This window comes from Lycium barbarum, chromosome 2, assembly GCF_019175385.1.
Source record: "Lycium barbarum isolate Lr01 chromosome 2, ASM1917538v2, whole genome shotgun sequence".
Classification (NCBI taxonomy): domain Eukaryota; kingdom Viridiplantae; phylum Streptophyta; class Magnoliopsida; order Solanales; family Solanaceae; genus Lycium; species Lycium barbarum.
In genome coordinates, this window is record NC_083338.1 from 11,069,067 (window position 1) to 11,141,155 (window position 72,089).

The 72,089-nt window shown below is 35.4% G+C and overlaps 2 protein-coding genes, 2 long non-coding RNA genes and 1 pseudogene across 5 annotated transcripts; 2 read left to right on the forward strand and 3 right to left on the reverse strand.

Annotated features, from left to right (window-relative positions):
- The first annotated feature begins 19,747 nt into the window (after positions 1-19,747).
- On the forward strand, positions 19,748-25,623 carry LOC132626168 (probable UDP-arabinopyranose mutase 2). 2 transcript variants are annotated; one of them, XM_060340928.1, is made up of 4 exons: positions 19,748-20,187; positions 23,108-23,358; positions 24,421-24,589; positions 25,045-25,623. In XM_060340928.1, exons 1-4 carry the CDS (start codon positions 19,876-19,878, stop codon positions 25,390-25,392), a joined length of 1,080 nt encoding a protein of 359 aa, XP_060196911.1. In that variant the 5' UTR covers positions 19,748-19,875; the 3' UTR covers positions 25,393-25,623. The 2 variants fall into 2 exon arrangements, with proteins under 2 accessions (XP_060196911.1, XP_060196912.1); XM_060340929.1 differs by lacking the exon at positions 19,748-20,187 and adding an exon at positions 21,245-21,359.
- A 1,813-nt stretch (positions 25,624-27,436) lies between these two features.
- Positions 27,437-30,381, forward strand: LOC132629321 (uncharacterized). The gene is made up of 3 exons (XR_009578176.1): positions 27,437-27,882; positions 28,770-28,820; positions 29,927-30,381. It is a non-coding gene; the product is annotated as an uncharacterized LOC132629321 (long non-coding RNA).
- Positions 30,382-36,495: 6,114 nt separating this feature from the next.
- Positions 36,496-39,816, reverse strand: LOC132629322 (protein CRABS CLAW-like). Its single transcript, XM_060345009.1, has 7 exons — positions 39,537-39,816; positions 38,539-38,667; positions 38,344-38,431; positions 37,555-37,603; positions 37,329-37,404; positions 37,168-37,224; positions 36,496-36,825 (listed from the first exon to the last, which is right to left on the reverse strand). The coding sequence occupies exons 1-7, from the start codon at positions 39,675-39,677 to the stop codon at positions 36,820-36,822; spliced, it is 546 nt and encodes a 181-aa protein (XP_060200992.1). The 5' UTR covers positions 39,678-39,816; the 3' UTR covers positions 36,496-36,819.
- Positions 39,817-45,131: 5,315 nt separating this feature from the next.
- LOC132629324 (uncharacterized) lies at positions 45,132-46,563 on the reverse strand. The gene is made up of 2 exons (XR_009578177.1): positions 45,651-46,563; positions 45,132-45,549 (listed from the first exon to the last, which is right to left on the reverse strand). It is a non-coding gene; the product is annotated as an uncharacterized LOC132629324 (long non-coding RNA).
- Positions 46,564-46,886: 323 nt separating this feature from the next.
- Positions 46,887-48,307, reverse strand: LOC132629323 (L10-interacting MYB domain-containing protein-like; annotated as a pseudogene).
- Positions 48,308-72,089: the final 23,782 nt, after the last annotated feature.

A 72,089-nucleotide genomic window follows, 5' to 3' on the forward strand; every position in this document is an offset into this window, starting at 1 on the left:
GAACTGACATGAACACATGCATATTGAACTGAATGAATACATGATTATTGAACTGACTGAATGTTGAGCTGACTGAATACTAGACTGAGTGAACACTGGACTAACTGAATACTGAAAAGCATGGAGATTATAGCGTAAGGTCTGAGTGAAGAGGTTAGTTACCTTCAAAATTTTCTGCTTGCTCTTCAACGAGATGGGGATGTTTGGGCTTCATGTCCTCTTCAGCTTCCCACGTAGCCTCTTCGATTTTATAATTTCTTCATAGTACTTTTACTGAAGCAATCTCCTTAGTTCTCAACTTGCAAACTTGACGATCAAGAATAGCCACTGGAATCTCTTCGTAAGACAAACTATTTTTAACCCCTGTGATCTTCGTAGGAACTATAAGAGATGGGTCTCCCATGAATTTCTTCAATATAGATACATGAAACACTGGGTATACAACAGCTAACTCTTGTAGCAATTCTAACTCATAAACCACCTGCCCGATCCTTCGCAGGATTCTATATGACCCAATATAGCGGGGACTAAGCTTCCCCTTCTCCCCAAATCTCATAACGCCTTTCATAGGTGAAACTTTCAGAAACATCCAATCATCAACTTGGAAATCTAGGTCTCTACGCCGCATGTCTGAATAGGACTTTTGGCGACTCTGAGCCATTTTCAACCACTCCTGAATTAACTTAATTTTCTCCATAGCTTGATAAACCAAGTCTGGCCCTAGCAACTCTACTTCACCAACCTCAAGCCAACCAATTAGCGACCTACATCTATGCCCATACAAGGCCTCATACGGTGTCATCTGGATACTAGAGTGGTAACTGTTATTATAAGCAAACTCAATGAGGGGTAGATGGTCATCCTAACTACCTTTAAAATCAATAACACACGCCCTTAACATATCCTCAAGAGTCTAAATAGTGCGCTCTGCCTGTCCATCTGTCTAAGAATGAAAAGCTGTGTTGTGGTTCACCCTCATGCCCAATCCTTTCTGAAAGGATTTCCAAAAGTTCGCTGTAAACTGCGCACCACCATCTGAAATGATGGAAAAAGGAGTCCCATGCAATTAGACGATTTCCTGGATATATAACTTGGCATAATTGTCTTCTAAATCTGTAGTCTTCACTGGCAAGAAGTGAGCTGACTTGATAAGTCGATCTACAATCACCCAAATCGAATCATGCTTTCGAAAAGAGCGAGGAAAACTTGTTATGAAATCCATGTTTATTATCTCCCATTTCAAGACGGAAATGTCTATGTTCTGAGCGAACCCACCAGGCCTCTGGTGTTCGGCTTTCACTTTCTAGCAATTGATAACGTCCAAATCCACTCCTCAAAGAGAAAGTGTACACGGTCCTATGCAATATAATTTACCCAACTATGAGTCGGGATCGATCCCACAGGGAACAATATACTAGGCGATTAAGAAAGTAGGGAACTTTCACTTACCAAGCTAAGCCAAACGATAGATAATATTTTGATTTTTGAGAAAATTATAACTAATTCGGAAATGTAAACTAACCTAGAAAGCAAGTAAAATGATCAATGGCCACAAGCATGGATACAAGAAACTCTCAAGTAACGATCCAATGTATTTTATGATTTTACAACTAAGAGCGGGTTTATGTTAATAGATAATGGTTTCTAAAATCTCATTGAAAGTCTTCCAACCAAATCAATGAATTTCACTCTAAGCTTTTCCAAGCCTTAGAGTGTGATATCAAGCACAACCAATTAAATCTCAAGTAACTTTTCTAGTCCTAGCTCAAGTTATTAGATGGGTTTAATGACCCAAATTCTTGTTAATTAATCTTTCCCAACCTAGATTTCCTCTTCAGAGCTCAATCAAAGTAAATGGGCGAGTCTTAGGGTTAGCTAATCCCTTAAGAAACATTAAAGAACAAAATTAATTAAATCAATAAAGACCCACTTCAATAGCAATAAAAATCATTCAATACAAAAGCAAAACAAGAGTTTCATCCAACACTTTAATCATAGAATATTTCCACAAACAAGAATCAAGTGAAGAAAATAAATACTACACACTTAGATATATAATACAAAGCAAGGAATTGAAGAAATGAATTAAAGGTTTAAGAAATGCTCAACCAAATCTTCAAATCTTCAACCCCAAAGTGTGGTGTAGGAGCCTAGTCTCCAAAACTTGTATGAAATGGCCAAAGATGAATATAATTGCTCCCTTGTCTTCCTTTTGTAGTTCCCCACTTTTTCCAAGTCCAAAAATAACAAAATAAGCCCCAAGTTTTCAGATTTGCAAATTTGTCCCGTTTTTGCAAAACTGTGCAGTTTTTGTCCAATTTGGCCTCTTTTTTACTTTATTTTCACTTGATTTCTTCTGATCACTTTTAAATCACATAAACCTATAAAATGGAAGTAAACGACATTAAATGCACTATTTTCTCAATCAAAACATAGCAACAATCTGAGATTAAAGAAGAAATAAGTTGGTAAAATACCAACTTATCAGCAATTTGGACACTTAGCCACAAAAGCTGCTACGTTCTTTTTCATGTTGTTACACCAATAAATCTCCTTAAGATCATGATACATCTTTGTGGAACATAGGTGAATAGAATACCTGGAATTGTGGGCTTCAGACATAGTCCGATCTCTGAGCCCATATATGTCTGGAACGCATAGTCTGCCTCTGTACCTCAAAGCACTATCATCTCCCCCTTGTTCAAAAGCCGTAGTATTGTGTTTGTGAATCCCATCCTTCAGCTGTAATAGGTAGGGATCACTAAACTGTTTTTCCTTCACTTCGGCTACTAAGGAGGATTCAACCCTGTTCCGACCAACAAAAGTCGAACTCTTAGACTTGCTAAGCGGTGGACTTCCTTCATCATAGTTCGCTTGTCTACCTCAACATGAGCTAGTATTCCCATAAAACGCCGACTGAGAGCATCGGCTACAACATTTCCTTTTCCCGAATGATAGAGGATATCAACATTATAATCTTTGAGCAATTCGAGCCACCTCCTCTGACGAAGATTCAACTTTCTTTGATTGAAGATGTACTGGAGACTCTTGTAATCTATGAATATATCTACATGCACTTCATACAAATAATAACACCAGATTTTTAGCGCGAATACTATGGTTGCTAGCTCAAGGTCATGAGTCGGATAATTCTTCTCGTGAGGCTTGAGTTGTCTGGACGCATAAGCTATAACCTTGCCATGCTGTATTAAAACACATCCAAGACCAACTCCTGAGGCATCACAATACACCACGAACCCTTCAGTTCCCTCTGGTAGCGTCAAGACTGGAGTTGAAGTCAACCTTTTCTTCAACTCCTCAAAACTTTTCTCGCAAGTATCAGGCCATTGAAACTTGACCTTCTTTTGAGTCAGTCTAGTCAAAGAAGAAGAGATAGAGGAAAATCCTTCTACAAAACGCCTGTAATAGCCTGCTAGACCCAAGAAACTTCTTATATCGGATACTGAGGTGGGTCTAATTTTTCACTTCCTCTATTTTCTGAAAGTCCACCTTCACGCCTTCGCCTGAGATAACATGGCCTAAAAACGCTATTGATTTCAGCAAAAATTCACACTTAGAAAATTTCGTATATAGCTTGCAATCCTGTAGTGTTTGCAACACGATTTTGAGATGTTCCGTATGGTCAGTCTCGCTACGGGAATAAATCAAGATGTCATCAATAAAAACAATAACGAACAAATCAAGATAAGGCTTGAAGACCCTGTTCATAAGGTCCATGAAAGCTGCTGGTGCATTCATCAAATCAAATGACATCACCAAAAAATTGAAATGCCCATAACGAGTCCTGAAAGCTATTTTAGGAATATCCACCTCCTTAACTTTCAACTGATGGTACCCTGATCTGAGGTCAATCTTGGAATAACACTGGGCACCCTGAAGTTGATCGAATACATCATCTATTCTGGGAAGGGGATAGTTGTTCTTGATAGTGACTTTATTCAACTGGCGATAGTCAATGCACATACGCAAAGACCCATCCTTCTTTCGGACAAACAGAACCAGTGCGCCCTAAGGTGAAATACTTGGCCTTATAAATCCCTTATCTAGAAGATCTTTCAACTGGAATTTTAGCTCATTCAACTCTGCTGGAGCCATTCTATAAGGCAGAATAGATATCGGTTTAATGACCGGAAGTAGATCAATTCCAAAGTCAATCTCCCTATCGGGAGGGACTCCGGGAAGATCCTCAGGGAACACTTCTGAAACTCATTTACAATTGGTATTGACTGGAGGGTGGGGGTCTGAGCATCTGCATCTCTAACTCGAACTAGATGATAGATATACCCTTTAGAGATCATCTTTCTGTCCTTAAGATAGGAAATGAACCTACCCTTAGGTTCTACTGCATCACCCTTCCATTCTAAGACTGGTTCACCCGGGAAATTCGAAACTTACTATCTTGGTTCTACAACCCACTGTTGCATAACAGGACTCTAACCAATCTATGCCCATGATTACGTCAAAATCTACCATCTCCAATTCTACTAATTCTGCTATAGTAAGGCGATGATATACTTTGACTGACATCCCCTATAGATACGTATAACTATAACTGATTCCCTAACTAGAGTGGACACTTCAAAGGGTTCACATTACTTTTCTGGTTATATCCCAAATTTCTTAGCAATATATGGAGTTACATAAGATAGGTGGATCCTGGATCCATAAGAGCGTAAATATTGAACGTGAAGACTGCTAGCATACCTGTGACAATATCTCCACGAGCCTCTGTATCCTGACGGCCTGGTAGCGCATACAAGCAGTTCTGACCACCGCCCGTTGTCATGACCCAAATCGCAGGTCATGGTGGCACCTACTTTACCCCCCCCCCCCCCTCCTCCCCCGGGTAGGCGAACTACTTTCCCAATCTGTAGAAACAAGCTCAATAAAAGAAAAAAAATGGGAATAAGTTATCAAGTCTTGAATACTCATAACTAGAAGTGTCCCAACATCCCTGAAATATGGTTAAAGGGTACAAGAGCGCTAAATACAATCTGGAATACAAGTCTAAAAATGCCTAAAGGCTACATACTATCTGTCGAATGCAACTATAGAATTATATAAAAGAGGATCCTTCAGGGGCCACAGATGACCAAGTAGTTCACCCTGAATGACCGAAGGATGTCACCCTCGCGTATCAGCCACGGGGCGTAGAACTGGAGCCTGGATTATACTCTGCACTCAACAAAAAGTGCAGCAAGAGTAGTATCAGTACAACATTAGTATCGGTAAGTATCATAGGCCGATAATGATTAGATAACGTACGAAGAAGTGGAAACTAACAAGTAGTACATAGAGCAAACATGTATGGTCACGTATCATATACAAGTAAAGTGTAAAACAATCATGAAATCAACCAAGACAAATATAGTTCACCAAATGATCAGTCATTATATGAGTGGATGAATGCAATGCAATACAATAGTCACCTCTCTCACTCCACTCTCGTACGCACATGCTAAGGGTAGTGCTTCAAAGTCATGACCCATGGGGGACCCACGAAGTCCATGTACCACTTGTGCTCTCCGGCAGAAAGCTCGGATGCTATCAATCATTCTCAATCTCCGGCAAAGACCTCGGAGTCTCTCTGTCACTCTCAATCTCTGGAAAGGACCTGGAGTCTCTCTATCACTCTCAATCTCCGGCAAAGACATCAGAGTCTATTAATCACTCACCTCACCATCAGGACAACGTAAGAATAATATGAAAAGCATGCCATGCATGATATCAGTCTCAATAATATCACCAATATACAATCAACAAGTACAAGTCATGTTAATGTTCACTGTTCAATTATCAATATTACACTTCCCTTTTATGTGATGAGTGAGCTAGTGTATGACAGAGATAAAAAAGGGTGATAATCACAGAAAATAACACATATGGCGACAAGCCCACATAACTGCTGATGGAACCAACCTAATTGGAATTCACCTCCACTTCATACCCGAAGGCCTATCATGTTGTGCCTTTCACTTTCTACAACTACATACGATTCTCTAATCAAAGTCTAACTAAAGTAAGCGATAACCTACCTCAATGGCGAGCGGGTGCCACGACCGATCAAACCAATGCCTTCCGTTTGCGTAGAGCCTCTGAACGATCGAAGTCTATCAAATTTAAAATCTATATTAGAATAAGAATCTAAGGAAACTCATATTGCTATACTTATATTCGAAACCCAAAAATGCACCCCGAAAAGTGACCTCGGGCCCACAAGGGCAAGACTGGAATTTTCTTTAAAAATCATTTCTACCCACAACCTAAGATTTCTATATTTAGAAAATTAGTCAATTCAATCCACAAATGGACTCTCAAAACATAAATTCTCATTTCTTAAGACTAGGGCTCAAAACTTTCAATTACCTCAAAATCTTAACTTAGGATAAAATCTAGCTTCCCACATCTCAAATACCATGAATTTAAAGGTTTTCATATGACCAATACACCTAATATCCAATTACATATACCTAATATATCAAAATTGTAGTCGTAGAAAATCATATGAGAAATCTTGAAACGCATGAAAATTTCGGAAACCAGTAGTTTAGAACCATCATTTTCGTATGAATTCAATAGTATTTGCTCCATTCATCATTACTGTTAATAATTAGCTCATCATGAAATAATCATTAGCCTTCATCTCATTGTCTAATCATCATCACTTAATCAAAATGGTAAATCAAAAGACGATATGTAATATTAAAGAAATCTTGAAGTATGCCCCTACAGCACAACGAAATTTGAAATGGAAATTCACTGCAACCTAAACCTGATACTAATCATTGAATGAATAATTACTCTAATCACAATGGTCCACCATTAAGTATTAATTATTACTTTTCAATTATTACCCAACCCATTACTTAATGATTGTCAACATAAATGGTAAAACATCACACCAAACTCTCTGCAACGAAGGTTACAATAGTACCTAGCATCTTATGAAGCTTGATAAATTGATAACTCCCTAACTTTTTATGCGCCAGATGAAATGTGAACTGCCCTACATTTATTTCTCTTTTCCAGATCACGTACTGATTTGAGGACTAGATATAACCCCTAAGGCACTTGCACGTAAGAAATATAAGGTGGGCTTGCCCGAATAGCTTATTACAATATTGATCCACTTCACTTATTCACATGGCCACTTTGAGTACTTTAAAATTTACACACTCCGTCAAATACTCTATTTACTAAATTATACCTTATATGAGCGCAAATACTATTTGTATGAATAAACTATTCATACTCATTAAGTAAATATATTCCAAACTTACCCATCAATTATATAAACGCGTCACCCATTCGTGCAATTCATATATGCCGAAAAGGACTACGGGAAGGGAATTTTGGGTAAAACAGGGTAAGAAGCCTAAACCGACTGAACTGGTCGTTACATCAGATACCAATCAAATAATCATTCATCCTCGAGCGAAATGAAAGAGGGTGGGAGGTAATACCTGAACCACCAAACAACTGAGGGTATATACTCCACATATCCACCTCGGTCTCCCAACTAGCCTCCTCAACCGGATGATGCTTCCACTGCACTTTAACTGAAGCTATATCCTTGGACCTCATTTCGTAACCTGTCTGTCTAAAATGGCCACGGGCTCTTCCTCGAATGCAATAATCTAATAAAAAAGCATTGAGTCTCATTGGATGATGTAAGAACCATTAGAATGGTACTTCTTCAACATAGAGATATGGAACACAAAATGGACTGCTGATAAACCAGGTGGCAAAGCTAGCTCATATGCCACCTCACTAACTCGCCTAAGGACCTTAAATGGCCCGATATACCTTGGACTCAACTTGCCCTTCTTCCCAAATCGCCTCACACTCTTCATGGCTGAAACCTTCAGCAGGACCTGCTCGCCAACCATAAACTCCAAATCACGAACCTTCCGGTCCGCATACTCCTTTTGCCTCCTCTTAGCTGCAAGAAGCTTTTCCTGAATCAACTTCACTATGTCCAAGGACTCTCTCAACAAGTCTGTACCCAAAGGTCTCACCTCAAACGCATCAAACCACCCAATCGGAAAACGACATCTCCTACCATACAAAGCCTCAAACGGTGCCATATCAATATCGAGTGATAACTGTAGTTGTACGTAAAATCCGTCGACGATAAGAACAGGTCCTAATGACCACCAAAGTCAATCACACAAGCTCGCAACATATCCTCAAGCACCTGAATAGTTCTGTCGGACTGACCATCTGTCTGCAGGTGGAACGCGATGCTAAGATCTAACTGAGTTCCCAATTCTTTCTGCAAAGTCCTCCAGAAATGGGAAGTAAACTGAGTGTCTCTGTCTGAAATGATAGAAATGGGCACTTCATGCAATCGAACAATCTCTCTAATGTAGATCTGTACCAACTTCTTTGAATTGTAGGTAATCTGAACCAGAATGAAGTGCGCGCATTTAGTCAATCTATCCACAATAACCCAAATGGAATCAAACTTGCCCAAGGTCTTTGGTAGATGAACTATGAAATCCATAGCTATCCTCTCCCACCTCCACTCGGGAATGGACATCCTCTGAGTCATACCACCCGGTCTCTTGTGCTCATACTTAACCTGCTGGCAATTCAAAAACTGGGCAATAAACTCCACAACGTCTCTCTTAATCCTACCCCACCAGTAATGTTGTCTTAAGTCAGGATACATCTTTGTTGCACCTGGATGAATGGAATATCTGGAACTATGAGCCTCTTTCAAGATCGACGGAATCAAATCGCCAACTCTAGGAATGCAAATGCGCCCTTTAATCCTCAAAGCACCCTCATCTTCAAGAATAACCTCTTTAGCTTCTCGACTTAGCACCTTATCCTGAATCTTGCACAATTTCAAATCCTCAAACGGCTGAGCCCTAATGCTCCAAAAGAGACGATCTTGCCTCTGAAATATCGAGTCTCACCATACTATTAGCCAAACACTGAACCTCCATGTCTAAAGGACACTCTTCCACAATCAAACACGCCCAGCTACCCATACTCACTGCCTTTCAGCTCAACACATCAGCTTCCACATTAGTTTTTTTCGGATGATAAAGAATGGTGATATCATAATCCTTGAGAAACTCCATCCATATACGCTGTCTCGAGTTCAGATCCCTCTGACTAAACACATGATGAAGACTACGATGATCCGTGAAGACCTCACAATGGACTCCATACAAGTAATGCCTCCAAATCTTCAAAGCAAAGACTACCGCTGCCAACTTTAAGTCATGAGTGGGGTAGTACTTCTCATGGACTTTCAACTGCCTCGAAGCATACGTGATCACCTTACCCTCTTGCATAAACACACAACCCAAGCCAATATGTGAAGCATCACAATAAATAGTAAAGTCCTTTCCCTCCACTGGTAAAGCCAAAATCGAGGCTGAAGTCAATAAAGCCTTGAGCTTTTAAAAGCTCTCCTCACACCCATCGGACCACTGAAAAGGCACATTCTTCTGAGTCAACCTAGTCAAATGGGAAGCAATAGATGAAAACCCCTTCACTAATCGGCGATAATAACTCACAAGGCCCACGAAGCTCCGAATCTCAGTCACCGAAGTAGGCCTAGCCCAATCTCTAACTGCCTCGATCTTCTTGAGATCAACCATAATCCCATCCTTGGACACAACATATCCCAAAAATGCCACAGAACTGAGCCAGAACTCACACTTGGAAAACTTGGCATACAACTTCTTCTCATTCAACATGCCAAGCAGATGCTTCTCATGATCTTCCTTACTCTGAGAGTACACCAAAATGTCATCAGTAGACCATGATCACAAACGAATCCAAGTAAGGCTTGAAGATTAATCCATGAACGCTGCGGGGGCATTAGTAAGCTCGAAAGACATCACCAAGAACTCATAGTGACCATAACGGGTCCTGAAAGCGATCTTCGGAACATCCTCTGCTCGAATCTTCAACTGATGATAGCCTGACCTCAAATCAATCTTAGAAAAGATTGATGCACCTGAAGCTGATCAAATAAGTCATCAATGCGGGGTATTGGATACTTATTCTTGATTGTAACCTTGTTCAATTGCCGATAATCAATACACATCTGCATAGTACCATCCTTCTTCTTCACGAACAGAACGAAAGCACTCTAAGGAGAAACACTGGGTCTAATGAATCCTTTGCTCAACAAGTCTTACAACTGCTCCTTCAACTCTCTCAACTCTGCCGGAGTCATTCTATAGGGTGGAATAGAAATAGGTCGGGTGCCTGGCTCCAAGTCAATACAAAAGTCAATATCTCGATCAGGCGGCATACCAGGCAAATCTGTGGGAAAACCTTTGAGAACTCACAAACAACTGGTACCGACTCCAAGGAAGGAGTACCTACAGTAGTATCCCGAATATAAGCCAAATATGCTAAACATCCCTTATCCACTAACTTCATTGCCCGAAGAAATGATATAATCTTCTTAGGTGCTGGACTAGGAGTACCCTTCTACTCTAACCGCGGAATACCCGGCATGACCAACGTGATTGTCTTGGCGTGACAGTCTAAAATAGCATGATAGGGAGATAACCAGTCCATGCCTAGAACAATATCAAAGTCCACCATATCTAAAATAACAAAGTCTACCCAAGTGTGGTACTCCATAAACGTGACCACACAAGACCTATAGACCCGATCTACTGTCACAGAATCTCTAACAGGAGTAGAGACGCGAATAGGTACATCAAAGAATATTTGGTTCATTCAATGTACTGAAAGTGAAAAAAGTGAAAACAAGGTTTAGGTGTTTTTCAAATTCCATTTGAAATTTTCATGGCCAAACGCTGATTTTCAAATAAAGTGAAATAATTTTCCGGAAAAAAGTAAAAACTTCTCATGGCCAAACGGGTCCTAACATACTATAGTACACTTGAACAATGTTTAATTATTTAGGTCTTTATATTTTGCATCCTTAATTATGCAAATGAGTAGTGTGTAGTGCCAGCTTTTTCTACCGATCCGTCATTCGTTTATATATTAATATAATCAAAATAATTTGTCGAAAGGTCAACTAACACGTTCCTGTCATTAGATAGTTTTTTAAAAGGGAAAAGGGGCAAATATACCCCTCAACTATAGGATATGGAGCAAATATATCCTTCGTTAAAAAAAAGGAAGATTTATGCCCTCGCCGTTAATGAAAAGGGGCATATATACCCCTCAACTATAGGATATGGAGCAAATATACCCCTCGTTACAAAATTGGTGCAAATATACCCCTGTCGTTTTAAAATGGTGCAAATATACCCCTGTCGTTTTAAAATGGTGCAAATATACCTTTTTCACCGACGATTTTTTAAAAAAAAAGATATTTAGGTTATTTTTTAATTAAAAAATATCACGTGACTTTAAAAAAAGTCTACCCATTTTTTTGTGTAGACATACTTTTCTAAGGTCACATAGTAATTTTTTTTTTGATAGGTGGGGTCTGTTCGTTTAAAAAAAATATCTCCGTGACTTTAAAAAAATAAGTCTACCCATTTTTTAAAAAAAATAAGTCTACCCTTTTCACTGACGGATTTAAAAAAAAAAATTTAGGTTATTTTTTAATTAAAAAATATCACGTGACTTTAAAAAAAAGTCTACCCATTTGTTTGTGTAGACATACTTTTCTAAGGCCACATAGTAATTATTTTTATAGGTGGGGTTTGTTCGTTTAAAAAAAAAATCTCCGTGACTTTAAAAAAAATAAGTCTACCCATTTTAAAAAAAAAATAAGTTTACCCTTTTCACTGACGGATTTTAAAAAAAAAAATATTTAGGTTATTTTTTAATTAAAAAATATCACGTGACTTTAAAAAAAAGTCTACCCAATTTTTTGCGTAGACATACTTTTCGAAGACCACATAGTAATTTTTTTTATAGGTGGGGTCTGTTCATTTAAAAAAAATATCTCCGTGACTTTAAAAAAAAAAAATCAACCCTTTTCACTGACGGATTTTAAAAAAAAAATATTTAGGTTATTTTTTAATTAAAAAATATCACTTGACTTTAAAAAAAATTTACCCATTTTTTTGCGTAGACATACTTTTCTAAGGCCATATAGTAATTTTTTTTTATGGGTAAGGTCTGGTTCTTTTAAAAAAATGAGTAGACTTATTTTTTTTAAAGTCACGGAGATATTTTTTTAAACGAACAGACCCACCTATCAAAAGAAAAAATTACTATGTGACCTTAGAAAAATATGTCTACACAAAAAAATGGGTAAACTTTTTTTTAAAGTCACGTGATATTTTTTAATTAAAAAATAACCTAAATTTAAAAAAAAAAAAATCGTCGGTGAAAAAGGTATATTTGCACCATTTTAAAACGACAGGGGTATATTTGCACCATTTTAAAACGACAGGGGTATATTTGCACCATTTTAAAACGACAGGGGTATATTTGCACCAATTTTGTAACGAGGGGTATATTTGCTCCATATCCTATAGTTGAGGGGTATATATGCCCCTTTTCATTAACGGCGAGGGCATAAATCCTCCTTTTTTTTTAACGGAGGGTATATTTGCTCCATATCCTATAGTTGAGGGGTATATTTGCCCCTTTGCCCTTTTTAAAATCTAAACCGGTATAGAAAAGTTTTAAAAAGCGTAAGAGCACATGATTGTGAAGAGTGCTACTAGCATAAGAAAGTTATTATTTACTTATGAACTGAACACCTGTAATAATTATATATTAGTAATAATGTAATATACTACTCCTGAGGCGCATTCAGCATTTTATTTATTAATTACGAGAACTTCATATATTTTGTTCATACTTTGGATATATATCAAAATATTACAAAGGCAATGAGAGGTTTTAGAATACGAGTCACATTTGATTTTTGATACAAACTTAAATATCATTTTCTCAATTTTCTCAAATACAATTTATAAATTTAGAAAATATTATAAATCACAATCTTGAATAACAATCGTTCAAAATAGTTGAAAATATTCTACTAAAAAGACTATATTTAAACGAATCTCCACTAATGATTAGGTCAACTTTCTCCCACTTGTAAGTCGAGGAAAGGTACTTCAATGAATTTTGAAATCAAAACTGCAAGTAAAACAAAATATCCAAGTCTCCCTTTTACTTTTCTTTCATATTTCAGTCACATCTAGGCAGGGGCGGAGCCACATTGGCTCCCGGGGGTTCATTCGAACCCCCTCGGTGAAAAATTACAGTGTATTTTCAAAGTTAAAATTATTTTGTTATGTATATATAGTAGATGTTGAACCCCCTGACTTCTCCGTGTATTTACCTTTTAGAATTTTTGAACCCCCTGGATGAAAATCCTAGCTCCGCCACTGCATCTAGGTGGAGAAAATTGTAAGTTGTGACCCCTTATTTTTACTTATCATTTAGTGTAATTTTTTTCCCGAGTAATATTTAGTATATAATTTGTTTATTTCAACATTTTTAGGCTGGATGGACTATGGGAAGAGGGATAGAATAGGAGAAGGTTACATACTCTTTTTTTTATAGTACCCGTATATTAAAAAATATCGTGTAAATAACGGTGTGCTGAAAATATTAGTGAATTTTTATACTGTTAAATGTAAACTCACTCGCTTTTTTTATTGTTTTTTATTTTTTTATCTTGTGTTCGATATATATTTTGAGATTGGATAATTCAGATAAAATACTTCCTAAGATAAACGCTTTTATTCCTATAACTCGACTTTGACTTTCACTCTTGCAAGTCCTTAGAAGCTGGAAAGGAACTTCAATGAAACGTGAATTTAAAATTGTAAATAAAAACAAAATGTGACCAAGTCTAAACTCCTTGTTGTTTCTTCAGCCGACTTACAATGGGTCATTGACACTTATGCCCCTATTATATGCTGGTATTTAATTTTTTCTCCTCATAATAAATAAATAAAAAATTGCGGGACATGAATTTATATTTTCAAATCATGATAGCCTACAAGTTATGGCCCTTGCCCTTAAAGAACCTATACCGCCGGACATAAGTTCAATTCCTAAAGGATAGATGTAATTAAATACCAACCCATAATCCATTTGAAGGGGAAAAATTAATTTAAGACCAGCCCATTTGAAGGGAAAAACGTGCAATTTCTTCTCTTTTAATTAGTGGAGAAGATTAGGTAGAGGAACAGTGGTAACAAACACTAGTCCATTGAAATATGATCTGTACAACACGTTTAAAGTTGATCCGTCTATTTATTGATTTGGTCTATTTGAATTCGGCTAATTCAACTCATCTAAAATTTAGGTTGATTTGTAGTCCAAATTGACTCACGAGAAATTTTGTCACAATTATTTTTGAAAGACATTTTTTTTTTGATACAAACAAGAAATTAAAATTTTAGTAAGAATTGAACGAGTTGGGTTTGACTCGTTTGTTAGCCTATCTCAGCCCAATCCATTTCAGTCCATGTAATTTTTGGATAGCTTATTAACTCGCCTGTTTATTTAAAAATTCATTTTGCCCTGCTTAAATTTAGTTCACTCCGTCCATTTGACACCATAAGTAGGAGTACTACTTTAAGTGCAAATGGGAGCTTTGCCAATATATTTTGCTTCTTTAATTTCAACCATGATTTTTTTTTTCATTTTTTTTTTCCTGATGAAGGTATTTGTGAATTGTGCATCTAAGAGAGTGAATATATAAAGGAGTTAAGGCGAAGTTGAAGCTCTAGTATTTTTACATTGCAGTTTCATTTTAAAAAAATTCAAACATTAGCGATTTTTCTTTTATTTGACCAGGTTAAAGAATAAAAGATTCTGGAAAAAAAAGTTGGAAGAGTGTTCAGACAAATGTTTCCTATATCAATAATGTTAAGAAATTAAATTAACACTTTCTCATGGTTTTTATGTTGTTGAAATATGATCGAACTTATTTATAACAGTTATCATTTATAGCAACATTTTATATAGGAGACAAGTATTCTTTTGCACCGAATTTGTTATATTTTATCTCGTATTACAGAGTGACCATCATTATATACCAGACATTTTTTGTAAAACTACCCCGGATAAGAAACTACTCAAATATTAATTGATTTTGCCTTTAACTACAATATGTTAATTCTAATAAATTTTTGCTGAAAGCTTGGATGAATTTTTTTGCTAATTCAAGCATTATATTGCTAAGAAAAGACCTTAATTTACGAAACAAGCTATAATTACAAATTTTCTTGCATTAAACTTGAAGAAAAATTAATTTTAATCCGTTTTAAATTATTATGTTCTTTAAAAAGTTCAATTATTTGTAGATATAAAATAATTAGTTACAAATATATTAATAATATCTTATCTTTTTTAAAATTTTAATAAATGAAATATGCATATCTCTTGAAATTTTAAATTAAATATTTTTTATAACATAAAAATTGAGATAAATAACTTTTTACCGTATTTTTATTTATAACATTGAATAAGATCTAACCATCAAAATATTGTATTTGTATAATGGTCATTCACTGTAGCAATAAAAAAATGTCGGGATAAACGATGCATTATAGAGAGGTCTCACTATACAAAAATATTAAACTTTAATGCAAACTTATAAATTAAGAAAAATTAATAACATACTTCCTATTAAACCACTCCATCAAGATTTCATTCACATTTTTTTTTATGTCTGGACCGCATTGACCAAATATTTTACTCCTTAATGAAAATGTAGGTACATATATCTTTTTCTCAACTCAAAGGATATTTGACTAAGCTCATAAGCTAGTCAAACTGACTTATAACTAACCACTTCTTAACTTATTAGTAATTACAAGTACACTCATAAATTTCCCCCAAACTGTAATTTAGTCAAAATTAACTTTCTATTAAATCACTCGGTCAAGATTTCATTCACAATTTTTTTTTGTCAGGATTTCAATGACCAATTGTTTTACTCCTTAGTGAAAAGGTAGGTATTCAAATTCTTTTCTGGATTAGAGAAAATTTGATTAAGCTTATAACCTGGTCAAACTGACTAATCAGCACTTCTTTAACTTTTTAGTAATTGCAAGTACATTCACAAACTTCCCCAAACTGTAACTTAGTCAGAATTAACTTCGTATTAAATCACTCTGTCAAGATTTCATTCACAGCTTTTTCTGTCAGATCTCATTGAACAAATTTTTACTCCTCAGTGAAAAGGTAGGTATATAAATTCTTTTCTAGTTAGAGGATATTTGACTGAGCTTATAACCTGGTCAAACTGATTTATCAACACTTTCTAACTTATTAGTAATTTCAAGTACATTCATAAACTTCCCCCAGACTGTAATTTAGTTAGAATTAACTTGCTCTTAAATTACTTTATCAAGATTTCATTCACAACTTTTTCTGTCAGGATCGCATTAACCAAATGAGATACTCTTTAGTGAAAAGCTAGGTGTATAAATTCTTTTTTGAATTATAGAATATTTGACTAAGCTTATAATCTAATCAAACCGACTTATCAAAATTTCTTAACTTATTAGTAATTGGAAGTACATTCATAAACTTCCCCCCAAACTGTATCACTCAGTCAAGATTTCATTCGCAACTTTTTTTCTGTTAAAACTCTTAGTGGAAAGGTAGGTCTATAAATTATTTTTTGAATTAGAGGATATTTGACTCAACTTATAACCTGATCAAGCTTCTTAACTTATTAGTAATTGCAAGTACATTCATAAACTTTCTTAAACTGTAATTTAGTCATAATTATCTTCCTATTAAATCACTTTGTCAGGATATCATTTACATTTTTTTATTTGTCAAGATCTCATTGACTAATTTTTTTCTCCTTAGTGAAAAGGTAGGTGTATAAATTTTTTCATGAATTAAAAGATATTTGACTAAGTTTATAACCCGGTCAAAATGACTTGTCAGCACTTTTTAACTTATTAGTAATTGCAAGTAGATCGTAAACTTTCCATAAACTGTAATTTAGTTAGAATTAACTTCCGATTAAATCACGCTCTCAAGATATCATTCTCAACCTTTTCACTGGATCTCATTGACCAAATTTTTTACTCCTTAGTGAAAAGGTAGGTCTATAAATTATTTTCTGAATTAGAGGATATTTGACTAAACTTATAACCTGGTCAAATTGACTTAGCAACACTTCTTAACTTATTAGTAATTGCAAGTACATTCATAAACTTTTCTAAACTATAATTTAGTCAGAATTATCTTCCTGTTAAATTACTATGTCAAGATATCATTCACAATTTTTTCTCTTGTCAAGATATCATTCACAATTTTTTTCTCTTGTCAAGATCTCATTAACTAATTTTTTTGTTCTTAGTGGAAAGGTATGCGTATTAATTTTTTCATGAATTAGAAGATATTTGACTAAGCTTATAACCTGGGCAAACTGACTAATCAACACTTATTAACTTATTAATAATTGCAAGTACATTCGTAAACTTTCCACAAACTGTAATTTAGTCACAATTAACTTCCTATTAAATCACTCTGTCAAAATATCATTCACATCTTTTTCTCTGTCAGAATCTCATTGACTAAATTTTATTCCTTGATGAAAAGGTAGGTATATAAATCTTTTTCTCAACTCAGAGGATATTCGACTAAGCTTATAAACTGACCAAACTGCTTCTTAATTTATTAGTAATTTTAAGTACGTTCATAAACTTCCCCCAAACTGTAATTTAATCATAATTAACTTCCACTTAAATCCTTTGTCAAGATTTTAATTCAGAATTTTTTCTCTGTCATGATCTCATTGACCAATGTTTTAACTCTTTAGTGAAAAGGTAGGTATATAAATTCTTTTTTGAATTAGAGGATTTTTGACTAAGCTTATAACCTGGTCAAATTGACTTATCAACACTTCTTAACTTATTAGTAATTGCAAGTACATTCATAAACATCCCCCAAACTATAATTTAGTCAAAATTACATTGCTTTATTTTTTTGCACTAATCTCCCGATTAAGTCACAAAAATTTTAACTCCTTAGTGGAAAGGCACGTAAATGAATTTTTCCCCTAATTTTAGAGGGTATTTGACTAAGCTTATAAGCTGGTTAAACTGAGTACTTGTAACTTATTACTAATTGCAAGCACATTAATAATGTCCCCCAAATTATAATTTACTCAGAATTAACTTGCTTTTGTTAGACTAATCTCCCTATATAAATAGGATACATATGTCTCTAAAAATCCTGTTTGTCCTCATTGATTTAGAGGGTGTTTGACTAAGCTTATAAGTTGGTGTAACTGACTTATAACGAATTCTTAGTAGGCGTTTGGCCATAGAAACAAAAAAAAAATCACTTTATTTGGAATTTTTGAAGTTGGAGTGGTGTGTGATTATAGTTTTTGCAAATAATATTTGGTTGTTTGAATGCACATTTAAAAAAAATTATGAATTATGATTTATACCCCAATTTTTAAAAACCTAGCAAAACCATCCAAAACAATATAAATATAACTAGTAGGTTGAATCAGAACAAACGATTACACAATTACATCAAAGCGACTAATACATTAGTGAAAACAATTTTCAGCAGAATGAACTTCAAATTCACATACCACAATCCCTCCCTTGACCCATCAACCTCCACCCCTCAAAAAAGAAAAAGGAAACAAAGCCCCTTTGAGGAAGAGGGAAGAAAACAAATTCTTTAATCAACTGATGTAATAAATTACCACTAATCGATTGACATTCATAAGGCTTGAACACATTTGTTGTATATGTGAAGCTAGGAAGAGTGACGCTGTGATGCAAACTATCCCCACCTTGCACTTGTATTCATACAAAACTAAACCAGAACTAAAACAAATAGCTGTAACTACTACCAAAAAGTAAAAACAAAAGCAAGGGTTAAAAACAAAAAATGAAAATAGTGAAAATAAGGTTTTGGTTATTTTTCAAATTCCAAATACAATTTCAAGTTGTATTTAAAATTTTCATGACCAAACGCTAGTTTTCAAAAAAAGTAAAAAAAAATCCGAAAAAAGATGAAAAATTCTCATGGCCAAACAGGTCCTTAGCTTATTAGTAATTGCAAGTACATTCGTAAACTTCCCCAAACTGTAATTTAGTCAAACAATAACTTACACTTTTTTAATGGACTAATAATCTCCTATATAAATAGGATACAACCCCAACAAATTTTCATAATTATAAGCTCTAAAATAAAACCTCATATTTCTCTCAAAAAACTTACTAGTCCACTTTGGTCATCAAGATTCAGTGACAATGGAAACAAGTTCGGCAACCTCAACACAATTATTGAAAGATGAGCTTGATATACTCATAAGATTTGAGCACATTTGTTGCATGCGTGAAGATAGAAAGAGTGACACTATTATGCGGACTATCTCCACCTTGCATTTGTACTCCATACAAAATCCAACAAGAACTAAAACAAATAGTTGTAAACACTATCAATACAAGAATAAATGGGGTTAAATATATAAAAATAAAAATTTAGGGTAAATTTTGAAAAAAGAAAAACAAAAGCAAGGGTTAAAAACATAAAATGAAAATAGTGAAAACAAGGTTTTGATTATTTTTCAAATTATAAATACAACTTCAAGTTGTATTTGTAATTTTCATGGCCAGTTGTATTTGTAATTTTCATGGCCAAACGCTAGTTTTCAAAAAAAGTAAAAAAAAAAAAAAAAAATCTGGGAAAAAGTGGAAAATTCTCATGGCCAAACAGGTCGTTAACTTATTAATAATTGCAAGTACATTCGTAAACTTCCCCAAACTATAATTTAGTCAAACAGTAACTTATACTTTTTTTATGGACTAATGATCTCCTATACAATAGGACACAGCTCCAACAGGTTTCCATAATTATAAGCTCTAAAGAAACCTCACATTTCTCTCAAAAAACTTGCTAGTCCACTTTGGTCATCAAGATTCAGTGGCAATGGCAAGTTCAACACCATTATTGAAAGATGAGCTTGATATAGTAATACCAACAATTAGAAATCTTGATTTCTTGGAGATGTGGAGACCTTTTTTTCAACCATACCATTTAATTATTGTTCAAGATGGTGATCCTTCAAAGACAATTAATGTTCCTGAAGGTTTTGATTATGAGCTTTATAATAGGAATGATATTAACAGGATTTTGGGTCCTAAAGCTTCTTGTATCTCTTTTAAGGATTCTGCTTGTAGGTGCTTTGGTTATATGGTGTCTAAGAAGAAGTATATCTATACTATTGATGATGATTGCTTTGTAAGTATACTGCAAAATTATCTCTTTTCAATTTTTCCACTTCATTTTTATTATTTTGTGCTGGAAAAATTGGATCTTGATGAACTTATTGAGGGGTTTGAGTATATCTATATCATTGATGATGATTGCTTTGTTAGTATACTGCAAGTTTTCTCTTTCCATTTTTGTCCTTATGTTGGAAAAGTTGGATCTTGATAAATTTTTGGTTGTTTTAAGTATATCTATACCAGTATACCATTGATGATGATTGCTTTGTGAGTATACAGCAAAATTTTCAATTTTCCACTTTGCCCTTCATTTTTGGTTATTTTGTGCTGTAAAAATTGGATCTTGATGAATTATTGGTAGTTGGAAAAGTTGGATCTTGATGTTTTTTTTTTTTTTTTTTTTTTAATGATGATTGTTTTGTGAGTATACTGCTAATTTTTTTTTCTTTCAATTTTTGCCTTTTTATGCTGGAAAAACTGGATCTTGATCTTTTTTTTTGGGTGTTTTTAAGTATATCTACACCGTTGATGATACGGGTAAATATATATATATATATATATATATATATATATATATATATCAATTTTGCCTTTTTATGTTGGAAAAATTGGATCTCGATGAAGATATGGGGGTTTAAGTTTGTAGTTGTGTTTGCTTTGTTGTCAGTTGCTGTTTTAAACGAGTTAAATTGGGAGAGTTGCTTTAAGAGGGTTTAGAATTTAAATAGATCTCTTCAACTGAATTACTTTGAATAAACATTTATTTTGGATTACATTGTGTCCTAGGAGAAATATATCTACACCCTTGATGATGATTGCTTTGCAAGTATACTGCAAAGTCTCTGTTTCCATTTTTTCCCTTTATATTGTGCTGGAAAAATTGGATCTTTATGATTGTTTTTGGGGGTTTTAAGTATATCTATACCACTTACGATGATTGCATTGTGAGTATACTGCAAAATTTTCTCTGACCACTTTTGCACTTATGCTGGAAAAATTGGATCTTGATGGTTTTTTTGTGTGTGTGGATGTTTTAAGTATATTTATGCCATTGATGATGATTGCTTTTTGAGCATATGCTGCAATTTTTCTCTTTCCACTTTTGCCCTTATGCTGGAAAAACTGGATCTTAATGAATTTTTTGGTAGTTTTAAGTACATCTATACTATTGATGATGATTGCTTTGTGAGTATACTGCAAATTTTTCTCTTTCCATTTTTGCCCTTATGCTGGAAAAATTGGATCTTGATGAATTTTCTTGGGGGTTTTAAGTGTATCTATGTCAGTGATGATGATCGCTTTGTGAGTATACTGCAGAGCTGTGTTTCCACTTTTGCCCTACATTTTTTATTACTTTGTGCTGGAAAAAGTGGATCTTGATGAATCTTTTGGGGTTTAAGTTTGTATGCTTTGTAGTCAGTTGCTGTTTTGAACTAGTTAAATTGGGAAGTTTTGGTTTAGAGGGTAGTTAATTGATGTAGATCTCTTCAACTGAATGACTTTGAATATGCTTTTATTTTGGATCACATTGTGTCCAAGAAGAAGTATATCTATACCATTGATGATGATTGCTTTGTGTGGCAAATTTCATCTTTCCACTTTTTCCCTTTTTTTTTTTTTTTTTTTTTTTGATTCTTTTGTGCTGGAAAAATTGGATTTTGATGATTTTTTGGGGGTTTAAGTTTGTGTTTGCTTGGTAGTCAGTTGCTGTTCTGAACTAGTTAAATCGGGATAATTTGCTTAAGAGGGTTTGTAATTTATATAGATCTCTTCAACTGAATGACATCAAAATGTGCTTTTACTTGGACCACAAAATAGGAGGTCTTATTAAGTGTATCTTGCGATTTGCTGTTATATATCATGTTTGCACATTTTGATGTAGTTCAGTTGCTGTTCTGAACTAGTTAAATCGGGATAATTTGCTTAAGAGGGTTTGTAATTTATATAGATCTCTTCAACTGAATGACATCGAAATGTGCTTTTACTTGGACCACAAAATAGGAGGTCTTATTAAGTGTATCTTGCGATCCGCTGTTATATATCATGTTTGCACATTTTGATGTAGTCATTTGTCATTGTTTAGTACGCCCTTCGCCTCAATTTATGTGATTGTGTTCGACTGAGTGTGAAGTTTTAAGAATGAAAGAAAGACTTTTGAAACTTGTGGTCTAAAACAATCCATAGTTTAAAGTTAAATTGTTCAATTCTTTTTGGACCGATTAAAAAGGAAAGAGTGTCACATAAATTGAGATCCGAGCTAATTTGGAATTGAAGTGTTGCGGTTTGTTGATATCGATCTATTTAGTATCTTTCTTTTGTTTAAGTTTTCTCTGGGCTTTGTGGGAATATTTTAACTGATCTACATGTTTAATATGAAGTTAATCGGGCTGAGAACTTAATTCAGGATACTGCTAGTACTATTTAAGATATGGTCTTTACTGTTTTGCTGCATAAGGATTCAGTTATTTGGTTCGTTTATAGATAAAAGAGGAAGCTCCCCTTGGTGCATTTGCCCCGATCTTCTAATGTCTTCATTCTCTTGTTGTTCTTGTTCGTCTTTCCTTTTAGTTCAGAAAGCAAGGTCAATGTTGTCTGAGTTTTATTTGTTACTTTGGAAATTGAAGGCCTAAATGTGATAGCCTTTGTTGATATGATGTTAAATAGTTTTTGACTCACTTTTCACCTCCAAATTTCTAGCATTCTCTAATGCTCCCATGTCAATGATGAACTCCGTTTTCTATGCCCTTGTTATCTTAGGGCTGCTTTTCTAGTGAGGGAACCTTCGGTCGTAGGGCAAGAGATTGGCAATTCTGTCACCCTTTTTGACTAATTCATCCAATTATTGAAGATTTACTAGATGGAAAGATTTTATTTGATTAGTTTTGGCATACTACATTTATTTGCAAACACGCTGAAGTAATGCTGATGTGCAGGTGGCCAAAGACCCATCTGGCAAAGATATCAATGCGCTTGAACAGCACATAAAGAACCTCCTTTGTCCATCTACCCCGCATTTCTTCAACACTCTGTATGATCCATACAGAGAGGGTGCAGATTTCGTTCGTGGATACCCTTTCAGTATGCGTGAAGGGGCTCACACAGCTGTTTCTCATGGCCTTTGGCTCAACATCCCCGACTATGATGCACCCACACAACTTGTTAAGCCTCGTGAGAGGAACACCAGGTTAGCACACTTTCTATAAGCTAAAAGTTGTAGAGCTTATCTAATTAGTCATAATTGTAGCGCTTGCCTAGTTGGCAGAAATTATTAGAGCTTCCAAGTAGGGGTGACTAAATTAGCCCATGAAAGCATGACCCAGCCAACTCATTTCTAAAAATTGGGCCAATATGTAGCCCAAATCGTGCTGGTATGTAACCCTAATTAACTCATAGAAACCTTGTCAAAATATTTTCAAAAAGACATTTTTTATTTGATATATTATCTGTAGCCATAATAATACAGATTTTTTTTTTATTAGGTACTTAAATAATTATAAAAGAACAAACAAATAAATTAAAACTTAGTAAGAATTGGGTTTGTTGGGTTATGGCCCACTTTTTAGCCCAACCATTTCAGCCCATGCCCATTTATTAGCTTAGCCCATTTTGACCCGACCAAATCCAGCCCAATCCGCCCATTTGACACCCTACTTCCAAGTTCATATTTATAAAGCTTATCTATCTTGTTACTCAGCAAATTTAATTTCTAATTGGCTTAATGCATATGCGGCCTCCTAAACTTGTTTTTTTTTTTTTCATTTTGGCACCTCAACTAAGTGTTGTTCCTATTGAACCTCTGAACTCGTCCTCAAGTGTGTCTATCAAACAAAATCCAACTTATATTGGTATTTCATCTTCAATTTAGCAACATGCTAATATATATTCTAATTTAATTATGTCTTCTTTTAGCTAAGATTAGCAGCAATTGAGAGGGAAAAAAAGAGTAGTTCTTAATTAAGCTGGCAATGGATGAGCAGAACCAGCAGAAACCGACACATCTATGACCTAAAGAATAGCTTACCACATGTCTAAAATATTACTCCACCTTGATTTCCCCAATTTAATCTCTGCTTCTAATAAAAATAAGATTTAGAGGGTTTGATAGGCACACTTGAAGACGAGCTAAGGGGTTCAATAGGAACAACGCTTAATTGAGGTGTCAAAACGGAAAAAAGGAGCAAGTTTAGGGGGCCGCATATGCATTAAGCCTTTCTAATTAGTATCAATTTGCTGTACTGTTTACCAGATATGTAGATGCAGTTCTAACCATTCCCAAAGGCACTTTGTTTCCTATGTGTGGAATGAATTTGGCGTTCAACCGTGATCTGATCGGACCAGCAATGTACTTTGGGCTCATGGGTGATGGGCAGCCAATCGGTCGTTACGATGATATGTGGGCTGGCTGGTGTACTAAGGTATTGTTATTATGTATCCTTTCTGCCATTATTTGTCTTCGAGAAGTAGATCACTTATTCGTCTATGTACCTTGTGATATCTCATCAGTTTATGGAGTTCTAATGTTTAAAATGGAAATTTCTTAGACGGTTATTTTGAGGGTTTTTTATTTTTATTTTTATTTTTGGCCTGTCGGCCGAAATTAATTACGGGTGCTAGCCAAAATACACAATACCTAGATACACTGATTATGTATATTACATGCATATTTATGTATAACATATGTATATTTTATGTATATAATATGTATAATATATGTATATTTATACTTAATATACAACACCTAATCCTATACAATTGCTGGTTACTAGTCTCTTAAGCGGTCCAAAAATGTAATGATCCCTCATTTTAATGTCTAGTGGAGCACTTTTTACTATCGTTGAAGAAATCTTATATATAATTGTCCAAATTTTAGGTCATATGTGATCATTTGGGCCTAGGAATCAAGACGGGTCTGCCCTACATATGGCACAGCAAAGCAAGCAACCCTTTTGTTAACCTGAAAAAGGAGTACAAAGGCATCTACTGGCAAGAAGAGATCATCCCGTTTTTCCAGGCTGTAACCCTTCCTAAAGAGTGCACAAGTGTCCAGCAGTGCTACATCGAACTCGCGAAACAGGTCAATGCTAAACTATCCAACACAGATCCCTATTTCACGAAGCTAGCAGATGCCATGATCACTTGGATCGAAGCCTGGGATGAGCTGAATCCTACCGGGGAAAACTTGGCCAAGCTATCCATCTCGAGTGGCAAGGCAAAGTAGATTGCAGTTAGCTTTTGGCCTTTTTTTCTAACGTCCTAACAGGTAGAGTTGGGCGGTCCTGGATAACTTATTTATCTATTTTACATGTTTAATTTTGGTTGAGGATTTATTTCACACTGCTATTTAGACTCTAGCTTTCGCTTCCGTCCTTTGAGACATTGTGTTATTTATTCGTTAGACTTGATTCTATAAAGTTAGAGGTTATCTATTCCGAGTAAAACTGTTTAATTACTTGCCAGCCAACCCTCTACAGCTCCCAAGTGTTAAATTCATGTATTTTTTGATGAATTCAGTCATTTAAGATTGACCTTTCTTATGCTAATCGCTTTGATTATAGTGCTTGACTGTAACCTTCGACTAGTCTACTTTAACTCGCAAGTCATCTTTAGCTTACATGCCGGGCAGCTCTGGTAGTTTTTCCACTTGAATCATAACAAAGTCAGATTAACGTCTTCTTCTGGTTCCCGCCCTTCATCTCTTCATGCCCTCTCGACAACCATAATTGGGAGTGAAGGATTCTGTTGACAATTTTGTGCCCATGGGCAATATCACCAAGGGATTAAAACTTGTTACATCTTTGGTCTTAGTTTCCTTCAAGCTTCTCTAATATATTTCAGACAGATAAAAACTTTCCATTCCTTTTCGAGTCATATAGCTAATCTCAATGGTATTAAGCAAAGGGAGTAATGTTTCAAAAAAACTCATTTCACTTTAGACTTTAGCTTTAATTTGATTTCTGCAAATTCAACAGCTGATATTCAAGAACTAGACATCTTTCATTTATGTCACTTCCTGTTGTTTGCGCAACCTGACAGTCCCAACATTTTCGTGAGTACAAACAGCTTGGATTCACATTGGTTCTGCAGTCTTTCCTTGATCATTTTAGAAATAATTACGCGACATGGAAAACATTTAGACTGTATTTACGAAACATAGCTATAGTTTCAAAATATTACAAAACGCATCTACACTTTAGATTTTGTAGCAAATACATGCATTGATACAATATGCATTGGGACAATTCTTTCACCCGATTTCACATGATACAATGCACTAATACAACTGATACCCGCCTGAGACAGCTCTTCCACGTAATACATCAACTGTAGGTAGTTATGTTTCGTAATTACGCTCTAACCTATAGCTATTTATGAAATTTTCTCATATAACTGGGCCAGTTTGCAGCCCAGTTGATTGAAGTCCAGGATAATCAGTGTCTGGAGCAGTTTAAACCAGAAGACAGATTGCTACATATTTTTCCTTCTAATGAGCAGAAGTTTGGTTGTAACTCAGCTCTTTCATTTTTCCCAATGGGTTGCCAATCAATCCTAGAAAAAACTTAATAATAACAAAGAAAACATCCTTGTGGGTTGTGGCCTCTATTATTTCATAAATGGTTTCTTCTATGACATCTTCATACAATGAATCTTATTAGTTGTCTAAACCAATAGACAAAACACAACTGCAAAACTGAAAGAGAAATTTTTATAAATAATACTTGTCGTCCACCAGTGGTTGAAAAAGGCAGCCCAGTACACTAAACTTTCACTATGTTTGCGGTCCAGAGAATAGCTGTACCACATTGGATCTATTGTAAGCAATATTATTGTATTTTTGTGTGGTTAATTATTTCCACGGCTTACAAATTACCAACCAAAATGAAAAAAAAAAAACACATAGATGAAGAAGCATGATATTGGCGCTTCCAGTATTGGTACAAGTTGTTATATCCCGTATTTTTGAACGTCGGATTGTTTGTAGGCTGAGGTGGGGCCCACACGTCAAGATTTTTTTTGGAACATGTGAAAATTTATATGAATCACATATGTAAAGTTAAACACAACTCATGAAGGGCACTTAGGCCAAATCAAAGTGGAAGCCCTCCAAACGAATATTTTTAAGAAAACGTTTTCGGGTGACCTGACTTCGAGGGGCAAAAACGGTATTATACGTTTGGAATTTGGAAAAGTACCAAGAAATATAAGTTGTAGATAATTGAATTATCTTTCCAACCATAGGTCGTGGGTTCCCAGGTGACGTCGGTACAAGGAGATATGGACGTTTTAAGGTCGAGAGGTCAGTGGACTAGGCCCAACTCGGGGCCAACCGGGTTAGGCCCATGACAAAAAAAAAGGAGAAGAAGAGGCCCAATAGGGGCCATCCGGCCATGGTCCATAAAAAGGACCCAAGCCCAAGTGAATTATCCATGTGATAATTAATATAAGGGACCATTAAGTTGTCTTGAAACATATAGAAGTTTCAAGAAATAAGACAAGGAGAAAAACAAAACAACAAGAGCAAAGAGAACAAGGCCATTCGGCCATGTCCATGAATTCTTGCCCCTTTGAAATCTTCCTCCAAAAATTATTTTCTTGTGGTATTCCTACTAATTCAAGGGTCCTTTACAACTTGGTGTAGTTATTTTGGAAGAAAGGGCACTTGTTTCATCAATTTAACAACTTAGTCAAGTGAAGAAGTTGGGAGAAAAAGGTAAGAATTAATTCCTTTTTATTATGTTAAGAAGGTTTGTTTATGTTGTAGTATGTAGAAATGAGTAGAATTTATGGAAATATGGAAGTTTACAAAGTGGGTGTGTATGTAAGTATGTAGCCGTGTGTGTGCGCATTGTTGTATAGATAATATGAGTTGAATTTTATGTTGTATTCTAGTTGTGGTTATGGTGGAATTTATATTGGAAATGGAAGTTGAATGAATTTGGTTGAAGTTGTAAAATGGGTATGGAGCCGTGTGGTGTGGAAGAGAAAAACGGAAATGAACTAATTTTGTTTAATATGTTGGTTGTGTTGTTGTGATCCTTATAATGTAAATGAAGGTTAAATGGGTTAAGTTGGCATTGAAATTGATTGTAGAAGATTATGTCATTTTAGTATGATTTTATGATATTATGGAAATGAAGTTGTTAAAGTGTGGATTGTTGTTGTTGATTATGAATTTGAAAGTAGAAAATGTGTTGTGATGGTTTTGTTGTATATGTAAGAATTTTGGATGGAATATGGAATTGATGGAATTGTTGAATATTGGATATATGGCTTGGAATATTCTTGGCCTATGTTTGAATGATCTTAAATTAGTGTATGAATATGGAAATATTGATATTGACTTGAAAGTGTAAGTTGGATTGGAAGTTGTTGCATTGTTTGGAAAAGAAGACTATTTATGTTATAATGCGTTTTTAATCGATTGTTGATGATTATTGGTATTGTTGTTGGTATGGTTGTTGATATTTGAGCCGAGTTAAATCTCGGGGATGTTGTATGTATAGGGGAGATGCTGTCCAAATTTCTGTAGACAAGTATTGGTTAAGATTGAACTTTTAAACCTTATGATTAATATTTGGTAAATGTGACCAAATGTAGATTTTGGACGAAACGGGATTTGAATTTGGGGAGGCGTAAGGAGCGAATAAGGTATGTAAAGCTTTGCTTTTCATTCTCTTGGCATGTCCTAGGTATGATAGTCTTGGATACGAGCCCTGAGGACGACTCTACTCTTAGAAATCCGCACCTAAATTTGCCCCTTTTTCATTCAGTAGAATTGAATTGAAAATGTTATGAATAATTGGAAAAATTTCCTAAACATCTAGAACTTGCACAAATAGGACCCGATTACTTTAAAACTCTCATAAGTGATGTTATGAAGTGTAACATACGCGAATTATGTACGCCACCTCATTTGACCCGAGGTGGGCCCACTATTCCCGGATTTTTCTGATTTGTTCCGTTTGACTTATTTTGAAGTAGAATTCAAAGGAAACTCTTGGCTACTCGTCTAACTACTATATGACATTTGTTTGAATTATTTTGATAAGTCCCATAATATATTTTGAAACATGAAAATGATTTCAGAAAGCTTATTTTGACATATACTATTGTGATATCCGAAAGGCATACACTATGATTACTGCTCCGTTTCTGTTATATGGTTTGTCATCTAAGTTATGCTATTGAGTCTCCGTAAATGTGTTATGTTTTATATTGCATTAGTTTCTCACTACTCCATTCGTGGATGCCTCAATGTTTCCTTCACTAAGCCCGGGCCAGGATATGTTATCACGCGTATTCCACTGCATTGTTCGCCGCGCCTCGATGTGAGGGGGCAGGTATACATGTACATGGGTTGTGGAGTATGCTGTGCCATGTACACATATTCTAATATATGATGATATGATATGATATGGCCATCTGATATGTTTGACATGTGCACATTCTGATATGATATGATATGTTACGGAGTTATTCCCTACTCTGGAGTTATGCTGTGTTGTGGCGCCAGTGTCGGGGTGGCGACCACGTTCTGTTTACCCAGTCCCGTAATGGGACCAGATATGACATATGTTTTCTGCATGCACTATTTATGCTTTATGATCAACATTTTGATATTCTGGATATTCCGTTCATTTTCTGTACCTTCTGCTTCGGTTATGACTTTGTTCACTATGTTCCGTGCTTTACATATTCAGTACATTTTCTGTACTGACCCCCTTTCTTCGGGGGCTGCGTTTCATGCCACGCAGGTACAGACGATCGATTTGTTGATCCGCCCGCTTAGGATCCTATTCTGCTATCGTGGAGTGCTCCTTTGTCCGGAGCCTATATTTTGGGTACAGACTCTTCTGTTGCACATATGTATGTTATTCAGGGGTATGACGGGGCCCTGTCCCGTCTTATGATTTGTTTGTTGTTCGTAGAGGTCTGAAGACATACATGTGGGTTGTGTATATGTTTTGGGTTGCTATGTTCTATGATAGCCTTATCGGCTTCCGTGCGATATGTCTGTTTGTCTGCGATAATTAGTAAAGCCATTCGACTTCTGTATCTGTATATTCTGGTTTGGGTTATTGGATACGTATGGGTGTCCAGCACGGACACTAGTCGCGGCCTACGGGGTTGGCGACACAAGTATCATGGGCTATTACTGTACTTCGCTTCACTTCGTCTGAAGACATTAATTTACATTGTTGTTTGGACTTTGAACAAATCCTGACCATTATGATCTTCTTATGTTATGGTGTAAGATATAGATCATGTTTTCATCAACAGTCAGACGATTAATTGAAAAAAAGAAAGGAAAAAGTGCTTAATGGTTTACTAGACATGGTAGTGCTCTTTGTTGGGACCTAATTGCATGGTCTGAGGTTCAAGTTCGTAAAAAGATGTCCTAGTAGCTAACTTATATGTTAACCATATATATTATTTCTACTAATTATACATAGTCTATGGGACTAATTTAAAGTTTTAAACATGTTTCTGAATACGAATGCTAGTAAACCTTTGTGAAAATTCCAGAAGTGGATACTGATTAAACGTGTCAACCGGTTCCGTGTAACCGGTTTTAACCGGTAACCGGACCGGTTAAACCGGAACCGGAACCGGAACCGGTTAACCGGATATTAGTTAACCGGTCCGGTTCCAATTTTTTTTTTACCGGAACCGGTTAAACCGGTTTAACCGGAACCGGACCGGTTAAACCGGTTAAAATTAAAAAAAAAATAAAAAAAAAAGTAAAGAGCCGTTGGGCCTCGCCTCGGTAATGGACCGTTGGCAACGGTCCATTTGCAAAAATGGCCGTTGCCAAACGGTCATTTTCTTAATTTTTGGCCCCCAAATTTTTTTTTTTTAACACTTTAACCCCTCCCCCACCCCTATATAAACCCTTCTTCATTTTCATTTCAATTCACTCTTCTTCATCTTTCTCTCAAATCTCAATCTCTCAATTATAGTTACTTTGTAATAATTAGCCACAAAGTCTTATTATAGTTTCAACTTTCAATTATTAATTTTGCAATTATAATATTGTTGGTGGAGTTGGTGATATTGCAACAATCCGAAGTAGCTTTGGTGTATTTGCAATTCTAGCCGTCTTCGCTTTGTTGGAAATTAATCCGGCAATTTGGTACCTTCGTTCCAACTCTGTCTTTAATTTTTGCAATTTAATTCTAGCAATTTATTTTTCGAAATTTAATTTACGCAATTTAATTCTAGCAATTTATTTTTTGAAATTTAATTTACGCAATTTAATTCTAGCAATTTAATTTGTTGTAATTTATTTTCTTGTGATTTATTTGATTGTGATTTAAATTATTTCTATTTAATAATGTCAAAGAGATTAAGACGTGGTGCCGGTAGTAGTAGTCGTACTGTTAGGGGTGCGCTTAATGAGGAAACTTTTGTGGAAGAAACACCTAATTTAGGTATTGATGTTGGTGGAAATAATCCACTTTTAGGTCATGAGGCAATGCAACAACATTTTACCGACACTTTTAATGAAGACTTAGATGATGATGATGATGAAACACAACCCCCCGAAAATCCCATAGGAGATACAGGTCCTGCACAATCACATACACAAGACAAACCGCCTAGAACTCGTAGGCCAACAACTAAAGTTTGGAAATTTATGACTAAGGATAGGGAAAATCAATCAGTTACATGTACCCTATGTGGACAAGTATTTAGTTTTAAGCAAGGAACTGGTAAGGATGGTGGAACGGGTACACTAAATGCTCATATGAGAACCAAACATATGGATGTTTGGGGAGAGCAAACGGGTTCAAATGTGGGGGGGGGGGGGGGATTCAAATGACGATAGACCCACGAACCGGTAGAAATTTTAAGTATGACAAGAAAAAAGAACGCGTAGAAATAGCTAAAATGGTAGCTTATGATTGTTTACCATTTTCCTTTCCCTCGGGTTTAGGGTTTGTTACTTACATTCAACGTTGTTATAACCCGTTATTTGAGGGTATTCCTAGAAGTACTTGTAGAGCCGATGTTATAGATTTGTTTAAAAAATATAGATTTTATTTGCGCCATGTATTTAATTCTTTAAATTGTAATGTTTGTCTTACCGCTGATTTGAGTCTTAGTATTAACCATTTAGATTTCTTTGCTATTACATGTCATTGGGTTGATGACAACTGGGTTATGCAAAAAAGAATTATAACTTTTTTATACGACGAAGGAAAAGGTCGTCACGATGGAAAATTTTTAGCCGATTCAATGTCTACTATAATGAGATTTTTTAACATTTATAGAAAAACACTTTGTATTGCTTTAGATAATGCTTCTAATAATACAAAGGCAATTGGTCTTTTAAAAAGAGAAATAAACCCTCCTCTAAGAAATATTTTTCATGTAAGATGTAGTTGTCACATTTTAAATTTAATTGTTAAAGATGGTCTTATGCATTTTGATGATTCTGTTCAAAAAGTTAGAAATGTTGTTGTGTTTCTTTTTTGTAATGCTAATAGGGGAAGAATTAGAGATTTTAAGAATGCTTGTGTGGAAAATAACCTTAGACCTAGGAAAATTCAAGTAGAAATTGAGACTAGGTGGAACTACACTTACATTATGCTACAACAAGCATATGAGTATAGGATTCCCATACAACAAGTTCACAACAAATATAATATTGATAGTGAGGATTGGTTAACTTATAGGCATTGGGAAGATGTTAAAGAATGTATTGAACTCTTAGAAAATTTTTATAATGCAACTCTTGTTTTTTCTAGACAATTCTATCCCACGGTAACCGGAATTTTAGCCTACTTAGCGGAAATAACTAGAGTTTTACAAGAGTATAAATATAAACCCGATTATCAAGTGGCTATTTTTGAAATGATAATCAAATTTAAGAAGTATTTTTTTCCCATCCCAACTTTATTTATATTGGGTTCCCTTTTAAATCCTTGTTTAAAAGTGTCTTATACTAAAAATTTGGTTAGTCAAATTTATACATTTTTAGAAATTGAAGAGGGAGTTCAACCATCTTTAGCTGAAGCCGATCTCGCTATTGATGATGAGTTTAGAAAAGTTTTTACTCATTATTCTAGTTTGGAAGAACGTGCTACACCAGTTGCTCCACGCCCTACTACTTCTCATAGTAGCAAAAAGGGCTTGTCGGGTTTAAAAGTTTTACCTTCACAGCCTACTTCTTCTTCTACTGCAAACTTTGATGAATTTAACTTTTATTTGATGCAGCCAAATGTGGATATCAGCCAACTGGATGAGGTGGACGTCTTAGCATGGTGGAAGAAGTACAAGGCAAGCTATCCGATACTTTCAAGAATGGCTCGAGATATCCTTACGGTTCAAGTATCAACCGTGGCTTCGGAGAGCGCATTTAGCCAAGGAAGACAGCAAATTGGAGACCATAGACATTCATTATCCGGCTTTAGCTTGCAAGTACTAGTGTGCATTCGAGATTGGATTAGATCGGAGCGACGCAACCAAAACTCAGAAGCGGAGCAAGGCGAAGAGGAAGAAATTGAAGATTTGATAGCTAGTGGACCGGACCAAATGGAAGACTTTAAAGATATTTCCATGACCGAATATGATGTGGGGGAAATTAACGAAATGGTTCAAAATTGGTGATTTTATTATTCTACTATTTTTGTATAACTCATGTATTATTTGCAAGTTAAAAAAAAATACAACTTGCAAATAAATGTTATCCAAGAATGAATAAAATATATGGCTCATTGAGCTTTCTTCTATTTACTTGTGTTCATATTTTTACTTTTATTAAGTTAGGAATATACCTAAAATATACTAAGAATATACTTATAGTATATTAAGTTATATAGTATACTTAAACATATATAAGTATATATAGTATATATAGAAAAAATAGTATATATAGTATATAAGTATATATAGTATATATAGAAAAAATAGTATATATAGTATATATAGTATATTCTTAGTATATTTTAAGTATATATAGAAAAAATAGTATATATAGTATATAAGTATATATAGTATATATAGAAAAAATAGTATATATAGTATATATAGTATATTCTTAGTATATTTTAAGTATATATAGAAAAAATAGTATATATAGTATATATAGTATATTCTTAGTATATTTTAAGTATATATAGAGAAAATAGTATATATAGTATATACATATATACAAGTATATAATAAGTAAGTATATATAGTATATATACTATATATATTAAGTTATACACATATATAAGTATATATAGTATATAAGTATATATATTATATAAATATATATAGTATATATATTAAGTATATATTGTATATATAGTAGATATGTATATATAGTATATATATTAAGTTATACCTATATATATATTAAGCTATCCTATATATAGTATATAGTACATATATATAGTATATATATTAAGTTATACATATATTTAGTATATATATTAAGTTATACATATATATAGTATATATATTAAGTTATACATATATATAAGTATATATAGTATATATAGTATATATATTAACTTATACATATATATAAGTATATAGTACATATATATAAGTACATATAGTATATATATATATATATTAAGTTACATATATATAAGTATATGTAAGTTATACATATATATGTGTACGAAAAACACTATTCTGTATTGCTGACTTGCTGTTAGGCTGTTAGTCAGTAAATATTTAAACTTTAATTATAAAATTGTATAACATATGTAAATATACCTACAATATACAAATAAATACTATAATATATATATATAATACAAAAAAAAAAAAATATATTTTAACGAATCCAAACCGGACCGGTTCCGGTTTGGACCTTAAAACCGGTTAACCGGAACCGGTTAAACCGGAACCGGTTAGGCGGTTCCGGTTTTGGAACCGGAACCGGCCAGTTTCCTAACCGGTTCCCGGTCCGGTTCCGGTTGGAACCGGTTGACAGGCATAATACTGATGTACAATTTTCAACACTTATTTTTTTTTTCATCTAACTTTTGCAATATGTTTATTCTCCTCATCATAAATGATATGTTTTCCCCGAAATGATCTGGACAGGGAAAATACCAGTCCATTGCGCCTTTCTATACAACCAAATAGAAAGCTCAAACTGTGTGACTGAATAAATCCTTCTGCGGGTCAAAGGCTCCTTCTCCCTCCCCTTTTTCAAAATCCAAGTCTGTAAAACATAAAAAAGACGGGATACTGACTTGTACCTATCGTATACCAAATCCTTACTGTAATACCCTATATCCTTTAAATTGAGCAGGGACCGTGTAAAAGTGACTCGAAGAAGAAAAAACACAGGAAGACCACGAGCGCACAAGTGTCGTGCTGCACTAGCAGTAGCGTGGTAGTTTCAGAGGCCTCTCTTCAGCGCGACGGCATCGCACAACCGATGCAGCTAGCGCTGTAGGAACTGAGGCTCAAATTGAGTGTGACGCCTCCGCATCGCTCCACTTACGCGCTAAGACCAGGTGAGATATAACTCGCGGGGACAATCCGAAAAACTAAATATTTGTATGTCGGGGAGAGAGAAAATCATTTTATTTTCAGACGTGGTTGAAAGCTTTTGAGAAGATATCAGCGTAGGCGCTTCAAGATACTCAAAAGGTGAGTAATTCATGACTATTTATATAGATTTTTACCATTTATTCATGCTCCTACATAAAAACACATGGCAAATCTTAATAGATTTCGGGAATTTACTTCAAGAACTCATGGGATTGGGGTTGGGTTTTTTTTCGGGGGGTGGGGGTGGGGTGGGACCTTGAGATTCTTCACAAAGGTAATTCCCAACTCCTTTTACATATGGTTCGAAAACGACTATAAGTAGTGTGATTTATTAGTTTGATTAGTCATTTAGCTTATAAACCATATGTACCCTAGTAATCTAAAAGTGGGATAACCTGGGACTTATGCCTTAGATTAAATTGATTTTCGAGTACGTTTTGATTGTCCACACTCTCCCAATTGTAGACTTTGATTGTTGAGCACACCTGAGCATTGAAGGAGTGGAATTTACACAATAAATTAGGTAAGTCAAGATTGACTTAATAAAAGAGATTTTTTTTAGTAAACCTTATGCCTCCTATATTCTCAATGAAATGCCTAAAAGAAGACTTTTATGAATAAGTGCGCGTGGGAGCTATCGAGTGCTCAGTTCACTACATTACTTTTTTTTTTTTTAAGCCACCTCAATGGTGGGTGGGGTTAGGCAGACCCCTACCAGTTCACTACATTACTTGTCTTAGCTTTCAGAAATAAATAACTATTAAACTATATATATATATAATTAAGAGCGTTATTTAGTTACAAACATGGTTGAATAATTACTTTATAAGTTTTCAAACATGTAGAAAAGCAATATATTCAAGAAGAAAAAGACACCAAAATTCATAATAAGTTGAAATCCAAATGGGGAAGAGGATGCAAAATACATATATCATAAGATACTTTCTTTTTTACTACAAAAGTTGAAAGTAGCAAATAAGTAGAGACTAATCCTCCGTCATAATATAGAGTACCAGAGTAATTTAAAAGGTTGAGAACAAGACAAACAAATTGAAGTCAACCATCCTAATATTAATTAATTTCTTCCAAGCAGACTCATAGTATCTCTCCGTAGATCCCAAATTTTGCTTCACTCCTCCAATGCCTAAGCCTAAAATAATCAAGAATGTCTTTCATTAGATAAGCATTTCACATGGAGCATACAACCAATTACGAAAAAGAGAACATAAAAGAATTACTATTTTCTTGATTCCACTTCATGTGACACAGTTTAACTGACTTTTTTTTTAATGTAAATTTAAACATAAAATCTTCCAATTTCTTAAATAACATTTATATATTTAGAACTACAAGTCGCACTATTTAACAATTCAAAAATATTATAGTGTTTGCATTTGTTTAACTCTTCAAATAGTAATAATGTCGTATAAAGTGAAATCTAACAAATATTCAAGAGCTGATTCAGAAAGGAGGACAAATAATAAAACCTTACATTATTGCTGCTCTCAGCCAAGGTCCCGTTTGGATTATTAGGAATGTACCTCGCCCACTATATCAAGAACTTTATTAGATTATATTGCTTGATATAATTATATGTGCTTGAAAAAAGAAGGTAGTGAAACTTAAAAAGATTTGTTTTTTTAATTAACTCACATTTTTAGCTGCTGCACTGAAAGCTTCTCGGTGTGGAATCTCTGGATGTGCTGCTTTAATACGTTGTATCTCTGCCCTTTATAATAATAATAAAGTGAAATATATTAAGTATAAATTTAAAAACAATTCATGGTTTTAGGACTTAAAATAATCTACGACCTTTAAAGAAATAAATTGAATGAAAAAAAAAAAAGAAAAGAAAAGAAAAAAAAGAGATGATGTTTACTTCATGAACCGATTGTAGGCAGATGGTAGCCTGTGCTTCTTCTCAGGAGCTGCAACCAGAGTAAAAAATAAAATAAAAAAATCATGATTAGTTTATATTAAGCCAAATTGAGGGTTAACTTCAGTGGCGGAGCCACATAGAGCCGAGGGTGTTCATCCGAACCCCCTCGGTAGAAAAAAATACTGTTTTTACAAGGTTAAAATTATTTTTTATGTATATCTAGTAGATGTTAAACCACCTTAGGCTTCTTCGTATGTTTACTTTTTTATATTTTGAACCCCTTCGGCGGAAATCCTGGCTCCGCCACTGGTTGACTTATTATCTATGGTCACTCTAACTTTCACTTTATTATAGTTAAAGTAATTTAATTATTTTTGGTAACAGGAAAATCACTTTTAACTTTATCTAAATATCACGAAAATCACTAAACTATTTGTTTTAATGAAAAGAATCACTCAGTTTTGCTTAAGTATCACAATAAGTCATTAGAAGGAGATAAAAAAGACATTTATATGATACTTAAGACAAAGCTGAATAGCTTTTTCATTTAAAAAAAAATGTTTAGCGACTTCTTTTATTTTTAGGCAAAAGTTTAATTATGGTTTTGTTACAAAAAATATATTAATGACTTTGGGTAATACTTGAATATATTTGGACTTTTTTTGTTATAAAATATAGTAGTTTAATAATTTTGGTACAATAAATTGAAAGTTAAATTTCATCTATGAATTAATAAATCCAACAAATAGACAAAGGAAGAATATTAGAAGCTAGAGAGAATATTTATACGTTTTACAACAAAAGGTGCCTTTGGAGATGATGGTTCACTTGAAGATGAAGACTGGCCCTTCTTGAAATTGCTGAAGAAATCTTGATGCTTTGAGAAAAAAAGAAAGAAACATCCATTCTTTATTAAAAATAAAATAAAAATAATCAACCCAAAAATGGAAAGTAAATAAAGAAAGAAAGTAACCTTATAATTACCTGAAGAGTGGGTTGGTGATCAAAACATTGGGGTTGAAGTGGAGGTCTACTGCTTAAAAAGGAAAGATTACCACAATGCCCACATTTCACTGTCACTGTATCCAACAGCTTCTTGCATGGAATTCCCACCTATAACCAAAATAAAAAAAATAAAAAATTAACTTAATTATATCGATCGATAGTGTAAATTAAATTTTACACTGCACTTTAACTTGTTGGAACAGATTACTTGCCCTGTGTTACATGTTACTTTTTTCAGAGGGAGAAAGGGAAAAGAGGAAGGGAATGAGATGCTATTATTAGGGTTTGAATCTTCTACTTTAACTGGTATACTGGGAGCTCACCAATTAAGCTAACCCTCAACTAAGAAAGGGACACTACGCTACTGATGGGATTTGAACCCTTTTGCCTCAAACGTGGTAGACAGAGAGCTCTCCAACAAAGACAAAGTTAGCCCTCAACTCCTGCTACATGTTACTAATTTCATTTATTAGGGGTATTTATATATCTTTAACACTTTTAAATGCTTTAATAGCGTATTTAAACTATCAATATATATAGAAGTTAAATCCGAAAAAAAAAAAACGTCGCACGAGTCTGTTGAATAGGGGGAGGAGAGGAGGGGTTGTTAGACATGAATCATGATTCATCTTGGTGTTTGTATATATGAGTGTGCACGTGTATATGCATATATTCTATGATGAAAAATAGAATGTTGAAAGTGAGAATCAAAAGAAATGATAGTTATAACAGTAGCATATATTTTGTGTGTATAGCATGTGATTTGACAAAATAGATTTGCTCTCTTATCTTGTTATAGATAAAGTCATAAGAAGGAAACAATCACAGTAGCTTTCTTTTGAACTTTCCTGTCATTCCATTCCATTGCCCTTTCAAGAAACTACACATAAAATTAAATAATGGCAGACATCACTGAAAGATAAACATTTAGTATATGAAAATGGGGCATATATCTCATGAAATTGAGAGATTAATACCGCAAGAATAGTGTTGCAGAAGCTGCAACGGACATAGCAAAGATGTTCAGAAGATTGAGCCAAATCCATGGAGGTTTTATGATCAGCAGCTTCCAATAAATTTAGACAAGAGCTACCAGAATTAGAAGAAGAGGAAGACATATAGTAAGTGGAATATATGTTTTGGACTTTGAAGAGTGCGTATATATAGTTCAAAGATGAATGTAAGCAAGAAGGAAAAATCTAGGGTTTTGGGGTTTGTAATTCCAGCTGGATGCTTTTGGAGTATTGCTTCCTCCCGAAGGCCGATAAGATTTGAAGTTAATGGTTATTAACACGAGCTCAAGTTAATTGATATATAATAACAATTGGGTTCACAATTAAATATTTATGAATATTTAATGTATATTTCAATACATGTACAGAGTACTGTCGTAAAAGGTACTGAATTCCTGTGAACCCGTATCTACGTCACTAGATTCCCCACTGTTTCCCCCATTTCAATTTATAAGGTACAAGTTTTATTTGCATGAAATTTAAGAAAGAAATTAAGATTTTTGAAATATGTGATATTAAATATGTTATAACATTTACTATAGGTTAATAAATTTTTAGAACTTGTGGGCTTAATATACCACACATCTGCATGATTATAAAAAACTTCTCATTAAAGGTAAAATGAGAAGTATAAAGTTAATTGTTATTTTAATATTTTTGCAATGAACTAATAAAGAAATATTGTCACATAAACGAACGGAGTATTAAGCTATCACAAAGGAAACAGACAAATGAAGTTAAATTGATGGACACTTGACATATGCTCGATTAACTTTGTGACCTCTCGATACGTGTCTAGTATGTGCCATTTACATGAATACTTGGATGATTATGGCTTGTGTTATTTCAACTTCTAGCTTAAATATATCAATCAAGTGTACTTTAAAATCTCTAACGGAACTCTTCTAAGGGTAAGGGGTAGGTCTTTTCAAAATTTGGCCCTAACATGGCAATACAAAAGTATCATATTGTTTGACAAACATAAACAAAAAAATGCAATCAGGTTTAATTTATGATCAAACTTAAACTAAACTTATGGTGAAAATGAAGTACACATTTGTTCCAATAGATCACAACCTAAAACCTCATAACTATATAACCTTTAGTAGGGCTTAACTTGCACATTAATATAACATTATAATGTCAAGAAGCTAATTCAAATTATGTGTAATTCAAAGGTCGATTTATTGTAATTAATTGTCCTTACCTTCATTCTAGTAAGGGATTATATTTTAGGTTATTCACCAATGGTCCTCGGTAATATCTCATGTGCTATGCTACTGTCTAAATAAGTGTCAGTGTCCTTTGTTTAGGAAGAAAATGGAAATCTCTTGCATAGAGATGCTGATGAAAGTAAGAATTAAGCTTTATGACTAATATTTAAATCTAAATCAAATGATTTATATGATAGCAAGCAACAACTCCTCTTCTAACAAAAGGACATTTTGATTAATCATAAGAGGACAATAGCCTAGATATGCAATAATTCTTGTAGTACTTCTCTGATTCTTTCAATTTAATTGTCTCTACAGATTTCAACAGATCGTCTTGCAGCATCTTTATGTAAAGCCTTTCCCTTTGCCACTCTTATCAAATAAAAGCTTATCTATTCATCCTATACAATATTTTGTTTCTTTTGATATTTAGGGCAAACAAATATGCAGAAAATGAAAGAAATGGTTAGTATCATGGATTGTCACTCAATTTTCATTTTATTACATTAGAGTTACTAAACTACTTTTTGTAACGAAAATCATTCAATTCATCAAAATATCATGAAAGTCACTAAATAATTCTCTGTAATAAGAAAATCGCTCAATTTTATCTAAATATCACAAAAACTAATTTAATGACTTTCAGTGATACATTTAGGAAAAAGATTTACTCATATTTATACTTATAAAAAATAAGTTAATGATTTCTACGACGAAAAAATTAAAGTTGAGTCACAATATGTAGAATTACCCCTCAAAGAAATACCGTACGTGGAATATATGGCCAGAAATCACGGTCTAAAACCTGACAATGGATAATTAGACTGTAAAAAGTTCAGAACACATATGGATCAGAAAACTGATTTTCGTTTTTTAAGTGTTTCCTAGGACTGAACTTGTCATTACGTCAAAAGACTCAAAAACATAGAGGGGTTGACTGATATTATCAAAGAAATCTCTTTTTGATCAATTTTATAGGTATTCTACTATAAAATCTCTTTTTGATATTGCAGTCAAGGTTTCTTTAAAAATAAAAATGATCCAATTAAACAAAAATGTAGAAATTAAGGGGTCGTTTGGTGCATCGTATAAGCTGGGATAACTCAACATTGTTTTTTTGTACCATATTTGGTAGAAGTATCTTTATCCTGAGATAAATTTATACCTTCTACCAAACAGAGTATAACATGAAGTACAATCTTAAAGATGGGATATTCCACCTTATCCACTAATCTTCAGATTATTTTATCCTATCTTTCAAATGGAATAAATTAGTCCCAAAATTATAATTCCGAAATAATTTAGTCCGCGTACCAGACAAATGCAATATAATGATAACCTTTAAATTTATCCATCGTTTCTTCTTTAAGTTGGCAGCTGGCACTTTACTTTAGATACGAAATTTACTGACTCGGCTTTCCAACAACTTAAATTGATTAAGGAAAGAGTTATCACCTCTGTCTTATTTTATGTGCCACTTTTTGAATTTTGAGATTTAAATAATTTTTTTTTAACTGTAATTGTTTCATATATCTTTTAAATATTTTGAATTGTCAATATTGTGAATTATAGTACGTTTTCATATGTTCTCCAAATATGTAAATTTTATTTTAAAAAATTTAAATATTCCATACCTAAATTCATGATAAAAAATTAAACTGTTCGACTCTCGAAATTCGAATTAAGCCATATAAATTAGAACAAAAAGAGTAATATAAATCCTTACTGCCGACAGGAGTACGCAGTAATTTCAAGAAAAGATGAGTAAAGGGATCACAAGAACAAACAAAAAGAGAAGCAGGCAGAGGTCGAATGAATGCACGAATGGGTCGGTTAAACCATGTTACGTCTATGGCTTCTTTTTTCCACCGTATTTCATATCCACTTTTAGGCTTAATTAATCTGAAGTTGCGCTCGATCACTTTGGATGCAAAACTCTTTCTAACAAATATGTTTTCATTTTACGGTTCTGACTCGGAACCTCTAATTAGAAATTGAGAAATGTTTCCTGATACTTCACCATAATTGATTGACACTTATGTTTTCCTAACATCTAATACACTTTTTTTTTTTTCTGTGGGTGGCATATTAAAGAAAGAGATCTGAAAATGACCAGTGCTACAATCACAAGTCATTGTCATAGTGATCTTTTGAGGCAGGTTATGAGACGAAAGTTTGTGTCTTTTAATTGATGGGACAATTCAAGAGTTTGCTAAACAAGGAAAGTACCTATTTCTACCCTTGATCCTCTACAACTTTCTTTCATAGTATGAACGACTTTCCCAAGGTGGCCCTCCACTCCATATAGAGCCTTTCTTTTGCCACTTCATGGCTCATGCATGCAAAATCAATGCTCCCTTTATGGCCACAATATTCCCCCATTCTTCCTCGAACCTATCACTAAAAGAGAAAAAGAGCAAGCTTAGCAATGAATTTCGTTACTAATATGTCGTTAAATTATTTATAGCTAACAAGTTTTTAAACAATTTATCGTTAATTCATCCCTAAATATGATTAGCGGCAAAATTTCCGTTTTAGCTACAAAATTTATTCATTGCTAATTTATGTTTTCTTAGTAGTGTATTGCCAAATGCCAAATGCCAAATGCCAAAGCCAATCAATTCTCTTATGCACTAAAGTTTTTAACTTTTTTCTCTTCCATCTCGTGTTTGTGTTTGCCTTTGATTTTATACGGATTTGGACATAATCATTTGATCTACAAGTACCCTCTTTGCTACCCTTTTCGGGAAGCTTTGATTGGACACGTCTATTTAATTTGAGATTCATGTTTCCTTGGACTTTTCTCGTTACTCGTGGGTGTACATATCCAAGGGTTCTTAACACTGAATTTATGTGGCCAACCGAATGAAGTTGAGACAAAAAGTGTCCCAATGTTTGAAATTTTATCTTTTGCGAAAAATAAAAATAAAAAATTACAACAGTCTTGAATTATTTTGTCACTCGCTTAACAATTTTTTTTTAAATGATCATTGTGGCTCATCAGACATAAATTCTTGTTGTGATATACGCATAAGTTGATTTTGGCTATGAAACGAGGGTTTGGAACATTTCAAAAAGTTACTGGTTGTGAAGATAGTGTAACATATTGCCTATTTAGCAGAAGTTTTAATTGTATTGACTTGTGAAAGCAACAAATGCCGTTTTTTTTGTTTACTTAAAAATAGCACTTGTAGCCAATTTGACCAGGTTCACTAGATTGAAATATTTTGAATTTTTGCCTCATAACAAATTAATTTATGTCCACAACATATGTATGATGGGCAACAAAGGCCATTTTAAAACATCTTGTCTAGCGGAACTGAAAGTTTAAGAATAGAGAAAATCCATCGATACCCCCTGAATTTGGACCTTTTTTTCTTTCTTTTTTCAAGAAGACACTTAAACTTTGCGGGGGATCTATTACCCCCATTGAATAACTTTGAACTGGTATAAGAGCCCGTTTGGATGGGCTTAAAAAAAGTGACTTTTATGTATGAAGTGCTTTTAGAACTTTTAAGTGCTGAAAATTATTTTTATAAATAAGCAGTTGAGTGTTTGGATAAAAGTGCTTATGCTTAAAATAAGTTGTTGATGTGTTTGGTAAATAAGTGCTGTTAAGCACTTATTTTCTGTCAAAATGACTGAAATACCCTTAAATCTGTTAACACCATAATAAGTTGATTTAAAAGATTTTTAAACTCTAAAGTTGATTCAAATAAAAAGTAATTTATATTTTAAAATCACTTCCACTATAAAATGTTTATTTAAGTTAATTTTTTTATAAATACATGTTACTTAAGGGGGGTGCATGAGCTAAAAGAGACACTTATTTTGGAATGAAGAGTTGTGTATTAATTATGAGAATATTAATTAAACCATTCTTCTTCCTCCAACAGATATATCCTATGTTAATGGTGAAGAGTGGATTTTACAAGATTTAATGATACGTTTTGGCACTGATAATAAATGTTGAGTTCTTCTCTGTAGATTATGTTTTTGGCTACTGTATTGTTCCTGGAAAGTCCTTCTCGTGTATAGTCTTTAAAAATGTTCATTTATAAATTCTTGTGAAGACAAATTTTTACCACTATGCTATTCACTATCACCACACAACTACCAATTACCCCCAGTACTTGGCATTTCCACCACTGCCACCACCGTAAGTTGGCCTCTACCAACACTTATTCACCTCCACTGCCAATCATATCCACAACTAATCACCATACATCGATCACCAACCTTCATTGTACAACATCTTACTAATCATATATATGTTAGTCAATTTTAAAAACAAATAGAGCCTTAGTTTTCCTTGTTTCAAGCAGTGTTTTAAAAAGCACGGGTGTCAAAGATGGAGAATTTGACACAAAATAAAAGTGCTAATACAACCGAAAGCACTCCACTATAAATACAAGAAGTGGAAAATATTCATATAATACAAGCATCAAGCATTAGAAATGTCACTAGCAATCATATCACGAAACCCCATCCAATAGACATCATTTTGTTCTCCTACATCTTCGACATCTACATTGTTAGCTCTTGAAGTTGTGCCAATATCATTAGAATCAACCGATGGAATATAGCTCTCATTCTCGGCTGTTTGGAATGCATCATCCACATTGCATTTCTTTCTAATATAATTGTGAATGGCCATAGTAGCAAGTACGATGTCCCTTTGTGTGTCAATGTGATAGTATGGCATGTCTCTCAAAATAGACCATCTTGCTTTCCAAACGCCAAATGTGCGCTCTACTACATTTCTACAAGAAGAATGTAAATAGTTAAATTTCTCAATGCGTCCTCTTGGCTCTCGCAATTGTCGAGTTGCACTGCGGCGAAATTCAGCTAGGTGATATCTTACATTATTTCCTTTGTATGGAGCCATGTATCCTTTCATGTGTGAATATCCTGCATCAACTAGATAATATTTGTTTCCGCGTGGATGTGGAAAGTTGAGCTCTTCTCTACGAAGGGCCTCAGCAAATATACGACTATCGTGAGCTGCTCCTTCCCACCCAGCCCATGCAAATGTAAAACACATATTAAAATCAACAACGACGAGAATATTCTGAGTCGGATAACCTTTACGTCCAATATATGGTATCTCTTGACCTTGCGGTAATCTAGCTTTAACATGTGTGCCATCAATTGCTCCAATATAGTCCTACAAGAAGTGAATGTAAAATAAGAAACTTGGGATCCATTTTTTTCTCGTTGAATTCTAAGGGGCAAGAAACTATCATAAAGCTTTTGTTATATAAGGGTAGTAAAGATACAATGCAGAATAACAAATTATCATAAACGGGTTACTTACTTTAAAGAAAGGGAGATATCTTTGTTTACATGGCTTGTGAGCATCGCAACCATCATTATAATTTGGATGTGGTTGAATGATATCTCTTGCAAGCTTACAAACGGCCTTTAAAACACTATGAAAGTGTCTATGAATTGTCTCTCCAGAATGTTGAAAGATATCTTGTATCATTCGATTTCCAACTCCATGTGCATAAGTCATCAAGAATATGCCTAACATTTCATGTATACACATTCCACGAGTGGGTTTAAGCCCATATTTATCAGTTAGGTCATTGGATAGATCAATGAACACCGCCTTCTTCAGTCGGAAATTTTCATAACAACGAGTCTCATTTCCTCGTAATATCTCTTGAATAAACTCATTTCCAGAGCGCATTGATGTATGACAAGGTTCTTTGCATAGGTATTTTTCACAATACATCAAAATGTATTTACCTGTTATATGACATAAAGCCATCCGCTCCTTCTCATCTTGCTCTCTCCGAATCTCTTCTAGTTTTTGATCTTCGTCATCTAACAAATCACTTAAATGAGGAGATACCACATTGCTAATATCCCAACTTTCCATTTAACTGAAAATGGAAATGACTCAAATTAGTAAAGAATGAAAGTTTTTCCAACAACCCAATTTTAAGATTTTTTAGAAACTCCATCGTTTCAATGCACTCATATCTATCTTCGGAAAATCACATTGTAAATCTCAAATTACTATTCCATCAAAGAAAAACAACCACAGCAATACATAAAGTTTCCACATTCATTAAAGCCAACACAACAACAATAACCATAAGGTCTAAGGATACAACCACAACGTCAACACAACATTAACAATACATAAAGTTTACACGTACAACCATAAGATTTAGGGATACAACCGCAATGTCTAAACAAGAAGCAATAAGTAAAGTTTACACGCACAACCATAATGTTCGAACATTAAACAATAAAAACATTTAACCATAGCAATGCAATCAGCCCATTTTCTCAAGGTGTAACTGATAGTTATACTCCAACCAAGATTTTCGAGCTTCATCAGTTTCCATCTTAAGAAACAGTTGACGTACATCCTTCTTAAGAAACATGTTGCAAACATAGTTGTACTTTCCACTCCCAGCAGGAATATCAGAAAAATTTGCCAACATATTCATACACTTATCGATGACGGGATCATCTACCGAAGGGGATGTAGCAGTGCTTTTACTAGACATAAACTCCACTAGAGAGTGTATATCCTCTCTCATTGATGCCGCACCAGATTTTGCCTTATTGTTTTTTTGACTTGATTGCTAGTGCCAGTATCATCAATTGAACCTCGTCTTTTAAGTGACAGCTTAGGAAACATAATAGAATCCACATTCTGTATATCATCACTTTCATCATTCCCTTCATCACTAGGATTGATAAAGTGTTCTTTGTCATAGCCACCAATATTATTTGTTCCTTCTTCATCATGATCTACTCCAATGCCAGACATTTGTTCTTGATTCGCTACACGTGCTCTTTCTCCAGTAGCAACAATATCAGAAAACAACGCATCATAGCGATACCATATAAGTGAAAGATCTATTTTCCTGAACTTATTGTATCGATCATCCTCCTGTAACAAAAAAATCAAAACTACTTTAAACTAACCAAGAAATTTAGCAATGAAAGAAAAAAAGAAAGACATATATAAAAATGTGAGAGATGTACCTTAATTTTTCGCTCCCACCAATCATCATCTGCCATAATTGTATTTTTCGTGGCATCCCATCCTAAACCTGTCTCCCCTCTCATCAACTTCTTAAAAAGAATCCAATCTTTTTTCATGTTATCCCAATGATTTTTCATTTGTTTTTTTATCATAGTTTCTTCCCGTGGCTCTATTGAATTCTTCAACAACATTATTCCATCCATCTCTATTTAAATGAGTGTGTGGTCTACGTCCTTGTCTAATCTCATTTTCACACAAATCTATAAATTTAATGTTGGCATCATCATCCCACTTAGCATTACTTCGTGCTTTACTACTTTCCGACATGATTGAATGTAAACAATCTAAAGAAAGGAGAAATAAACGTTCATGAACTCTGCAACATCATAATGTTGGCAGCCCAATAACTAAACACACAGCCACAATTCCCTAGTCACAGCTTTTTGTACACATACCAAAATAGAGAGATAATAAAGAAGAAGTGGAAGCAGCAACCGCAGCAGCAGCAGCAGCAGCAGCAGCAGCAGCCGCAGCAGCAGTATCTACTAGAAACTTCTACATTTTCTTGTTATTATTTCCTCTTAACCTAATTTAATCATGCAGTCACAAGCCAATCACAGAAGTCCCAGTTCCAAATGAGAAAATCATCATTATTCTGACATGAGATTGGATTAGAACGGCTATAGGTAGTATAACATATAACAGATACGAAACTAATTGAAAATATAAATAGGTTATTGCCATTCATCTTTCAGAAACTTGCACACAGGTAGCGGAATACTTGGCCAGAGTGATCCCAAGGGCGTAGCAATGTATGTCGAAGGGTGGTCAGTCGAACGAGAAGTACTTCACACCGTAGATTACTGCATAATTATGATAAAGGGACTAAAAGCACATAAATCAAAAATCTTGAAGAACCACTCAAAATATTATCTGCGTAACAATGTCATTTTGTAATTAAATTAATAGGAACTATCCCTTCTTACTGATAGAAACATATCTTGGCCTTTTTGATGGTTTTCTTGACCTCATAGAAAGAATTGGGTTTATGTATAGACTATCCTGAAGCAATACACCAATGTTAAAGGATTTAGCTCTTCCCTAACTCCAAGACATTTAACAATTGACTGACTATCTATAACTCTGAATAACTGGTTTATGCATGATACGAATTACGAATATCAACAATTACAGAGCATTTGGCTGCAGTTTCTTTTGCTTAAATGAGAAAAGCAAGTACTAAAATGAAAATGAAATAGTCCAGACACTATTCAGCTCAGAATCACACTGGAAGATGGACTTTTAAAGTAGCTACTATACAGCAAAATGTGTAGTTCAAAGGCAACTACCACGGTACTGAATACAGATATACATCACCACCCAGACTAGTACATTTCTATATGTTAAAACACAATGCACTTCGACTGTTATTCATGTAGATATATCCACATGTTTGTGTTTACCGCATTAGCTGAAGGCCTTTGTACTTACCGCAAATCCATAGGCTATAGTGAACGAAAAGATACAAGAAATCTGTTGTGTTCAGTATACTAATCTTATCAAATAGAGTTATTATTTACTTAAAAACCAAAAATATTTATCGCGAAGAATATTAAATTAAAAGCTTTCATGTGGATTTTTTTTCTAATTATCCAATTTGTGAATTTCAAACTTTACATATCACGCAGGTGACATGTAGTGAAGTTGTTGTACAATTTAAAATATGTCGGACCAGTCCTAGAACTATTTTTTTACAACCGTGGTTTCCGGACCAGCTTGCGTGCACCTCAACTAATTTAACGAGCACAGGTACCGGGTAATTCAGTCCACTAGTGCTTGGAAAAATGGGAAGAAATTACCAAACACACCACTAAACTAAGAAATTTCAGCAAAAAATAGTTGTAGGTATCATTATCCAAAAAAAAAAAAATCACCATATAATACTAGCAGATTCCTTGGTTATAGCTAATAGATCTCTGTTAATACAATATTGAATCACCTTCGACAACAATTTCAATCCGTAATATCCACGATAATCAAACAATTATTTCAAAAGCGCATTAACAAAGGTCGATTTCAAACAAAATTGTTCAAGCAATGCTACACACGAAGCAAATAAAAAATGAATGGTCTCACTGATTACACTAAAAAATTGGAATCTGAAAATCGCACAGTACCTTTATCGACAGTATCTCAGCAACAGAAGAAGCAATTTCTTCGAAACCAACGAACTTAGATACGAAAATGAAAACACAAAATCAGTGATTTACAACGAGCTTATCATCACTGATTCTACTGAGAGTTTCAGCGTAGAAAAAACACAAGTATGCAGAAAAAATCCACATGCAAGATGAAATAAAGCTAAATTACAATTTGTAGAGCAAAATCAAAGAATAAGGAAGAAGAATACCTTAGATCAGTAGAAACTTGAAGAACTCAAGCGATTTTCAACATTGATTTTTAGATTTACAACCTTACATTTTTTTAAGAACTCAGCGATTTGGGGAAATTTTAGAGAGAGAAAGAGAGGAGAGTGGGAGTGAAGAAAGTTCTGGGTTTGGAGGCTGCGTTGTTGTAGAAGATGATGAACAGATCGTGGAGGCTGCGTTGTTGTAGAAGAAATGAGGAACAGATCGTCTTTTAGGGCTTTAGGGTGAGAGGGTAGTTTGGGAATTAAAATAAAATATAAGGGATATAAAAATAATTTCAATGGTCAACGAAAATGGCTTTAAGCCCTCAAAAAAAAAAGTTAGGATTCCCAACTTTTCATTTTTGGGTGACTTTAAGCACTTTATGGCTTAAAATAAACACTTTAAGTTGATAGTCAAACACTACAATAAGCTCAAAAGGGCTTATAAGTTGGGTTGACCAACTTATAAGCCCATCCAAACGGGCTCTAAATATGCCCTTTTTTGACCACCTGACAAAGCGAGTGTATGTCACTCTCCTAGTGAGAGTGAGGAACAAAAAGAAATATATGAAAAACTTACTTTTGACAGTCTTTTATTATTTAAAGGTTCCTACTTTTTTCTCTTTTCCTTTTCTTTCTCCCATCTTCTTCATTATAGAACAATGGTGGATTTTCTGCCCCCGCGTTTGCTTTTCTGGTGGGAACGATAAAGAGTAATAGAACATGGTGACTTCTGCCGCCGGCGGAAGAAGGTTTTTCAGATATATTCTTTGGCAATAGAGCCATAAACATGGGTTCTGTTTAGGTATCCTTCAACTTTAATTTACAGTGATGGGTCCATTTCTCGAACAAGTGATGACTAATTGACTTCGATAATTTTCCTATTAAAGACGATGGCTCTGTTGTCTGGAAAGACAACCTTTACGACGGAAAAGACAATAAATGTGCAAAAGATTCTTTGGCCACCAACGATTTTTGATTTGATGGAATCAGTTATCAGTAGCATCAACACGGCGAGAAAGATCCAAGAGGCAATCCATGGCATTTTTTCTTGCTGGAATCATACAGTGACTTTGGTCTCAGCACATCATGTAGGGGAAGGGGAGAAGGAAGGGTGGATTTATTTTTAAAATATATAAAATTGTCCCTTTCTTCTTAATGTTTTGTTTTATTGTAAATTTTTGGTATTTTGACCCGTGACTATTAAGGATTAGTGAGTGAAACTCACTTTCTTTCTTTAAAGGAGGATCGATCGAAGAAGGACATATTTATACCAGTCTAAAGTTATTCCCGGGGGGTGGGAGGTGCAGGGGAAGTAATAGGATCCCCGCAAAAAGTGCCTTCTTGAAAAACGAGCATAGTGTTTGGAAAATCCTAAACGCTCTCTACATCTCTATGAGCCTAAAACCCTAAACCTAGAAGAAAACTGCCATAAATGGCCTCCACGGCCGGCGGCCAGCCTCCCCTGGTGACTGGTTTGCCTATAAATGTTGCCTCTATCACAGAATTCCCATCGTTGATTCACTAAAATCCTATCATCACTACAAAATTCCATAAGCAAATTCAAACAGGATATGCTAATACTTTGAAACTGGCAGAATCTAATGAATATATGCGAGGAGTCGAGCCAATAGAAATGAAACCTGTGACTTTTGTTAACGGGGAACCTAGAGTTAAATGGACGGAGAATGAAGTGGAACGTATGAACGTTCTTCAAAACTTACAATATGCTGTTGTAGGCAAATTTTCATATGGATGGTCAAAACTTGATGAATTAAGGAAGATCATACCAACACAATGTGTTATGAAAGGGGTATGCGAAATTGGTTTCTTTAGAAATAGACATGTTTTGATTCGTTTGAATTTAAGGAAGATTACATAAACCTTACTTCCAAAAGTTCATACTTCCTCAACTCAAAAGATGGTACATATTGTCAAATGAGACCCCTAATCTATGATGCTAAGTTTAAAGTCGAAGAAGAGACCACAAAGGTAATGGCTTGAATATCATTCCCCCATCTTTTGCCTACGTATTATATATGTAAAAGAATCTGAAGATTTTTAGCAAGAAGAAAGGGCTTCTTGTATTTCTGAATGAATATACAATCCATAAGAATGAGTACTTATACATGAGTTCTAAGACTAAATAAGGAAATACAATATTACACAATCAATTCCTAATCATTTACATCAATACAATATATTCCTAAAATTAAGCTATCAATCTTAATCATCAATATCAAATCAACATCTCAATCTTAATCATTAATACCAAATCAACACTCCCCCTCAAGTTGGTGCAAAGATGTCGCACATGCCCAACTTGCAAACCAGTGTATGAAAAGTCCGTTTGTTGAGGCGTTTAGTAAACACATCAGCTAGTTGTTTTTCTGATGACACGTGGAATAAACTCAAGACACCACCAGTGACTTTTTCTTTGATGAAGTGTCGATCAATTTCAACGTGCTTTGTTCGGTCATGCTGGACTGGATTTCGAGCTATACTGATTGCAGCCTTGTTGTCACAATACAAGGAAAGTTTTCTTTTTTCAGAGAATCTCAATTCTTCTAGTAACTTTGTAACCACAAAAGTTCGCAAACACCCTGGGCCATGGCTCTATATTCTGCCTCCGCACTTGATCTAGCAACTACACTTTGCTTCTTGCTTCTCCAAGTGACCAAGTTTCCTCCTACGAGTGTACAGTAACCGGATGTAGACCTTCTGTCATCTAAAGATCCATCCCAATCTGCATCGGTAAGGGCTTCTATTTGGAGGTGACCATGTCTGGAGTAAAGTAGACCTTTTCCTGGAGCAGACTTCAGATACCGCAAAATGTGAAAGACAACTTGCATATGAGGATCTCGAGGATCATGCATAAACTGACTCACTAGGCTGACTGAATAGGCTATGTCTGGTCTAGTGTGAGAGAGATAAATGAGTCTTCCAACCAGCCTCTGATATCTCTCTTTATCAACTGACTTTCCAACTCCGCTTTGTAGTTTGTGATTGCTTTCAATGGGTGATTCTGCTGGTTTGCAACCTGTCATACCTGTTTCTTTCAAGAGATCCAGAATATACTTTCTTTTAGAAATAAAGATTCCTCTTTTTGATCTAGCAACTTCAATTCCCAAGAAGTACTGCAATTTTCCTAGATCCTTGATCTCAAATTCCTGTGCCAACAACTTCTTCAATCGGGTCATCTCCTCTTTGTCATCTCCTGTCATTACTATGTCATCAACATAAACTATGAGAAGAGTGAGTTTACCCTTTAAATGTCGTATAAAGAGGGTGTGATCCGAATTGCTTTGTTGGTAACCAAAGGAGATCATTGCTTTATAGAATCTGTCAAACCAAGCTCTAGGAGATTGCTTCAATCCGTACAAGGCTTTCTTCAGTCTGCATACCTTTCCTTGACTTTGTTCAGTACCAAAACTAGGAGGAATCTCCATGTACACCTCTTCTTCTAAGTCTCCATGAAGAAATGCATTCTTCGCATCAAACTGTTGCAAGTCCCAGTCAAGATTATCTGCACAAGATAGAAGAATTCTAATAGTATTCATTTTTGCAACAGGAGCAAATGTCTCTTGATAATCCACTCCAAAAGTCTGAGTGAATCCTTTAGCCACCAATCTTGCTTTGAACCTTTCAATGGAACCATCAGCTTTATGTTTTACAGTGAAGACCCATTTGCAACCAACCAACTTCTTGTCTGGTGGTGATGCGACAAGTTCCCAAGTCTCATTCTTTGATAAAGCCTTCATTTCTTCCATCATAGCTTGCTTCCACTTAGAATCTGCAAAAGCTTCCCTCTAATTCTGGGGAATAGACACAGAAGAAATAGACAAGGCAAAGGCTCTATAGGAGGGAGATAAAGAATTATAAGAAACGAAGTTGGATAAAGGGTGTTTAGTGCAAGATCTGACTCCTTTCTTGTGAGCAATAGGCAAATCTAACTCATTAGGAAGTATAGATAACTCACTAGAAGAAGAAGGTTCGGCTTCGGCAGGTTGCATGATGACTTCTTCTGCTCTATTTCTCCTTGAGTAAGTTATCAAATCAGGCCTATCCAAACGCCCAACAGTCTCCCCCTGAATTCTTTCTCCAATTTCACTTTCTCTTATGGCAGTAGTTTCAATAGTCTCCCCCTGAATTCTTTCTCCAATTTCACTTTCCCTTGTGGCAGTAGTTTCAACAATAGAACTAGGAAAAACCATCTCTTCTTCCTTATAATTCTCCCCCTGAAGAGGTAATGGTGTAATACTGAAATAGGGCTCAGATTCCTGAAAGGTAACATCCATACTGACAAAGAATCTCCTAGAAGGAGGGTGATAACATTTGTACCCTTTCTGTGTTGGAGAATACCCAATAAAGACACATTTAAGAGCTCTAGGTTCAAGTTTCCCAGAGTTCCTAGCGTGAACAAAGCAAACACACCCAAATATCTTTGGAGGAATGGTATAGTCATTTTTACCCTTTAAAGCTTCTAAAGGACTCCGGAAATTAAGAGTTTTAAGTGGCATTCTATTGATGAGGTAGGCAGCTACTAGAATGGCATCCCCGCAGTAAGGCTTTGGCAGATTCATGGTAAACAAAAGGGATCTTGCTACTTCTAACAAATGCCTATTTTTTCTTTCAGGAACCCCATTTTGTGCACTAGTATAAGGACAACTAGTTTGATGGATTATCTCAAAAGACTCCAAGTAAGCTCCAAAAGTTTTATCCATGTATTCTGTGCCATTGTCAGTTCAAAATATCTTTATCTTAGCCTCAAACTGAGTACAAATCATCTTATGAAATGACTTAAAACAGGAGAAAACTTCACTTTTGGCTTTTAACAGATATACCCATGTCATTCTAGTGCAACAATCGATAAAAGTAACAAACCATCGACTACCAGATAAAGAAAGTGTTTGAGTAGGACCCCAGACATCAGAATGAATAATCGAAAAGGGAATTGTGCTTTTATTGTCACTCAGAGGATAAGAGTTTTTAGTGTGATTGGCATATTCACATGCATCATAAGACAAAGATTCAAACTCAGTTCTAGAAAATAAATCAGGGTATAATTTTTTTAAAGCAAAAAAAGATGGGTGTCCCAACCGTCTGTGCCACTGTATTATTTCTCGGTTGACATCCTTATTTCCTACAAAAAAGGCCTGACCAGAGTCTCGAGTTCCATCGATCAAATATAAGCCATCATGCAATCTACCACTGCCAATCTTTTTCCCTGTATGAAGGTCTTCAAAAACACAATAATCAGGGAAGAATTTGACACTACAGTTTAGTTCTTTGGTGATAGCGCTAACATATAATAGGTTAATAGGAAAATCAGGCACATGAAGTGTTATATCCCGTATTTTATACGTTCGGATATTCCAAGGTAGTCGTAACGAAGTTAAGGGAATGACCATCTTCCAAATGTATTTCAATGAACACGTGGGTTATAAATATTATTCACAACATTAGTATTATGGAAATATTAAGAAAGGTTGAGGGCGAAAAAGGAAATTCGCAAAATAGAACCATGGTGATATTATGGAAGGCTAGGGGTAAAATGGTAATTTCACAAAGTTCAAGAAAATTCTAGAAAAAAAAATAAAAAAAAATAAATAAGTAAATAAAGAAAGGAGCATGTGGCCATTTTATAAGTGAAGGGGGCAAAGTGTAAATATAGATGGACTAAAGTGTATGAAAGAAGACACTTGGTCTTCTTTGACCAAGTGAGGAAAATCAAGAAAAGAAAAGAAAAATCAAGAAAAAGGAAGAGAATTCTAGAAAAGAAAGAAATGGGGCATGTGACCATAATTGGGGGACTAAATTGCAAATATGGATAAGTGATGGAAGACCTATATATATATATATATACATAAGAGGTCTTCATAATTAAATTAGAGAGAAGGAAAGAACAACAAAAAAAAAAAAAAAAAAAGAAAGAAAGAGAGAGGGTTCAGCCAAGGTATGGCCAAGCATGGCCATGGGAGATTTGATCAAGAAAAATTATTTCTTTCAAGCTTTTATACTAAGTGGAAGGTTCTTTACAATGTGGAGTATTCGTTGGAACAAGTGAATCATTCGTTTCGCAAAAATGAGGTTCTACCCGGGAAAAGGAACTAGTGCTAAGGTAAGGTTTAAACCTTATTTTCATATGTTATAGATGATTGTGTATGTTGTGGAGTGTGTAGATGAAGGAAGTTCATGAAGTTGTGGTGAGTTGTATGTTGGCCGAATATATGTGGTGTTGGATTGAAATGATGAATTAATATTATTTAGTAATTTGATTGTTGTGTTATGAATTCTATAATGTAAAATGGATGAAAAACATGAAAACATGCATATAGAGATGTGGCCGTGTGGTGCATGTGGTGTGTTGTGTAGGAAGAATGGATTAAGAGTATTTAGTATGTTGGTTGTGATTGTAATGTCAAGAAATGGGTGAAATTCATAAAGATGTGTATAATGTTGTTGTATGGCCGAATATGTGTAGTATTGTGTAGACAAGATGAAATGATTTTATTTAGAATTTTAATTGTTGTATGGTGAAATCCATAATGTAAAATGAATGAAAAGCCATGAATATAATATGTTGGAATGGTAGCCGTATGGAGTAGTGTTGGCCGTGTATATGTGTTGTGTTGTGTGAGAGGATTGAATTAATTATATGAAGTATGTTGTTTGTTGTTGTAATATATAGAAAAGATGGATGAAAATGCATGAAAATATGTAAGAAGTGGTTATGGTCAAATAATAGGCGTTTAGGTAAGTTAAGGTAAATTGATGTTATTTGACATTCTAGTTGTCGTTGTTATGGATTATGTGATGAACAATGGAGGTCGTTGTTGAAGTTAGCATACATGAACGATGATGACATGCATGGTTGTTGTTGAATTGGAAGGTTTCGGGCAAAGTAATATGTAGATTGAGTCGTTGAAAGATTATGTGAATTGAATTGAATTGAATTGAATTGAATTAAATATTGGAATGTTGCTAGAATGAATTGCTAATATTGTTGTTGGTTTGGCCGAGTTCCATTCTCGGATTGTTGTTGCTAAATTTGGCCGAGTTAGAATCTCGGGGGTGGTGTATTTACAGGGGAGATGCTGCCGAAATTTCGGCAGAATATAAATGAATGTGCTTGAAAGGTCAAGGCAAGTATATGACAAAGGATCTAATGAATGTGTGAACTCCTTTGACTGTAGATTAAAAAGTTGGACGAATAAGCGTAGCTAGTAAGGCGCGGTGCAGGTATGTTAAGGCTAAGCCCTTTCTTTCTATGGCATGAATCCTATGATGTAGTCTTATAAATGTTCCCCATAACGTCCTTGTTTTCAAAAGCTAGAAGTTATGAATTCAAAACATGATTTCCTTTCCAAAAGTTATAAATGTTTTCCAAAATATACATTTTTCTCCAAAAATCCAAGTTTTATGATTTTGAAAGTTTTTATAACTAGAACAACGACTACGAGGTTATGATGACAATAATGAAGCCAGACATGAGAAAGTGTCTATGACGAATATGCCAAGGATATGTTCTTACCGTGAATACGACGATATGAAATGTTAAGCTACTTTTGGATAATGACTACTTTGAAGGTTTTAAAGTATATGAAGTAATATGTTATGATGCTGTTTTATGTTTTCCCGAGATAATGTTCTTCATTGATAGTCTCGCCTTATAATTGTTCCTTCAAGGCGTGACATGACGACCATGATGATTCCATAATACAATCGGAGGTTACCGACCTTACGTCACTCCGATAGACACATGACTTTCCTTGGGCTCTCATGCATGCTATATATGTAAATGGGAGGGGGGAAGGGATACATGTATATGGGGACATGGGGAAGGGAAACATGTTTCATCGCCACCCGGTCAGCTGGCATTACCATCCCGGACGCGGGATGCCCGGGCGCGGGATATATGGGCGAGCCGACATATTCCGGCGCAATGTGGGCGAGCCGACTTGTTCGGTGCTATGATATGATATGACCCGATAAGCATGCATGGTTTCTGCCCTAAGTGGCATTCATATGTATAGGTATCTCAATCAGCCTATGATACGCTATATGACTCCCTATGATATGATATGATATGATATGACATGATATGATATGATACGACAGGATACGATATGATATGATATGATATGACATGATATGATATGATACGACATGATATGCTATGATATGACATGATATGATACGATATGACATGGTATGACATGATATGATATGACACGATATGATATGACATGATATGTTCCACACGAGATGCCATGTGATTCCTTTGTGATTATCTCCACTGGTACCTCTCCTTGTATTGTCGTTCATGCCTTACATACTCAGTACATTGCTTGTACTGACCCCTCTTCTTCGGGGGCTGCGTTTCATGCCGCGCAGGTACACCCAGATTAGCTGAGGCCCTTATAGAATATGTTCCAGCGAAGTTGGCGAGCTCCAGTTAGCCCGGGAGTGTAGCCGAGTCAGTGTATATGTGCCATGGTTTCCGATTGCAGTTAGAGACTTTGCAGACAGAGTCGTGGGTATAGAGTGTCAGCTTTGTAGACGGCTTCGCCTGTCAATATGTTATTACGTTTCATGTCACGCGTCCCATATGATGATATACTTTACAAAAAAAAAAATATTGAGAGCTTACTATGCATTTTATTCTGAATTGATTCCAGAGTTTATTTATGTAATAAGAGTCAGCGGGTTCGCTCGGCTCCAGATATGGGGTCGGGTGCCCATCACACCCTTGTAAGGTCGGGGTGTGACATGAAGAATGGATGATAAGGTAATATCAGGAGTACAAAACATTGAACCTGTTCCAGAGACGGGGGCTAGGGAGCCATTGGCTATTCTGACATAATCCCCTTTGGGACTAGGAGAGTAATTTTGAAAGCCTTTAGAAGAGCCTGTCATGTGTCTATTCGCACCAGAATCAATAATCCAACAATTAAGCTGAGCATTAAAAGCAATACCTGACTGCACATAATTGGGGCTAGTAACACTAGAAGAGTCAAGTTTGTTCAGAAGACGGCGAAGATGTTGAACTTCATCTTGAGACAAAGTCTTTGCAGAAGTAGTGTCACCCATATTATCTGGATGGGAAGGGTTAGAATAGGCCTACGACCCGAGAACTGGAAAAAGAAAATCCAGAAAAAAATCGCCAGAAAGTTGGCTGCCACGCCGGAATCCTAATTCCGGTGATCGGAAAAAAAACAAAACTGATAGGGATAGGCTCAGAATGTTCCAGCAACGCCAACAGAGAAAAATAATCCAGAAACTAACTGAACGGGAGGAGTTTTTTGCGCGGACAACCAGAAAGAGAGAAAAACTCGACCTCTTTGATAAAACACGGAACCCTAGTGCTGCGAGGGAGAAAACTCACCTCAAAAAGGCAACAATGGCTCTGATACCATGAAGATTTTTAGCAAGAAGAAAGGGCTTCTTGTATTTCTGAATGAATATACAATCCATAAGAATGGGTACTTATACATGAGTTCTAAGACTAAATAAGGAAAGACAATATTACACAATCAATTCCTAATCATTTACATCAATACAATATATTCCTAAAATTAAGCTATCAATCTTAATCATCAATATCAAATCAACATCTCAATCTTAATCATTAATACCAAATCAACAGAATCATTATTTTCTCTTGCATTTGCAGTAGGTACACCGTTACATTTAGATGCTACTACAATAAATAAAACGCGTCCCAGTTGTGCAAGGGTGAAAGTTTTGGTAGATTTAGCTGAAGATCTACCAAAGGTAGTCCATATGGACATAGAAGATCAGAAAAATGGCTAAACAAGGATTGTCACTGTGAACATCCTGTATGACTATTTGCCAAAGTATTGTTTCGAATGTAAACTACAGGGACATGATAAAAGGGAATGCAGAATTTTAAACCCTGAACTAATGAAATTAGAGGAGGGAAGCACCAAGTCTAAGGGCAAAGGAACTAAGAAAGAAAAAAGGGAGAACAAAGAGGATGAATCAAAGGATCTAGATACTGTAACAAAGGAAAGAATTAAGGAAAGTATAGGAAATAACTCTCCTCCAAGAATGCTGGCTGGTGGTAAAGTTGTGGGAGATATTATATAATGGAATACCAAAAATAATCAAGCTCATGTACAGGACAAATAGAAGAAAGTTGACAATAAGGATCAAAACGTGACTGCTCCAAGCTCTCAGGTCTATATTCAAAACAAATATGATGCCCTGTCAAATAAAAGAGAAGAGATTAGAAAAGAGGAAAAACAAGCTACTGAGGATTCAGTGATAGAGATCACAACAAACAATGATGAAAAACATTCACAAAGAAGCAATAGAAGTACATAAGTCTGATGATAATAAAAAGGAAAAGGAAAGGTTTATGGGAGGATTTATACCAATTGGCAATAACAATGGAGCTACCATGGATAGTGGGAGGAGATTTTAATGTTATTATTTCAGTGGAGGAAAAACTAGGGGGTCTCCCAGTTACTTTAAATGAGTGTGAAGACTTTGCTTTTTGTATTAATTCATGTGAGCTTTTTGATTTGGGCTTTAAAGGAAGTCCATTCACATGGTGGAACAGTGTAACGGTTCGCTTTTTCACGCGGGTTTAGGGCGTAAAAAGGCTACTATGTACTCGTTGATGCTCTTTCGAACTTTATTTTGGAAAAGAGTCGCCACCCAAGGATGATCCCCTAGAGAAGGTGTTAGGCACCCCAGTATTAAGAATTTGTACTATACGGTTGACCTTCAAATTTCAGTGCATGAGTATTTGCTTAAACTGCTTATTTTGTGTTTATTTCCCGCAAAAGAATTGTTGTAAATAGTTTTTTGCATATCATATTTTGGAAGAATTTGAATATATCCCTTTTATTTATAGGGTATCGTAGTTTTGGATTTATTATATCCGAGTATAAGTAGTTTCCCTTTGTATACAAAGAATAAGTATAAGTTTGTAAAAGAAGTGTCAAAGAAATGCTATTTTTGCGAGTTATTTATTTTATACTCATACACCGGGGCTCAGGTTGACTCGTATCGGTACGTTCATTCTTTTCTGGAACTTTATATTACGAATTGGTTCTTATAAAAAGGGGAATTTATATGTCGAAATGAGTATATTCCGCCTGTTAAACACTTATTTTTTGGGCCTGTCTTTGCGCCAAACAGATGCAATAGCTAAAAAAATCCTTTGTTCTTTTTAAATTCATGTAAAGAAATTGTAGCTTAAAAAAATCTTTTTTTTTTAGGTGTAGCAACTAATCCGCGTTCTACCTACTTTTATTGATAAAAATCACATAAGTTAAACGCTGTTCTGGTTTTTTCAAGCCAATTTGGACAAATACAGTTTTGTAGCAAGAAATTTCTGAGGTTGATAATTTAGTCTTTAAAATACTCATCGTTTCAAAATGTAATTACCGTTTGAGCTTAGCAAAATCAGTGTTGGTTTATGACTTTAAAGAAAGAAAAAGAATAGTTTGGAAGAGCCCCATTTTTATACTTAGTCATAAAATGTTTGCACTCATGTCTGTGGTTTTGAAAATTGCGTACGGGAACCTAAAGTCGACTAAACGGCATAAGAACCGTTGTCCTAAGACGTCTAGTTCCAATCACTGGTTTCCACTATATATGTAAGTTTTGAATACAAGTTTCAAATACAAATGCAACAATAAGTACAATTAATTTAAAGGAGTTAAGTTGGACTAGGGGCTTACCAGGCCCCTAGTTGGCCATTTTCACCCATGGCTGGGTCTTCTGCGCGCCTTTTTATCCACCCGCTCCATTAGATTCGATAAAAAAATGTCTCGTCTGGCCTTTGGCCTAACAAGGGCTCATTTGGGACCCAAGTGGTAATGTGAAGAGAGGTGGACAAGGAAAAAGGAAACGGTTAGTTTGGAAATGGCTGTCCTTATAACTAATATAACCAAACACATATACATAATATACGCAAACACGTGAAGGCAGCAAAATCACATAGGCAGTGCACATACTTGCCTCTTTGCGTATTGAATCACCATTTTTAGCTTAATTTTGAGATTAGATATGGTATGGGGACTGGGTCTTGATCTCATAATCGTGATGTCGTACAAGTTCCAAGGGGTTTCATGACCCCAGGCATGGCTAACACCAGGGAGATTAAGACAACCCCGAATTACCAAACCCCCTTCAAAATTTAGCTAGAGTAATTCAAGACACTCAAGAGAGTGTAGAAATAAGAAAGTTAACTATAAATAAATGTAGAGGTTAATCACCGGTAAGGAAGAAAAGAACAGAAACTAATTACTCAATGTAAGTGTAACTCTGCATTATACATAGATACAAGCTGTGTACATAAAAAGAAAAGATGATCATAAGTATAATTGTTCGAATGCCACTCTTGGGCCAGGCCCAGATTAAAAAAAAAAAAAAAGTAAAGGACTGAACTTTTGTGCTGCTGCTCTTATTAGCCCAAAAATCTCTCAAAACTCAAAACTTGTCTATTTCACAAGTCAAATGGGCCAAACCAATTGGCAGAAAACATCACATGAGCCCAAATGAGCAAAAGCCAGTGTAGGAGGAAACTCAAAGTAGTGACCAAAACAAACTTCAATTCAATATTATTCAATCGGTATAATTATAAAGAGAGACTGTCCTCACTCATTTATGATCATATAGCCCAGTTTCAAAGAAAAGCTCATGAAAGAAGGCGGACACATAGATAATATGACTTCAATGATCATTAAAATACTAGTTAGCTGTTACACCCCGCACTTTCAGAGCATGAGTATACCACGTACATCACCGTAGTAACGGAGTATCGGAGACGTCCCATGATATTTTGGAAGGTATAAGCCATGGGAAGTATGTAACAATGAAGTAAATGATGAATTAGGATCTCGTAAGTCGTAATCGGGAAAGACTATTTTGAAACACGAGAACATGGCCATTATTAGTATAATGAATGATAAATATCATGTATGGAGAGTTTCAGAAGATTCGAGATCAAGCAAATTGAAGAAAATAAGTTTGACGAAAATTTGAGAAATGTTGGCAGATTTTTAGTCAACTTTGGAGGGGCATATCTCCTAGTATATTAGGAGTTTTAAAGTGAAACAAAATCCTAAAATGAAGTTCGTCGAGTCTAGTTTCTAACGCAACAAACCGCTCATCGATAGGACATCGGAGTAGAGAATTACGAACGTTGCAAACTGAGCTGTCAACGCAGAAACAGGCTGCTACAGTAATGCTACAGTACTGCCGACTTAGCCACTATAAAAGGGGTTAAAACCCCATTTTCAGCATCAAAATGGTCCAAAATGTTCCAGGTATGTTAAGGCTCGTCCCTTTCTTTCAAAGGCATGATTCCATGTTACGATTTCATAAATGCTTCCATAGCTTCTTTGTTTTCAAAAGATAGAAGTTTATGACTCCAAGGCATGATTCCTTTCCCGATAATCCATAAATGTTTTCCCCAAAATGCCGTATTTTCCAAACCAGAGATTTATGATTCTGTGAGCTCTCATGATAACAGCGATGAACATGTTTTTACGATGATAATGATGATGTCAAAGATGAGGATATTTTCTATGATGATTACGATGATTTTATGGCTAAAAGTCTCAAGTTATGAGATCAATACTTTTATGATATTATTGAGCTTATTTCATGATTATGTCGATTTTATTCATTGTTGTTGATATCACCTTATAATAATTGTTCCTTCAAGGTGAGATATAGTGATGATGATAATTCCATAACGAAAATTGGAGGTTACCGACCTTACGTCACTCCGATGTACTTATAGCTTTTATTTGGCTCTCATGCATGCTTTACATATATGTATGTAGTTTCTCACACCGCGCCGCGCTATAGTCGGCCGAGCATGGCACGTAGATGTGCACACCACTGCAGTGGGCATGTTATGATATTGCTCCAGACGCGGGAGGCCCGGACGCGGGCTAATGGTGATAACACCGAGCCTTAATGGACGGGCATGATATTATATATATGACACAGAGCCTTAATGGCCGGGCATGATACTATATATATGACACCGAGCCTTAATGGCCGGGCATGGTACTATGTATATGTATAGAAAAGTTTTTTTCTAAAAAGGCTAAGCATGCATGACATCCGCCTTATGAGGCATTCAAATGTACATGTTATCTCTCTTATTCCATGTTACCTTTCATATTTATATTATGGTGTTATTCATGCCTTACATACTCAGTACATTATTCGTACTGACGTCCCTTCTGGTGGACGCTGCGTTTCATGCCACGCAGGTGTATACAGATGAGTAGAGGATTTTGCTAGAAGATGTTTCAGCTGGATTGGCGAGCTCCATTTCCTTCCGGAGTGTTGCCGAGTCAGAGTATCTATGTTATGGTATATTGATTTATGTTAGAGACTTTGCGGACAGAGTCACGTATATAGCATGTCAGTCTTGCAAGCGGCTCTGCGAGCCGATGTGTCATTATACATTATGTTACAAATTTCATATGATTACAGATTTTACTTGATTTGAGAAAGACGAAAAGAATGTTTTTGAAAAGCTTTCATTATGCATTTCATTTCGTGATTTAAGAGTCCAGTGAGATTATGAATATAGCGAGAACCAGCGGGTTCACTCGGCTCTAAGTAAAGGGTCGGGTGCCCATCATGCCCTAACAGGACTGGGGTGTGACAAATTGGTATCAGAGCGGTTTGTCCTAGGGGTTGTCTGCAAAGTCGTGTCCAGTAAAGTCTTGTTTATGGGTGTGAAGCGCGCCACACTTATAAACAAGAGGCTGCAGGGCATTTAGGAACCATTGACCTTCTTTATTATCTTAGATCGTGCCATAGAGCTAAATCATAGGATATGATGTCCCTGATTCGAATCCCAAATGTTTTTATCATGGATAAGCAGTTGATTATGCCGCTACGAGGAAATTGCTTCGAATTGAAGTTGTTCACCTATTTTACTAATATGGATAGATGTTGATGTAAGAACTTAAGCAAGATATTATGGGTATTTGTGATTGCTCGGTGGGGCATCGAATGTGTTTCTAGGCTGTGTGCAGGAATGAGGCAGTAAGAATTATAGAGGAAACTTTGCCGAAATTTTACAAATTGAATTGTTTGCATGTCTATAGAGAAAGAGTAAAGGGAAAATGTGACCATCAGCCGTTTGGTAAGTCATGATTGAAGGAATAATTATGGGACGCCTTCAAAGAGAAGTTTTAGAATGATTTTAACTTAATTTAAAGGAGGAACCCTGGAGGGAAAAATGATTAGTAGTTAAAGAAATTGGAATGAGTTGCATCCGAGATTTCGGAGGATTGAGACCTATTGGAAACACACACAAAAAAAAAATTGACATTAGAAACTCAAATACAGTATTACGATTTATAGATTAGATTGGTTAGTAAGTGATAACAAAGCGATATCGATATGGAAAGGAAGTTAACGAGTACGGGAAAGTTTCACCCTAGAAGTATATATATATACGAGATCAAGATGGGTTTGTACTCATAGTGGAATGTCCTGCAAACTTCTAAGTAGATACTATTAAGTGGAAAACGGGAAAAAGAGCACTTTAAGAGCAACGGAAATCTAGGAGGATCTTCAGGACAGAAGTACGAGAAAGTGCGGTTATGAATTGATTAAAGAAAGTTATGTGATTGGCGACGATGAGAGGAAGTTTAATAAATTAATACGGTTGGCCAAGGGTAGACAGTGATGGCATACGACAGTGGACTTGGGATAGAGATACGATTAAAAAGGAAACAAGAAGAATATACGAGAAATAAACATACATACGAGTAAGCTATGCTATCGTAAAGGGAAATAAGAAATGAAGGAAGGAAGTGGTTTGAGTTGTGTCCAATATGTGTGGACATTTGACATGATACAAGAATTCAATTAGCAAAAGAGAAATAAGTCAAACCATGCGATGATAGTAACTCCAATATTATATGGACTAGAAGAGTTGAAGGATCGCTAGGGTCGGCCAATTGACTGCCAAAGACGGTCAATACTCGAATGTTACTGGTATATGAGGACATTCTTAGACGAAAATGTACTAGCTTAAAGGAGCCGAAATTCGAGATGAACTAATATAGCAAGGATGTGCTAAATAAAAGTGGAAATGGACTAAATGCAAGTATATTATGAGATAGACAGGGGAAAGAAGGCATGACAAGATAATAAAGGCTTAGCAAACCAAGGAAATAAGTTTTGTCAATGCAATACGTTGTGCTCTGGGCTATGATTCGAATCGCTCGTACCAGAGAATTTTTTTTTTGTTACAATTAAATATGCAGCAAACGTACCCCAAAAAAAAAGGTAACGGAGGAAGTGAGAAGGCCTACAAGTGATCAAGGATAAGTATCAGGGACAGACAGGATTACTAAAGAAAAATCGCAGCGTTGAAAGAGACGAGAGTTTTAAAAGATGAATATTTATGGGAATCTCAATGATCGTCAAAAGAAAGAAAGATAGTATGCCTATGGATAGCGCGCCAGCAGAACTGCCTGAGACTAGAAATATCTCATGCGTCCTGAAATCATAAGTCACCATTTATACTAAATCGTGAAGAGTATATGTCATAGGACTATATAAATAATCGTCCTGAAGAAATGGCTAGTAAAATGGTGTGGGGACGACAATAAATATTTGAAGAGTAATGGAAGCTAGTTAAGTCTCAATTAGCCGCTGCTATAGGAGAGCCATGGACTTAAAAAGGGAAGCACACCGGTATTAAACGGAAGTTGTAATTAAGTAAGATTTTATTTTAGTCTCATGCTAACGAGTTATCTTGTAATGATGTTAAGATTAGAGGAGAAGAAATTGGAGGAAAGATTCAAACAAGGATTTGAAAATATTTTGAATCGTGGATTAGTATGTTGTGAGTATAATTTTGTTATGAGGGATAACAACGATGATAAGAAAATATTGTACACAAGTGTATAAGGACTGGTGCTGAGGATTGTTGTATGGGTCGAATGGAGTCCCATTTGAATATAGATCTCTTGGCTATGTATTTTTGACGCATTGGATGAGTAATCTGAGGTAAAGTAGATAATGAGAATAATAAGCCATTGGCAAGGAAATGCTATTGCAAGCCTTTTGGGCGCTACCATAGGTGGAACTATGATGACAAAGCAAGGAATTAAGGGGTCCGACCAAAGAATTAACAAGGAAATGAGATTATATGTATGCAAAATCAATTAGTACTAAGAGGGATAATCTAAAGTAGCACTAGAGAAGCAAACAAGGAAAAGGGCCACAACCGAATAAGAAAGTTGTCTACTAGCAGAGAAATAGAAGGCTAAGAAATAGGAGGGACTAAGTTAATGGAAGGTGAAGTCATGGAAGCAGACGAAGATAAGATCACAAGAAAAGGATCCAAGGATACAAATAAATGAGATGGACATTTAAGGAATTAAGAGATCCGCTTGATTGATAAACCGAAATGACAGATAATTGCGTCAAACTATGGGAAAGACTTATTAAGTGATAATCGGGCAAAGGTTAAAAGTAGAAGGAGAACCCCAAAGGAAATGATCAAAGGATATCACGTTCGATTGGAACAAGCGGATGACAATGAGACCTCGTGGAACAAGCAACATGAAGGCTCTTATTGTAAAAAGAGATGAATGAAGGTTACAGACAAAGGAAAGAATGAAAAGATCCGAATTTGCTGCATGACTAAGAATCTTGGTTGTATTTTGACAAACTTCTGAATTCACCCCTAATTTATTCGCCGAACTAAGGATCAAAAACTTTAAGCGTAAACTGAAGGAAGTGAATCCTTAAAAGAAGAGGTTTGAGATGTTTTCGATATAAGTACAAGGATTGCCGTTAGTCAGCCAAGTGCCAGAAGTCCAATTGAAGGAAAGAGAAATTAAGCAAGACATTTCGGTGTTAAACTAGTTGAAAGATAAAGTACGCAAAGATTAATTCGACTGCTATAAAAAGCAAAGGATGCTAAATGTGATTAGCCTTGAGGTTATCTTTAAGGAAGTAAGAATAAGAATAAGTAAACTCCAAGGAGATAATGGCTTGGGACATCTGTGAAACGTAGGAAAGATACGTGGAGATCGAAGAAAATAAGAATTTCTGAATAAAAAGAAGATGAGATAAAAATTGGATAGAAGTATGTGGTAAGCACGGGATGAAAGGGCATACAAGAATGTAAACAACGAAGGCTGAAGAGACAATAAAAGCGATAAAGCATGGAGAGTTAGTAGACAGACAAATAATAAGAAAAGGGATGACCTTGAGTACAGGCATAAATTTTGGTTACAAAAGAGGAAGGATAAACTGCATAATTCTGATAAGTTCAGTTTTAGATGAGCAAGTAAGACTACAAGTAAGTAAAGTAAATACGGGTAAAAACATTGACATCTACCTCGGAGCGAACTCTACTTCAACATCCGAGGACGAATGTTTTTGAAGGGGGGGGGGGGGGGGGGAGAATGTTACACCCCGCACTTTCAGAGCATGAGCATACCACGTACATCACAGTAGTAACGGAGTATCGGAGACGTCGCATGATATTTTGGAAGGTACAAGCCATGGGAAGTATGTAACAATGAAGTAAAGGATGAATTAGGAGCTCGTAAGTCGTAATCGGGAAAGACCATTTTGAAACACGAGAACATGGCCATTATTAGTATAATGAATGATAAATATCATGTATGGAGAGTTTCGGAAGATTCGAGATCAAGCAAATTGAAGAAAATAAGTTTGACGAAAATTTGAGAAATGTTGGGCAGATTTTTAATCAAATTTGGAGGGGCATATCTCCTAGTATATTAGGAGTTTTAAAGTGAAACAAAATCCTACAATGAAGTTCGTCGAGTCTAGTTTCTAACGCAACAAACCGCTCATCGATAGGACATCGGAGTAGATAATTACGAACGTTGCAAACTGAGCTGTCAACGCAGAAACAGGGCTGCTACAGTACTTCCGACTTAGCCACTATAAAAGGGGTTAAAACCCCATTTTCAGCATCAAAATGGTCCAAAATGTTCCAGGTATGTTAAGGCTCATCCCTCTCTTTCAAAGGCATGATTCCATGTTACGATTTCATAAATGCTTCCATAGCTTCTTTGTTTTCAAAAGATAGAAGTTTATGACTCCAAGGCATGATTCCTTTCCCGATAATCCATAAATGTTTTCCCCCAAATTCCGTATTTTCCAAACCAGAGATTTATGATTCTGTGAGCTCTCATGATAACAACGATGAACATGTTTTTACGATGATAATGATGATGTCAAAGATGAGGATATTTTCTATGATGATTATGATGATTTTATGGCTAAAAGTCTCAAGTTATGAGATCAATACTTTTATGAGATTATTGAGCTTATTTCATGATTATGTCGATTTTATTCATTGTTGTTGATATCACCTTATAATAATTGTTCCTTCAAGGTGAGATATAGTGATGATGATAATTCCATAATGAAAATCGGAGGTTACCGACCTTACGTCACTCCGATGTACTTATAACTTTTATTTGGCTCTCATGCATGCTTTACATATATGTATGTATTTTCTCAGATCGCGCCGCGCTATAGTCGGCCGGGCATGGCACGTAGATGTGCACACCACTGCAGTGGGCATGTTATGATATTGCCCAGGACGCGGGAGGCCCGGACGCGGGCTAATGATGATAACACCAAGCCTTAATGGCCGGGCATGATATTATATATATGACACCGAGCCTTAATGGCCGGGCATGATACTATATATATGACACTGAGCCTTAATGGCTGGGCATGGTACTATGTATATGTATAGAAATGTTTTTTTTTTAAAAAGGCTAAGCATGCATGACATCCGCCTTATGAGGCATTCAGATGTACAAGTTATCTCTCTTATTCCATGTTACCTTTCATATTTATATTATGGTGTTATTCATGCCTTACATATTCAGTACATTATTCATACTGACATCCCTCCTGGTGGACGCTGCGTTTCATGCCACGCAGGTGTATACAGATGAGTAGAGGATATTTCTAGAAGATGTTTCAGCTGGATTGGCGAGCTCCATTTCCTTCCGGAGTGTTGCCGAGTCAGAGTATCTATGTTATGGTATATTGATTTATGTTAGAGACTTTGCAGACAGAGTCACGTATATAGCATGTCAGTCTTGCAAGCGGCTCTGCGAGCCGATGTATCATTATGCATTATGTTACAAATTTCATATGATTATAGATTTTACTTGATTTGAGAAAGACGAAAAGAATGTTTTTGAAAAGCTTTCATTATGCATTTCATTTCGTGATTTAAGAGTCCAGTGAGATTATGAATATAACGAGATCCAGCGGGTTCACTCGGCTCTAAGTAAAGGGTCGGGTGCCCATCATGCCCTAACAGGACTGGGGTGTGACATTACCTCAGGGGGACAGGGGGAGGAGACATACAATAGGCTTCTCTGATTCACTCCTTTCCCTCATAGCGGAATAGTAGGTTTTATTACCTACAACCCAAAATACCCGCATTAGCTCTCCCTGAAAGGAGAAGGAAGGCTGGAATGCCAACAGGCGTATATTATGGAATTCACCCGACCCCTGACTCATTGTACTAGTTACTGCTATAGCTAGTGCTAGTGCTGTATTGGTGTATTGCTAGTGAACTTACAGAGCGAGCTGTAAAGGTAGAAAAAAACAGATCAATCAAGAGATAGTGGTTCGGTTTTCTCCTAAGCAAGGACGGACGACTGAGGATTGGCCGGGGAGAGTCGTCTCAAATGCTGATACCATTTTCTAAATAAGCCAATAAAAAAAAGACAAGTAGAAGCCAGTGAAAGTGAAAGAGGAGTAAGCAGGGTACGACGAAGCCCTAGGCCTAAGGGGCAGTACGTAAACAAGTACAGATCACATGGTTTTGTACTGATCCGCTTTCGAGCTGTCGAGTGACGATTGGCCGAGGGGCCCTTTTTTCTTTTATAAGGGAAGAGATTGTAGCTGGGTACAAATAGGCCGGTGAAAGACGAGTAGGCAAGCACGCGGGTTGTACCGGTCAGCTTTGAGCTGTCGAGTGACGATTGCTCCATCTCTTAAGAAAGGACGCGGGGGGCCTGTCTTATAATAAAGGGGGTACTCTCTTCTCTGATGTGCGCTATATTATTGTGTCCTATTCCTTAAGGAGTGATCCGGGATTAAGCCACGTGGCGATACCCGCCAAAAGAAAGGGGGCCTTTCGTACGGATTGGAGTACGAAGAGAATTATTCAGCACACTAAAATCTAGTGGATGGGGTTCCATATTCATGAAAAGCCGGGGTTGAAACATGTTTTGAAACTAAGACAACAATTATTTCGAATAATAAGAAAGAGTTAAGCGCCTCCAAGGCCTATAAATAGAAGCTTCTTGAAGTCTCTATTTGGCAAAGGGAGACGGAGAGGAACTTAGAAGTCGGAAAAAAAACGAGTGTAGCCATGGATTCTTTTCTAAGACTTCAAGAAATTTCTATCGAAATCTCTCTAGTAGAAGAGGAGAAGCTCCAATCGGAGCAAAGGCTGGGTCTGTTCTGGGAGCATTTGCCTCCTCTCGACCCTGAGGCCGTTGCAAATATGATGCAACAGATCCGGAACCACATTCGCGGTCTGGAAGAGAGGAAGGAGGCCCTCCTCCAGGAACGAAGGGAACTAACTGCGCGGGTCGCCCGCATAGCTTCGGATTCCCAGAGAGAGTAGAATAGAAGAGTCCGTCGACTCTTTTTTGTTTTAGAAGGGTTAAATAAGTGTCTGTAGACGCAAAGTAGTGTGTTTCTTCTTTTTCTTTGTTTGGTGGAGATCTACTCCTATCCTAAGTAGATTGCTTTTTTTGGGTGTGTTTGCATGTATCACTAGTAGTCTTCAATGCTTCCGTTGTTCACTTTGTAATGTTGTGTTTAGTTGTGTG

Coding starts and splice junctions, on each gene's coding strand:
- LOC132626168 (XM_060340928.1), top strand. CDS start 19,876: ATGGCAAGTTCAACACCATTATTGAAAGATGAGCTTGATATAGTAATA. Junction 20,188..23,107: donor CTATTGATGATGATTGCTTT/GTAAGTATACTG, acceptor GCTGATGTGCAG/GTGGCCAAAGACCCATCTGG. Junction 23,359..24,420: donor CCTCGTGAGAGGAACACCAG/GTTAGCACACTT, acceptor ACTGTTTACCAG/ATATGTAGATGCAGTTCTAA.
- LOC132629322 (XM_060345009.1), bottom strand. CDS start 39,677: ATGTCTTCCTCTTCTTCTAATTCTGGTAGCTCTTGTCTAAATTTATTG. Junction 37,604..38,343: donor GGCACCTTTTGTTGTAAAAC/GTATAAATATTC, acceptor CTCTGGTTGCAG/CTCCTGAGAAGAAGCACAGG. Junction 37,405..37,554: donor GCCTACAATCGGTTCATGAA/GTAAACATCATC, acceptor ATTATTATAAAG/GGCAGAGATACAACGTATTA.